At 40.6% G+C, this 71644-nt stretch overlaps 4 protein-coding genes and 1 long non-coding RNA gene across 15 annotated transcripts; all 5 read right to left on the bottom strand.

Moving 5' to 3' along the window:
- Positions 1–8372: 8372 nt before the first annotated feature.
- LOC143888871 (transcription termination factor MTERF8, chloroplastic-like) lies at positions 8373–9530 on the bottom strand. The gene has a single exon (XM_077393260.1). It carries the CDS (start codon positions 9528–9530, stop codon positions 8373–8375), a length of 1158 nt encoding a protein of 385 aa, XP_077249375.1.
- A 2843-nt stretch (positions 9531–12373) lies between these two features.
- LOC143887412 (uncharacterized) lies at positions 12374–20137 on the bottom strand. 4 transcript variants are annotated; one of them, XR_013254166.1, is made up of 2 exons: positions 20032–20137; positions 12374–12766 (listed from the first exon to the last, which is right to left on the bottom strand). XR_013254166.1 is itself a non-coding variant. In XM_077391500.1 (2 exons), exons 1-2 carry the CDS (start codon positions 16902–16904, stop codon positions 15548–15550), a joined length of 1257 nt encoding a protein of 418 aa, XP_077247615.1. In that variant the 5' UTR covers positions 16905–16939; the 3' UTR covers positions 15046–15547. The 4 variants fall into 4 exon arrangements, 1 of the variants encoding a protein (XP_077247615.1); XR_013254164.1 differs by lacking the exon at positions 20032–20137 and adding an exon at positions 12854–14722; XM_077391500.1 differs by lacking the exons at positions 12374–12766; positions 20032–20137 and adding exons at positions 15046–15718; positions 15819–16939.
- Positions 20138–25305: 5168 nt separating this feature from the next.
- On the bottom strand, positions 25306–29101 carry LOC143887410 (uncharacterized). The gene is made up of 2 exons (XR_013254162.1): positions 28998–29101; positions 25306–25805 (listed from the first exon to the last, which is right to left on the bottom strand). It is a non-coding gene; the product is annotated as an uncharacterized LOC143887410 (long non-coding RNA).
- A 4735-nt stretch (positions 29102–33836) lies between these two features.
- LOC143888366 (uncharacterized) lies at positions 33837–45697 on the bottom strand. Of its 5 annotated transcripts, XR_013254544.1 has the most exons (3): positions 44190–45695; positions 35343–35613; positions 33837–34164 (listed from the first exon to the last, which is right to left on the bottom strand). XR_013254544.1 is itself a non-coding variant. In XM_077392756.1 (2 exons), the coding sequence occupies exon 1, from the start codon at positions 45378–45380 to the stop codon at positions 44277–44279; it is 1104 nt and encodes a 367-aa protein (XP_077248871.1). In that variant the 5' UTR covers positions 45381–45697; the 3' UTR covers positions 35051–35613; positions 44267–44276. The 5 variants fall into 5 exon arrangements, 1 of the variants encoding a protein (XP_077248871.1); XR_013254545.1 differs by lacking the exon at positions 35343–35613 and having other exon boundaries at positions 33841–34164; positions 44190–45696; XR_013254543.1 differs by lacking the exon at positions 33837–34164 and having other exon boundaries at positions 35051–35613.
- A 2148-nt stretch (positions 45698–47845) lies between these two features.
- Positions 47846–63281, bottom strand: LOC143888364 (transcription termination factor MTERF8, chloroplastic-like). 4 transcript variants are annotated; one of them, XM_077392754.1, is made up of 2 exons: positions 61967–63281; positions 47846–48559 (listed from the first exon to the last, which is right to left on the bottom strand). In XM_077392754.1, the coding sequence occupies exons 1-2, from the start codon at positions 63102–63104 to the stop codon at positions 48549–48551; spliced, it is 1149 nt and encodes a 382-aa protein (XP_077248869.1). In that variant the 5' UTR covers positions 63105–63281; the 3' UTR covers positions 47846–48548. The 4 variants fall into 4 exon arrangements, 3 of the variants coding, with proteins under 3 accessions (XP_077248869.1, XP_077248870.1, XP_077248868.1); XM_077392755.1 differs by having other exon boundaries at positions 47846–48556; XR_013254542.1 differs by lacking the exons at positions 47846–48559; positions 61967–63281 and adding exons at positions 48568–51779; positions 52009–58678.
- Positions 63282–71644: the final 8363 nt, after the last annotated feature.

Here is a 71644-nt window from a genome sequence, read left to right as displayed (position 1 = left end):
GACTCTAGAGATTAACATACATTGTCCCAGAAGCATCACCACAACCATAGAAAGTAACATGTGCACTAGACCATCCACTTTCACCACAACCTAAACATGCTGAGAAGGTCTACTAGCCAAGAAAATCCATGACAGACGTCTGATACTTGCACAAAGGGAAAACCCACCTTGTATGGCCATCTCGGTCTCCTCTTCTGAAAGTCTCATTAACAAAATTTTGGTTCCATCTTCATTCACAAAAAAAAAGAAGGGAAAACCCAACAAACTTCTACTCATCTCTCTCCAACTTCATATAAAATCATTAAAGAACTCAAGATATCAGCATTGCTATGAAAGAGTTGAAGATTTTCTAAAGAAAACATTCTGAAATATAATAAGATAACCAACAAAACCACAAACAATAAACAAAAATCAGAACAAATACATATACCAAAACGCAGTGATATTTAGAAAATCATAACAAATGAGTACCTGAACACAGCCATGCCTCATTGTTTCCACCAATTGTAACATGCTTATAATCTTAACAGATGTGCTGATGAACATAGTTTTAACAGGGTTCAACAGAAAATTATCAAAGAATGATTCGGGATTAAATCTCTAGAATATGAATTAGTTGTTGGGGGGTCAAGACCCACTGCCAATAACATCCGCCAATCTAGAGAGCAAATCAAACAACCACAAGAAGACAATGATATGCGTGGTTCACCACAATGGGGTACTACACGGACAAGGCAACACACAATCCACTATTTAAAACCAATAGTACAATGTTAACTCCACTGGTAAAATATACCGATAAAACCCTTCTCTCCAACCTTCTATGCAACCCCGAAGCAATTCTCAAATGTCTACACCGGGTATGAGAAAACCCTCCAACACAATGCTTCTCATGCAATGAACAAACTCTATGGAGAAGAAGAACAATGGAAGAAGAAGATCATACCTCCAAGCAGAACCTTGCCTTTGCTTCACCACAAAAGCACTCCAAGAGCCCCCACGAGAAAACCCCTCTCGCCTTGCTCTAACCTTTCTTCTCACCCTCAAGATGAAGAACCTTGCTTTTGCTTCACCACAAAAGCCCTCCTAGAGCCCTAAGGAAAAAACCCCCTCTTCTTGCCCTATATTTTCTCCTCACCCTTGAATAGAAGAACCACCTTGAGTAACCAAGAAGAAGAAGAGAAATCATTGTTTTTGTTCCATCACAAAAACCCTCCTAGAGGCCCAAGAGAAACCCCTCTTTCCTTGCCCTAGATTTTTCCTCTCTTCTCTTCTCCAAGCCTCTTTCAAGTTCTTACCTCCTATTTCAACCCTTTCTTGCCTTTATGTATTTACAACATACCTCGCTTAAAGACCAAGTGGGAGCCACTACAAGAAAACAAAAGAAATACAAAAAAGTGGTGGTGATTATACATCACCATTTCAACAATTAGATATAAAAGTTGGAAAATATAACTTTTAAGAAGAAGATGAGGGGCAGAAAATTAGAAAAGATGCTGTGCCTTAATTCCAATCAAATTCAGTCCAGACCCTTTGGATCCGTCAGACCATCTGTCCATGGACATTTCTAGATGGACTTTGCACCTAAATCCAATCTGATAGGTACCCAATGCTGCCCAAGGAAATCAGCAGCACTAGCTCATTTAACCCCAAGGTCTCAAATGCTCACTACAATCCTGAAATTCCGTGGAGGATGGTACCCACAACCGTGGTACTAAGTTGGGAAATTACATTCAGGCACCCAAATCAGAGACCGGAAACATCATGGAAATGCCTCACTTGATAACCCATGTCTTGTTAGATCCTATGGTCATATATTAAATTGCCAGTGTGATCAATGAATTACCAGAGATTGGTAGGAAGGATCTTGACAGCTCCCTCCCTTCCTCCCTCGCTCCTTTTTCTAAAACACACCCATAAGTTCACTTATGTGTCAGAGAATCAATTTACTAATTTCCCAGCTTGGAGGGATACACATCTCTTTCATCCCAGCCCCCAAAATATGATTGTGCAAAAAATCTTCTCATAATCATTAAGTCGATTAAGAGTACCATACGAGCATTCTTTTTTCTTTTTTTTTTGAAAGATAACATACCATTTCATTCATAAATTGAAATTTACAATGTCACGGGGACAAGCCGTCCCCCAACAGAGAAACTTCAAAATTACAAATGAATAAAAACCAAAACAGATTGCAAATTAACAATATCATGTTAGTGATTCGTCAATGTTGAAAATAGTACCAACCCGCCTTGCTCCTTCCTTTGCTAATGCATCCGCCGTGGAATTCGCACTTCTCTGCATGTGAACCAACTGAGGGTGGACAGATCTCACCAAATCTCTTATCTCATCCAAGATATTTGCCAGCTTCCAAGGACCAGCACACTTGCTAGATGCCCATGCAATTTCATTGCTAGAATCTACTTCCACAATTAGAGGGCCTAGTTTGTGAGAGTTAAACCATCTCAACCCAAACAACGCCCTAGCTTCCGCTTCATTTGCATTGCACACTCCCGCTGGACCAGAGAATGACATTGTAGGTCTTCCATGATTGTCACGAAACACTCCTCCCATCCCACCCGGCCCCGGATTAAATTTAAAGAATCCATCCGGAGGCAGCTGCCAGACAGGCATGATTTAATTCATATGAACATATTCACCCACAATGTCGTGACTCCTTCACAATATTTCCCCCACTGAATACAGAATTCCTAGGTTCGCTTTTGCCTACGCAATTATAGCCATCTTGATTTCCATCCCTTTTGAATATCATTGAAGACTATTATTTCGTTCCTTCCAGATAAACCAAATGATGGCATACAGAATAGATAACCACAAACGGCAATCCATCCTCCCATTAAATCGATCGCCCCAAGGAATAAGAAGTTTTGAGATACTGTTTTGAAGGACCCAAGCCATAACGAAGAATTTGAATATCGCCATCCAGATTGAGAAGGGAAGGGGCAGAGAAGAAGTGATCTAGAATTTCCTCGGCATTATAGCAAAGCACACACCAACTTGCCATACTAAAACATCTCCTCTTCAAGCGATCTTAGGTGTTAATGGATCTATATGAGACTGTCCACGCAAAACCCATGATTCGTGGTGGGATACCCTGACGATAAATACTATTCCTATGAGACTTAGTTCTATTCCTTTAGTTCAAACATTGAAAGAAGGATTGAACCAAAAAGCCACCTTCAGAGTCCGGTATCCAAATCAGACGGTCCTGGACGTAACTGGAAAGGTAGCATGATGATAGCAAGTGCAATAGTGCTGCAAAACGATCAATTTCGTCATCCTTGAGATCCCTCCGGAGTCGGATATCCCACACTATCTTGCCATCACGACTTTCCTTGTTGGCGTAATCAGCAATGGTAGCCTGGCTCATGGCAACTTGGTACAGCTCTAGAAATAATTGGCACAGTCTTGTCACCCCAACCCACAAGTCCATCCAGAAGCGTACCTGATTGCCACAACCTGAACAAAAACGTATCAAAGGTAGAGAAAGGATTCTCGCACAGAGCAAATCGATTTCCATGCCCCGACCCCTTACCACTTGCCGGACCTTTACATTCCCATTCCCCCCAGCCTTTGCCATACTTATCACCGATCATACAGTGCCATAAAGCTTGTTTTTCCACGCCAAATCTCCATAACCATTTCCCAAGCAACGCCTTGTTCTGTAGTCTAATCTTTCCAATCCCAAGGCCTCCCCTTCTTTTACCCTTGCAAACTATACTCCAGTTTAGCAGATAGTAAGTCTCTTTCTCCCCCCTCCCTCCATTCCTTCCCATAGAAAGTTTCTCTGTAATTTTTCAATGTAGGAAGCAACCTTAACAGGTATTTTGAACAGACATATAATTAACAGGCATATTAGAGAGGGCAGCCTTAATCAGTGTTATGCGACCCCCAAATGATAAGTATTGTTTTTTTCCATATGGAGCTTGTGTTCAATCCGTTCCACGACCGGGTCCCATAGCGATTTTTTGGGGATACCAAGACCCAATGGTAATCTGAGATATTTAATGGGTAAGCACTCCACCGAAGAGCCTGAAATGCTGGCATAATTTTCAACAGTTTGGCGCTCCAAGTTGATCCCAGCCAGTATGCTTTTGCTAAAATTTATCTTCAATCCAGAGCACATCTCGAACCACCAAAATAGACGTTTAGATTTCTAATCTGAGTGTATCCATGCTCCATTAGAATTAGGATATCATCAGCAAACTGGATGTGCGAAACCGGTGGTGCATTGCGAGACGGCTTAATACCCGAAAAATACCCTTTTGACTCGGCCTTAGATATGAGCAAACTAAGAGTTTCCACCACAGTAATAAATAAGTACGGTGATAGTGGATCCCCCTGTCTGAGCCCACATGTACTGCCAAAAAAGCCGGTTGGGGAGGCCCTATGCATGAGGCTCCCGGCATTGTGGGGTCTGGGGAGGGCTAGATGTATGCAGCCTTACCTCTGCTTTGCAGAGGCTGTTTCCATGACTCGAACCCGTGACCACCAGGTCACAATGGAGCAAGCTTACCATTGCGCCAAGGCTCGCCCTCTAGCATTCTTAGCACACTTCTAAAGGAAATTTCACAAATATCAAATTTATATTCAGAAATATCCAAAACAAAAATTCATCAAATTAGTATAATAAAACAAGATCATATCTATTATCAAAAGTCAAAACAAAGAATATATTTCTCAAACACAGTCTTCATGTCATAGTTAACCACAAAAAATTTTTTTAGTTCCTCTAACTCACAGAGCAGCGAAAGCATGGCAACATGTAAAAATCATAATCAGAATTTTCATTCCACCTCAATAATCAGAATTTTCTCAACAGGGCGTCTGGATATTTCCAATGGGCATACTTTTATAGTTGGATGGTGAGTTGAAGGCACGTTATAATTTATATTCCTACCCGGGTCATTCCATGAACCTGTCCCATACTATTCCGCTTGTGCCGGACCGAACAAATTGTGATTGTCCATATCTGCTATCCAGAAGAGCCCTGTTCGTAAGGGCGCTAGCGCGCTACAACTATTTTATAGCCAGCTCCATTGAAGCTGCATGCAAACTACCAAGAATAAAATCAACACCGTTTCTTTCTTATTACATGATGAACAGGCCTGAATCAAACCACTCTGATTTCGGCACCGGACAACACCATGACCATACAAGCAAAAGGCGTCGAGGAAAAATTTCCAGGCATATAGAATCAGAAGTTTTGAATCCATAAAGCAGCTGATTAATAACAGAGTCAAACTACAAGTCTTATCACAACTTGCATAATAATTCAGAGTCAATCCAGTAAATCACATAGCATCATAATCTGAGACATTCTGAAAAGCAATAGAAGTAGAAAATAGAATGCTTGGATACAGTTCCGGGGGATTCTGTTTCAATAAGAAAACTACTAGCTATAATGTCTACACTATCATTGATCCAAATCACCCATGCAATGGAGTGATCAGATAATATTAACCATTCAAGCAGTAGCCTTGAAATGGATGTTAAAAAATAAAATAAAAACTGCCTTTCCTATTTAAAAATTATATAGTAGGCTACTTATTTGGACGGTATCTTTGTGTTGGGTAACAAAAGGGATTTATTGAAAGGAAGATACAAAACATACAACATAGGGGAAAGCAGCTCGCCCACAACAGAGAACCAAAATAAAATTATAGAAATCTGAAGTGACTGTGACCAGCACCGATCTTCAAATAAATATGTCGATTGCAAGAGGAGAAAGGAAAATCAATGTTGCACTACACCTTTGTTTGCAAGCCAATGTGCCCAAATGCTGTTGAGAACACCTTGATGAGAGGATTCTGGGTCCTTGATCCATCAAACCTCTTTCCAACAAAAGCTAAATCATTGATTTTTGTAGTTCTACCCCACGGGGAATCGATGATGTACACCACCCGACACCAAAAATCAGTGTTTAAAAACGAGGATGCGAAGCGGAAAACGGCCAAGAAAAATCCTTGTTGACTCGGCGCGATGCGGCCAAGAACGCAGTTGATGCGGCTGAGAACTCGGTTTATGCGGTCATAACTCGGGAGAGTCGAAGGAGTTTCAATTGACTCTGTAGGGCAAAATGCGGAACGCGGATGCGGTGCAATGCGGATGTGGCCAAGGTAAAAGGGAATCGACTCGGGGGAGTCAACGCGGACGCAGGGGAGTTTTAAAAAACTGCCAAAAACACTTGTTTCTTCCAACAGTTCAACTCCAAACCTTGTTAAATGTTAATCAATAAACTGTATAAGGCAGGAGAGAGAGAGAGAGAGAGAGAGAGAGAGAGAGAGAGAGAGAGAGAGAGAGAGAGAGAGAGAGAGAGAGAGAGAGGCTGCACCTTGAACGAGCGACCACATCCGTTCCGATCTTGTTACAACAGTCTGGAGCCAACTAGAGCTGGGTGGATCAAAACAAAACCCTAGATATTCAAGAAAAAGACTTGCTTGTAACAGAACGCTTTTCTTTGGTTTCTTTAAACCCGAGAAAATGGGGAATGTAACGAGTAGGCGAGCAATCTATTCTCTAGAATCAGAGTGGTGATCGAAAACCTTGAGGACTTCGAAACTCCAATAAGAAATCCAGAATAAAAATCTTCGGTTGAAATTTAAAGAGAATAAAGTTTAATGCGAAAAGGCTTCTTCTGCCTACAACTATTAAGTAGAACTTTGGGGGTGGCTCTTTGGAAATTCTGGTCTAGTGGGTATGGGTGGAGTATTCAAAGATGACAAGGAAAGGCGTGGTGAAACATTGCTTGAGGGAGGCAACTCAGTTTTGGCCGTACCAACTGATTCATTTACTCGCCCAGGTCGAGTCAGTTTTACCTTGGCAAGTTCTTGTTTAAATAAGTGTTTTTAAATATTACTTGAAAGAGGCTGAGGGTATTATGAACTCTTTGGTGAAGGCAGACCATAGAGAAGTACTTTAGTTTTGCGGCAAACTCTGCCCCTCTACTAATATGTTGTAATCTTTTGTCTTCCTTAAATAGACTACCAAAATATTTCATAAAAAGGTAACATGTTTGTGGAAATTGACATGGCAATAATTCAAATGAGTAGAACTGCCTTACTCTTCAGGACATCTCACCATGTTCACCTCTTGATAACTCAAACCAGCCAGTTTGAAGGTGTTGATCCCAGATAACAATATTTTGACTCCCAGCTATCTGTCAATGACTACTGGATTCTTCAGTATCTGTCAATGACTTTTGGACTTTCATAACACTGAAATATAAATAAAATAAACAAGCAGCTATATCATTTTGGGATCACCCAAATAATTTCTCTTAACAAATTCAATGTGCCATTGAGCTTAGTTTGATGTTCAAAACCAAGTTCGGCAATGTGGATGGAACTTCTTAACACATGGACCAACTATATCTCGAACATCATAAAAGGACACAGGGAGAACATACTTGGCCTCAGAAAAAAGAGCATTTAAGATCACGAGAAAAATAATCAACGTGCTAAAAGTGGATCTTTGCTACAGGCATAGTGACCTTGGCTTTGGTGACTTCAAACAGAGAAAAACATGATATAGGACTTAAGTTGTTTGGGCTTGAGATTGCAAAGAATTTCTAGTATAAGGATTGGATTGGAGCAACAACTTTTAGGTGTCTCTCAAAGGAGAAGACAGAAGCACTGCAGTTTAGATAATCACATTCACGAACATCCGTCAATATTCATCTTTCTACATTTTGCTGAGGGTTTGTTTTTTGCACAATTTCTGGGGTTTACAAGGTGTTTTGACTGGTTTTGGGGGCCACATCATCTACTAGTGGTGTTTGGTAGCATGTTTTGATTCAAACTACTAGGAAACTACTTGCCTTGTCTCTCCCTCGTCTTCCCATGTGGTATGACTTCTGTCCCCCACCAAAGTAGTTCAAAAAAGTGGTTTTTTGCTCGTAGAATCTTGGGACTTGGTACTCTACTCTTCTCTCCATATATATTGGAAATAAGACATCTACTGCCCCCTTATTTTATAATGACACTCCACACCTGGGAACTAGTTCAGTTGACAACCAAACTCGATTTACCACTACTCTAAGAAGAGACTAGTTACACTATTATTACACATGTTGAATCTCTACAAGGCAACTACGTGCAACAAAACTGACCCCAAGTGAAAGTGCCAAAACTCTTCCAAACTGAGTGTAGAGTCCACACAAAATGACTATTAACAACCCATCCAAATCTCTATCAGATGAAAGTCTTTGAATGGGAGTTGAAAAATATAATAAGCATTGCCGCCAATGAACTAAAACTAGTGGTACAACAACAAAATAAAACTAAATTGTTGAGTAGCAATTAGTACCATATAAAAAATGTGCATCATCTTAGCACTTTCATATCAACATTTTACAATTTCTGAACCGCATCTGATTCTTTAGATCCAATGTCTAATACTATAGCTGCAGTCTTACCTAAGTACACACTCAGTATTTCTGGAACTCTCTCTTTATTCTTGGTCACATACTTCTCCATGAATTCCTTCTCAGGAATTACCAGTGGGGTGGACAGCTTGAAATCTTTGTTAAGGATGTCCTTTGACACCAAAACTTGCAAAACTGAACATCTAGGACGAATCCGCTCTTCCAAACTAAGCAAAAGAAAATTTGGGTGTTTCGAAAGAAATGATGGCTTCCGATCCATTTTGTTGACAAAGAAATCCATCACCATCTTAACCTTCTTCTCCGATGTGAGCATATACAAGGGTTGCTTTTTGAATGCTGAAAGAATCTCATCGTCAGTCCAACCAAAGCTCCTATACACCTCCAATTTTCCTTCCCAGGTCGATTTGCTCAAAACTGACTTTGATATTATAGCAGCTACAAATAATGAACCTGACGGATCGAACCCCATTTCCTTAACCGCCGCAACAACCTCACTAAAACGATCAGATTTTAGCCCAAGTGCTCTAGGATGTGACAAGATAAGTTTGAAAATCCTGGATTCAGGCACACCATGATTTCGCAAGGTTGTGACATTGGGTTCCAGTAATTTTTGGGCATTATATTTAAGAATAAAACTTAACCGTCTGATGGCGTCAATCATGCCATTGTTTGAGTGATGAATGCTCTTAAGGAAATCAAAGGTAGGAATGATTCGATTTTCTAAACTCCATTTCAACATATATGGGTTTGCACCAAGGGTCTTTGCAAGGTCAGGTGCTGAAATCCCCAAACCAAGGAAAAACTCAAATTTGGGCTTTAGGGTTTTGTCTGGATTTTTTATGAGTAATTTTGGAAACTTTGTAACGATATTTGAGATATGGGTTTTGGTTAAATCATGGTTTTTGAAGAAATTTAGGACAGAGTCTGGTTTATCTGCACTTTCAAAATCGACCTTTTCAGCAACTTTCAAAGCTGCTTCTTCTGAGAGCCCACATGAGTTCATGAGGTAGGAGACAGTAAAAGAAGGTTGATTTGTGGAGTTTGAGAGTTGAGAAATGGATTTGAGAGATGGGTTTTGAAAAGAATAGACGTGGAATAGCTTTCGGTGGAGAAACGGAAACATTGATGCAAGAAAATGGAGTAAAGAGAGGGCGTTGATAAAACTTACAGGTGGGATGAGTTAGCAAGGATTGGAACACATCTGAGATTTGGGGTTTTCACAGTATTCTCCAAACCCTTTCGGTGCCTTTTGGATCCTGAAATAGGCAACGAAAACGATTGGAATCGGGAGGACGGGCACCGGGACCGAGATAGCATTCTGAATTTCTGATTCTACCCGAGTTGGGGCATTAATAATTAAAAGGGTAAATTACACTTACACCCCCTCTAGTTTATGACACATCCACTTTAACCGTTATAGTTTAAAACGTGACAAAGACATCCCCTCTAGTTTCATTTTGTTATAAGTATACCTGTTCCGTCAACTGGCCGTTAGGTTAACCCGACGGAACAGCAGAAAGTAACCAGGGTTGATATTTTATGGACCAAAATACCACCCCGTATCTGTGTTCTCTTTGTATAAGGCATTTACAGACCGTTTTTTTTTTTTAAATATCTGAAATAGAGCTTTGTTGTGGAAGAGGGAACTTCGAAGGGTTAGGGTTTTTGTCTGGACACACCTCCCACGTGGTTACAGGTATGTTTTGTGATTTTATACTACATCTATGTATTTCATCATTTCCCCCTGTGCAAACAAAGTAATATACTGTTAATCATGTCTGTGTGGTGAAATTTGTTACTATTTGAGGCAGAAAAGTTTGTTATTCCATCCAATGTATTTTTTGTTGTTCTGTAAACCTAATGTTACTTTTTTAAAAACCCTAATGTTTTTTGTTTACTTGGCTGTGATTTTTTGGGGTTTTCATGTGTTTGATTTATGGGATTTTTTTTGTATTTGAGTTCTGGGGGTTTTCTTGTATTTGATTTGTGGCTGTGATTTATTTGGCAGAAACCCTTGTAAGTTAGAGTTTGGAATGAGTTTTATTAATAGAAACCCTACCAATTAATGCATGTTGGTTAATTTACAAGTAAGAAACCCTTATAAGTGCATTATAAGGGTTTGCCTAATTTGGAAAAAAATTACAGTTAGGTAATTTTTTGGCCTAGGTAGATGGCATCAAGTGGTTTCTCTTCGAGTGGTAAACATTCACAAGGTTCTGCCTTCATACCATGCCACTGTGGACAACGAGCGCCACTAAGGACATCATGGACTAGCACTAACTTCAGGCGAAGGTTTTTGGGGTGTTCTGGGTATGAGGTGAGCAATCTTTTGTGAATAGTCATACTTTGGATATGAATTATGGGGTAACTCTAAATGAGCTTATATGCTTCTTGTGGTTTTTTCGAATGGGTGGATCCACCGATATGTGTTCGAGGAAGTGCTATCGTACCGAAGGTTATGCAGAAGTTCTCAAAGGTGCTGGTGGAGCTTGAAAGGTTGGATGCTGAAGTCGACAAGTATCATCGCAGGGAAAATATTTTGCGGACCTTACTTGCCATGTCATGGGGTGCTGCTCTTCTATGTGCTGTTTTCTTAGTGGGTGTAGTTTATTGGAATGTGATTGTGAGTGGGAAGAAAATGTTGTACCCATGGATTTGTCTGTATTGAAATGATGTTTTGAAAGACTTCTAATCTAACTCTATCTATGTAGGAAATGTGTTGAAGAAATGAAAGTGGATTTCAATCTATTTCTTATCATGATGTTTGGTCTTATTTTGGTTTTTACTTCTTAATTGGGAGGTCTGAATACTTCTTAATGGTTGGTCTGAATTATTAGGTTCAATTACCATGTTGACTTACCAACCATGAAAGGCATTCAACCAACATTAATAATGATTGAATGCAATCAACATCAATTGCTAGCACCTTCAATAACCACTGTGAATTACCATGTTCAATTATCAGATTGAATGAGCTGGTTGAATTACCATGTTGAACTACCATTTTGAATTACCAGGTTGAATTACCATAGCATATACCATCTCAACCCATCTGAACCATATAAGAAGACAGACCTAGACCATATAAGAAGACATACCATATACCATATCAACCATTGCCATTCAATACAACACATGTGAATTGTACGGTAAGCATTACAACCCATCTAAACCCTATGCCATTCCATACAAACCATAGGAAGCAGATGCCATTCAATAGAAGCATAGAGCACCTGTTCATTGAATACAACCTATCTGAAGCACCTTTCCATTGAATACAAGCATGAAGCAAATGTTCATTGAATAGAAACATGAAGCACCTGTTCATTCAATACAAGCATGAAGCACCTGTTCATTCAATGATTCTGCTGCAGACTCCTTGTAGGATTGGTGTTTGCGAATCCGGGGCTAAAGTGGTTTGTGGAGCATTTATCTTATACTTATCTAACGTCATAGAGTGGGCGAAGGATTTGGCTCTGGGGACTGTTGTAGGATTATCTTCCCTGAATTCTCTCATATGCTGCAATTAGCAAATGAAGAGGCTGATAAGCTATCGCCAACAAGGGAGTGGTGAAACCGGGTATGGAATAGAGGGCCATGAATTTTGGGATATTCGATATATAGGGTTGTTCTATAGGTCACGAACATGTTCATTGAATACAAGCATGTAACACATGTTCATTGAATACAAGCATGTAGAACCTGTTCATTGAATACAACCATGAAGCAGATCCCATTCATTACAAGCATAGAGCACCTATTGATTGAATATAAGCATGAAGCAAATTCCATTCAATACAAGCATAGAGCACCTGTTCATTTAATACAACCTATGGACAAATATCCATTCAATACAAGCATAGATCACTTGTTCATTCAATAGAAGCATAGACCACCTGTTCATTTAATACAAGCCATGGAGAAATACATGTCTGTCATTTGCATTACAAAGACGCGTATGCCATCTGAAACCAATGTCAAATTACACCTGTTCATTACAAAAACCCAAAAGCCTCCACATGCAAGAAGAAGACAACTAGTCAGCCCACAAACAGTCATGTACAAGCAACATTATGTATTTGACCCCCCAAGTATTCATGAAGAACATAGAAAAAACAGTGTTTACATAACATAACTAATCCCTGCAATAAACTTCCAAAACATTGGCCATCTTCAACTTGAAAGTAAGCATGCCCATAAAAAACCCTCCACCTGGAGCTGAAGACATCTATGAAGAGAATCCAAACATCACTTCCCACCTGGAGCTGAAGACTGTTGGGTCCCAAAATAAGGTACATAAGTACTTCCAACAACAGAAGTATTAGCAGTAGCACCAGGTGCACTTAATTTGCGAGGTGACTGCAAAGTTGCCAACAAGAAGAAGTTAGGTGATAGTGATATATACTAACTCATATGGAAAGAAAAGGAACTAGGAAGGTTACTTACTTTTCTTGTCGGATAAGAGAAAAAGTGACCTCTTCTCCCACCTCTACTACCTCTCCCACCTCTCTCACTTCTTCCTCCAGGTGTGTGCAAGCCCCTGGTGACTGGTTCTTTTCCCCTACAACGCCCAACAACAGATGTACTAGCACCAGCTGCATCACTAGTAGTAGATGGTTTTCTTCTCCCTCGAGAAGCCGACTTCCTTTTTTCCTTGATAAGCTCTTTGCAAGTGCGACTGTTGTGTCCAAACAGACCACACTTACTACATTTTAGTGACCCATGCTTTCTTACTAACTTGAATGGATTTGTAGGTCTTCTGGGTTAATCTGCATCCCTTCTCCTCAGCTTCTTTGGCCTTCCTGGGGGCCTTCTTATTGGAGGTGGGAGGACCGGGTCCATGTCTAAAGATGGCCACTGCTCCATACTAGGCATGGGGTGAATAAGTTCTTTGTAACTCCTCTGGAAGGCATCTTTCTGGTAGCACGGGTCGACATATTTCTCTACAGTCTCATGCTGGTAGAAGATGGCTGCAATAGCATGCATGCATGGGATACCACTCAAGTCCCAACTCCTACATCCACAAGTCTTTTGCCCTAAGTTAACAACATATTGCTTCCCATACTCCTACATCCACAAGTCTTTTGCTCCATACTAGGCATGGGGTGAATCTGTTCTTTGTAACTCCTCTGGAAGGCATCTTTCTAGTAGCACGGGTCGACATATTTCTCTACAGTCTCATGCTGGTAGAAGATGGCTGCAATAGCATGCATGCATGGGATACCACTCAAGTTCCAACTCTTACATCCACTAGTCTTTTGCCCTAAGTTAACAACATATTGCTTCCCATACCTTTGGACCTCATGCTCCTCCCCACCAGACCATTCGACATGGCAATCACAAGCTGCAACCTTTGCCTTCTCCAACTTCTCTTGTATTTTGGGGCAGATAGGTCCCCCATAACTCTCCATATCCGATCTCTACTTCTGGAATCTTCCCATAAGAAGCCTTCTTATGGTTTCCAACATCGTTAGAATGGGCTTGTCCCTAGCAGGTAGAATAAATGCATTGAATGTCTCCGACAGGTTGTTCACTAGAAGATTGCATTTTGGCCTAGGGCTAAATGTTGATCTTGACCACAATGTAGGATTAATTTTCGTAAGATATTGTGGACCCCGATCCAAGAAATGCTGAGGAACCAATCCCCAACAGTCTGTGGACCTCCACATGTGAAGGAGAGCTCTGCCAAGGAACTCTCGAAACAGAATGCTACTCTCAAAGCAAAGCACGAGTGGCGATACAAACTAGGTACCTCTTGATCCAAGGATAAATCCCCAAACCAGGACGTAGCTAAAACAAACTCAGAGTCGCCATCCATGGATAGGCTATGGAACCCCAAAATCAAATCATCTGTGCAATGGATAACCAGAAATATATATGGGCTCGTGCCTAATTATGAATGGAGAAGGTCCGAAGAGCACCCCCAATTTGTCTGAGTGCAATCACTTGGTCTCTTATGCCGTTTTCATTAACTCCAAAGAATTTTGGGCAAAATCATGTGAAATGGGAACAAATATCCCCGAGTGGACGTCTACCTAATCATGCATGACTCGGGGATAAAATAATAAGCACACACAAAATAAAATAAAAAGATGTGCCACCTAAAGCACAGCTAGGTTATGAGTGACATGCCTAACTGGTGTCTAAGTTCTGATGGACAAACACATGCATGCTACAACTAAAGGTATAAGGTATGCGCATGAAAATAAGAGAACACAACAAAATACACAACATAACAACACAACAAATCCTAAGACTCTAACGATTGAGCCCGAGTCCTTAGATGGTTTGATGTTCATCCAAAGAAGCCTACGTATCCCCACCTCCACGAGAATCAGAGCAACGTAGTTCTTCGCGCCTATTCTAAGCTATGATGCCTATGACACCTAGACTCGATCTAAAAGACCGGACTAGTTATTAAAGCTTCTTGAGCGATTATTTAAATTCCAGTGAATTGTAGATTTTAGGACACCCTATATGCCCTAACTAAATGCAGGTTAGTCATAAGCTAATGCAGGTAGTTCCTACAACCTATGTATAACTAGGCTGTGCTTCCTAAGAAAAACAAATGGTGGACTAACGCATCATATTCTAGTCATCAGTCGGAGATGTGGATCGCCAACTGACCGGACGGAGGCGCTCCTATAACTCTAGGACAAATCCCTAACTCTAAAACAAGCACAAACAAGCACACAACAAATCAAAGACCAAACCCTAACTCTAAAATCCTCTATCTAGGACAAAGTCCTAACTCTAGAGGAAGATTTTTCGAAAACATGTTTATGAAATTTTTTTGTACTTTTTAAAAGAGTTTGAATGATTTATTTACAAAGTTTGGCTGGACTTGGGATATGGATCCCAAGCTGGACTACGTAACTCGTGGAAGAGGATCAAGCCAACATAGTTCGAAACGAACTCTCCTAACTATGCTCCTAAAACTTTAACATTTTAGACGATTTAAGATTTTTCATGTTTTAAAATGTTTTTTTGGATTTTAAAGCTTTTCCAATGTTTTGGGATTTTTAAATGTTTTAACATATTTTTGAATTTTAAGATATTTCAATATTTTTGGATTTTTAAATGTTTTAACATAGTTTTGAATTTTTAAATGTTTTAGATTTTTTGGATTTTCAAATATTTTCACCCTTTTGAATTTTGAAATTCAATCAGAGTGCTAGTATATGCTGCTGTCCACATAGTATCCTTCAAAATCTTACCCTTGAACTCCGCCTTAAAGTTGCTATACATATGCCTGACACAAAACCTGTGGTCCGCATTTGGCAAGATATCTTCGAAAGTTTCAACCAATCCCTGCAATAACAAGGTGATAGGTACAATTATAGAATTATAGAATTAAAAGACAACTACATTACCATATAAACACTTGAAACTGTAAGTAAATGATGTATACCTTCTGTCTGTCAGAAATGAAAGTCCAACCATGAGTCTCCATTTGACCAATATCATTGAGGAGTGTTGTCAGAAACCAAGTCCATGACTCTTTCAATTCAGCCTCCACTATTGCATAGGCTATTGGGAACATGTGATCATTTGCATCCTTCCCAACTGCACTTAGAATTTGGCCTCCCCATGGACCTTTTAAATGGCAGCCATCCAAGCCTATAAAAGGCCTACAACCGGCCAAGAATCCCGACCTCATAGCATGGAGACTGATATATAGCCTCTGAAAGGTTGGCAACACATCCAAAGTAGGCCTCTCGACCTTCAACTTCAAACAACTACCTGGATTTTTAACCATGACAAGATCACAGTAGTCCCAAATTCTAGCATATTGCTCAACATACCCTCCCTCAATGCATTCTAAAGCCTTCCTCTTGGCCCTATAAATCTTTGACTTAGGTAAATCAACCTTGAAATCTCTCTTAATACTCTTCCGTATTGCATGAACATTCCATTTGGGATCATCCCTGATCTTCTCAAGATATTTTGACGACAACCAAGTAGAAGAAACATGGTGGTTGTTATATGATCTAGGACACTTATGAATGGAATTGAAAGTTTTTATTTGAAATCCTTCTCCCTGTTGCATATGAGATGCATGTATTCTCCAACCACATTTGCTCTTGCATTCTGCAGTAACTCTGGAAGGCTCATTCTTGACATACATGTAGTCAGACCCATGCTGAATTGCATACTCTTTCAATGCAGCTCTAAACACTTTGTGGGAGCTGAAAATCATCCCCACAGCCAACAGTAGCTTCTCCATGTCCACATGCTCATTGAACTCTATCTTGGGTTCTCTTTCATCTGAAGAAGATATTGGACTTCTAAGGTAATACTCATCTTCCTCATCTTCACATGCATTTGACCTTAGATGATTATCAGGTATATCCTCCTCTGCACATGCCCCAACCACATCTTCCTCTTCATGTACATCATCTCCCACAACTTCACCTCCTCCCAAAATATCAGCAGATTCATCGACATAATCAGACTCACTGCCTAGTCCACAACTACTCCCACTGTAATCTGACATTCTAGAGGCAACAAAATCTTCATCCTCTAAATTAGAGTCTTCAAAATCCTCACCATGTTCATCACTATTATCTGATGGAATAGGGGTGTGCTCTTCATCATCGACAACTTCACCATGCCTCTCATACCACCTGTTGGAATAGGGGTGTGCTCTTCATCATCAACAGCTTCACCATGCCTCTCACTACCACCTGTTGGAATGGAGGAGCTATCACCTGTTGGAATGGAGGTGCTACCACCTGTTGGAATGGGGGTGTGCTCTTCATCATCGACAGCTTCACCATGCCTCTCACTACCACCTGTTGGAATGGAGGAGCTACCACCTGTTGGAATGGAGGTGCTACCACCTGTTGGAATGGGGGTGTGCTCTTCATCATCGACAGCTTCACCATGCCTCTCACTACCACCTGTTGGAATGGAGGTGCTACCACCTGTTGGCATGGGGGCCACAACTTGCCCATGCAAACCTCCATCACCTCCCAGAACATGTCCTTGTGATGTCCCTCCCAAGATATCAACTACACCTGCTAGCAATGTGGGAGTGTCAAGATATATCCGAATTGTAGACTTCCCTTTATGAAGGTTTATCATTTCTAGGACATCTCTGTCTGAATCAATCCTTCGAAAACCACAATGCTTACCTCTCCCTGGGACCCTATGGTACATAAACAAATGGATAGGAACACCAACTATCTCTCCCACCATGTCTTGCATTTCAAACAATGATAACAAATTTGGGTCGATGTCATCGATGTGCTTCACAGTTCCCCCTTTATACCCCCTCTTTTTACTGTCAAATTTCCCACCTGTGGTACCCTGATCCCGCGAGAGGGGTGTGGGGCGCGAGCCGCCGCTCTCTCTCTCTTGGTCTCTCGTATCCACGCGATTGGCGTGTGCATTTTATTATTGATTTGAATTAATCTTTCCTGTGAACTTGGGATCACTAAGGCAATCCGAATTCCACACGAAAGAGACTGACAGAGTCGCCACCTAGATGTGGGATCTAGGACCCGTAATTAACCAGAAATCTAGACTCGCTACCTGGTTACGAGAATGGAAGGTATGGGGAGTTATCCACCACATGCACCATTCTTGCCCGATAATCGGTCTTCGATTCCAAAAGCTAACTCTTTTAAATTTATTTTAAATGGCTCATTCAACTCTATGTTAATGTGCGAACTAAGTGACATGCATCCTATGATCTAATTTCAATGTGAATCCTAAATGTGTATCTTGATTTATTAATTTGTCTGGATTCAATCTAAGTGAAAGTTCTCCTAAAATTCTAATTTCATGGAAAGTCCTAAGTGATTTGATTAAGCATTTACAAGAAAATTAATATACAAAACACCACAATTTGTTTGTGGTGCCGACTCGCGGGTGGTATGCCATCAGACATCCAAGCTGCCTACGTACCCAAGCCTCACTGGGATCAGAGTCGACGTAGTTCGGTGCACATAAGCTAAGTTACATATGCCTAACTCAACTAAGACACCGACCTAGACGGGATTGACTGTTTCAACAGTTTTAAGAGAAGTTATTTAATTCAAGTTGAGGATTTTATTATCTTAGGATTTCATCGAAGATGCTATATGATTCTTATCTAAATGCAAGTTGTCCCTTAGACTAATGCAGGTTAGCCTACATCCTAGTTTACTAGGCTTGTCCTATGGAAAAGATCGGGTGACTAGTGTAACTAAACCTATGGCACGGTTGCTATACATAGCAAACGTCCGTGATGAGGCTGGACTCCTGACTCTAGGACTCCCTAAAACCTAGGACTCCCTAAAACTTAGGACACGACACGACACGACACCAGTGTTCCTAAATTGGGCTCTAAGGGTTCCTAAAGGAATTTTGAATCCACCGGCTCTTGGGAATCTCGAATTCTTTTGGGTTTGTGGAAACTTTTAGAGTTTTCTTGAAGCTTTTATTATCTGAAGGTATTTAGTGTGTTTGGTAGCTTTTAAAGTTGTTTATTTAGAAGGTTTTAGTTTCATTTGAAATTTTTAGTGGTCTTTTGGTTAATGGCTTTTAACGGATTTTTATCAGTGGATTTTAAATGGGTGAATTTTAGTTTTGTTAATTTTAGGTTGGATGTACTTTAGATTAATGTCTTTCGATTTTGGTTTGGAAAATGACGTTAACACAACCAAGTTTTGACAATTGCACAAATTCGACAAACCATTGACCATTAAAAGATCTGACAAATGCAGCCCACTAAAACTGTCGTAACTCTTTAACCGCTTGGCCAAATTCAACGTACAAACATGCGTTGGAAAGATCTTTTATAGGGCTACAACTTTGTAGTTCTCCATTGTTTGTAAATCTGTGATTTAGAGGTTCGAATTTGTGTTGCAAACAAAAGGACAGCAACATTAAACTGGAAATGCCTAAAGGTGTGCCGCAACCATTTTGGACTTAACTTTTTAACCGCTCGCTGTCTGATCTAGCACGAATACTCGTTGGAAACGGCACGAAAATATCTACTACTTTGTAGTTAACCATTTCCCACGATTCTGTTGTTTAGAGGTCGAAAAATCTGTTTAAAGTCTAACAGCTAGCACTATGACGGGAATGATATTGGCACCCCCATGTTTTCTTTTGATAGTTCTTATTTTTTTAGTGATTAAAAGACGGTGAATATGAAAAATGGCTTGAATGGGCCTGAGATTAGATTCAAATGGGATGTTTGAAAAAGGGGTTGTTTTTATCTACTTGGCAAGGTGGGGTATGGATATTGGGTTCTTGAGATTGAGTGGGGGCTGTTGTTATCAAATTGGAGTGGGGGCTGTTGTTATCAATTGAAAGATGGAGGTTTTGTAAGCCAAATTAAATGGGTTTTGATAATTCATGTAAAATTCAAGTTTTCTTTCTTGTAAATGTTCAAAATTTTTAATGAATTGTTTTCCCAAAAGAAATCTAAATTCCCTAACAAGCCAATGATTTCAACATCCCATCGCAAATAGGTTCTAATGACCCTAACACATTAATTATATTTAGCATAAGTGAGAACATGACCAAGGCCAAACTAGTACAAAATTAAACATGACATCAACCAAAATATACGCAAAACAACACTCAATCCTACAAATATAGAAAAGAAAATAAAATTCCAAAAGACATACCTTTTTGTAGACGATATTCCATGCAAACTTATGGAGAAGAGGGATTTGGTCTAGAGAGAGGGCTTGAATTTTCTAAGAGAGGGGTTCTCTCCTCTTTTCTTTTTTTTCCTCCTTTTCTTTGGTGAGATGAGAGGGTATTTATAGGAGAATGGGATAGGAGGTTAGGTGAGGTTAGGTGAGGTTAGGTAAGGTTAGGTGAGGTTAGGTGATGTTAGGTGAGGTTAGGTGAGGTTAGGTGAGGTTTGGATGGTTATGATGGGAGGAGAGGTTAGGTGAGGTTAGGTGAGGTTTGAATGGTTAGGATGAGAGGAGAGGTTAGGTGGTTTTGGATGGTTAGACCCAGGTCATGATCTGCCATTGATCTAACGATTTACGGAAATCGGGTCTCGGAATGGAATCAGGGTCCGGGCTATGAAGTGACCCTAGCTTATTTTGTCCCGATTGATGATCCGTAAAGTTAGATCAAGATATTAATGACCTAAAACATATAAATCAATGATAGAGGGGGTTCTCACATGGATTTAACACACTAATTTATTTGTTGATTAAAACAAAACAAAATGGGGTGTCTACAGATGCCCCTCTTTGGTAGAGATGACGTAGTCATTGAATACCAAAGTTAAAAATGACAGAACCATTTTGCGTAGTTTTAATCGACAAAGGACTCTCTAGATACAACGCACCTTAACATAATGCAAAACCTTAGATGAAACCCTAGAACTTGAATAATAATAAAAACTCGATGCGGCGCCGTTCACAAACGGGCAATTAGAGAATGAGATATCATTTTCGAATGGATTCTGAAGGGAAAGGACAAAGATCGCTCTCAAACAGTTTTTAGAAGGAGATGAGACGCCGCTCACAAGCGGGTTCAACGAGGATAAGAAGCATTCCCAAATGGACTTGGATAATGAGGCACCGTTCACAAACGGCCTCAAGGAGGATAGAAAACCATTCACAAATGGACTCGAGAAAAGAGGCACCGTTCACAAACGGGCTCAAGGAGAAGACAAGACCATTCACAAATGGAATCGAGAAATGAGGCACCGTTCACAAACGGGCTCAAGGAGGAAGATACCATTCACAAATGGATTCGAGAAAAGAGGCACCGTTCACAAACGGGCTCAAGGAGAAGACAAGACCATTCACAAATGGACTCGAGAAATGAGGCACCGTTCACAAACGGGCTCAAGGAGGACGATACCATTCACAAATGGATTCGAGAAAAGAGGCACCATTCACAAACGGGCTCAAGGATAAGACAAGACCATTCACAAATGGACTCGAGAAATGAGGCACCATTCACAAACAGGCTCAAGGAGAAGACGAGACCATTCACAAATGGACTCGAGAAATGAGGCACCGTTCACAAACGGGCTCAAGGAGAAGACGAGACCATTCACAAATGGATTCGAGAAATGAGGCACCGTTCACAAACGGGCTCAAGGAGAAGACAAGACCATTCACAAATGGATTCGAGAAATGAGGCACCGTTCACAAACGGGCTCAAGGAGAAGACAAGACCATTCACAAATGGACTCGAGAAATGAGGCACCGTTCACAAACGGGCTCAAAGAGGACACGAGACCATTCACAAATGGACTCAGAAAATGAGGCACCGTTCACAAACGGGCTCAAGGAGAAGATGAGACCATTCACAAATGGACTCAGAGAATGAGACACCTGTTCACAAACGGGTTCGAAGAGAAGACGAGACCATTCACAAATGGACTCGAGAAATGAGGCACCGTTCACAAACGGGCTCGAAGAATTTAGGGATTTTTTTATGAACTTGAATTTGACGTAGGAATGGATTTTTATTTTTATTTTTTAATTAAGGATTTGGATTTGATAAATTTTTTTATTTTTGGAAAATGAGGTACCGTCCGCAAACGGGCTCAAGGAGAAGATGAGACCATTCACAAATGGCCTCGAGAAAAGAGGCACCGTTCACAAACGGGCTCAAAGAGGACATGAGACCATTCACAAATGGACTCAGAGAATGAGAAACCTGTTCACAAACGGGTTCAAGGAGAAGACGAGACCATCCCCAAATGGCCTCGAGAAAAGAGGCACCGTTCACAAACGGGCTCAAAGAGGGCATGAGATTTTTCATGAACTTGAATTTGACGTAAGATTGGATTTGTTTGAATCGGGGATTGGTTTTGATGAATTTTTTATTTTTGGGAAATGAGGTACCGTCCGCAAACGGGCTCAAGGAGAAGACGAGACCATTCACAAACGGCCTCGAGAAATGAGGCACCTTTCACAGAAGGGCTCAAAGAGGACATGAGATTTTTCATGAACTTGAATTTGACGTAAGATTGGATTTGTTTGAATCGGGGATTGGATTTGATGAATTTTTATTTTTGGGAAATGAGGTACCGTCCGCAAACGGGCTCAAGGAGAAGACGAGACCATTCACAAATGGGCTCGAGAAATGAGGCACCGTTCACAAACGGGCTCGACGACTCAAGATAGCTTTGATTGATGAATTCAACAATGAAAAATTTAGAGATTTTTATGAATTTGAATTTGACGTAGGATTGGATTTTTTGAATTGGGGATTGGATTTGATGAATTTTTGATTTTTTGAGAAATGAGGCACCGTCCACAAACGGGCTCAAGGAGGACATGAGACCATTCATAAATGAACTCAGAAAATGAGGCACCGTTCACAAATGGGCTCAAGGAGAAGACGAAACCATTCACAAATGGACTCGAGAGATGAGGCACCGTTCACAAACGGGCTCAAGGAGAAGACGAGGCCATTTGCAAATGGGCTCGAGAAAAGAGGTACCGTTCACAAACGGGCTCGAAGAATTTAGAGATTTTCCATGAACTTGAATTTGACGTAAGATTGGATTTGATGAATTTTTTATTTTTTTGAACTCAATGAAATCGGGGATATTATGGATCGTGCCCGACAAAGATGTTGGAAACTAGGACTTTGACGAATGATGAAACGGCAAACCTTTGGAACGAAGAACCATTACTAGCAAGAATGGATTAGGAACATTTTTATGAAACTTCAACAAGATTTTTCTCAAAGAGACTGCTGGTCTTGTCTTCTGGGGATTTTGATAACTGAAACCTTGAACAAGACATTTGAGATTGGTAATTTAGAACAACGACTCTCTTGGATATTAACATGGAAAAGCGGGATCTGCTTCTTGACAGGTGTTTAGATAAACATTTCTTGACCAGGATAACTAACCGGAAGGGAATTATGAATTTGAATGGTTCATCTTTCTGAGAAATTGGCTCAACCACCATTGCATCTGAGGTTCTTCCAAGCTTAAGGTGCCTTCCTGGGGTATGATCTTTTTACGGAAGCTGGGCTTTCTGATGTTTCTACTTCTGAATTTTTCTGAGCTGATCTTCTTTGAAATGAAGTTGTTTGACTAAATTCTCGAGCTCTTTCAGGTATAATTGCAGGGAGCTGCCTAGGCCTGGCCTCCTTCACCAAGACAGTTACATCATTTGGACATAGGAACGACAATTGACTCTTTCTAAAGAGAAAACTTAGATGAAAGGCACTACTCAAAGGATTGAGCAGCCCTGAAGGAGTGAACTTAGAATAATAAAGATTGACTGACTATACTGACAAACATAGTGATGCTTCTGACTTAGTTAATGTTTTGTTTGGTAAGTCTATCCTTTCAAGGAATAGTTTTTCAATTGGTAAACACCGGACTTCTTCCTCGAAACAGTAATGCCTCAAGAATTTAATTACGACCCCTAAGATTGCTTAGCTTCAATGCCCCCAGTTTTGAGGATATCACTTGAATTTGCTTGAACTTCAGTTGATCTTCAGTCTTGATACCGGCTGTTGCCTTCTTATACTGATTCTCTTACCGTGACCAAGTCACCTCTTCAGGGTTTTTAACTTGGCGGACCGCGCTAGCCTTAACTTTTGCCTGAACCACCTTTCTAGGTTTTCGATCCAGCAGGCTATCCCCTTAGCTTTTGCCTAAGCCGCCCTTTCGGGTTTTTAACTTAGCAGGGAAATGATCTTAAATTTTGCCTAGACCGCCCTTTCAGGTTTTCAGTCTAGCAGATCTTCAAACTCCGTTCTTTTTTTTTTCTTTTTGTGTTTCGGGACCTAGATCATTAAATCTGAACACCGGAGGGACTTTATAGGTAGGATAGGGCCTTACAAAGAATGGCTTAAGGCTCAACAAAGATTTCGACCAAACCTGTGAACAGGTTGCCTCCATATCCTCATGTAGGAATTAGGACGTGTGTAGTTCAGGGCAAATGCCTCTAGTTTGAAAATAAATTGTTTGAAGGTTAATTGATTTTTCTTTTTTCTTTTCTTTCTGGAATAATTGGTTTCTCTTCTTTTGGAACTTGTCCTTCTTTTTTTTTCTTTTTTTTTGAATCGACCGAACTCGGTTTAACCGAGCTGCCTACGTACCCCAGTGTAGGGATCAGGTCTTGCGTAGTTCGGGGCGGATGCCCCTAGTTTGATGGGTTTTCAAGAGAATTTGATTCAGGCTCGAAGGGTTTGCAAACCGGTATTCTTTTGACGTTGGGTTCTGATTTTGGGATTTATTCGGCCAAAGGAGGCCTTCCGATGTTCAAATTGGGAATCGATCTAGGTTACTAGGGTCCCTCTGGTACTGATTATTTATTTATTTTTTCTTTTCTTTTTTTTTTCACAGAATTTGACGGCATTTCCAGGTAAGAGATAATGGATCTTCTTCTTCCAAGATTCTAATACGTGCTTTTGACTTTCATAGAGCGAAACTTGTTCTTTGACATCCTCCATCTATGGATTCGTACTCTCGATATCTGATGATCACTTTTCATTGTTTGCTCTTGAACTTTTCATCTTGAATTTGTTGGCTTTTTGTTATGAATTTGAGAACCAAGGTCATTGATTGGAAATATGAAAGTTGTTTCCACTCTATGCCCCTTGTATAGCATATATCTTCTCACTTTCTTCATTTTCTTTGAGCTTTCCATCTATGTCTTGCCCCTGGTATCGGTTGTAGCTTTTCTAGACAATCTTCTTATTCTTGAAATAATTTTATCAATTCTTCACACTCTTTAGAGGGTAATGTATTTTCAATCAGCATTCACTGAATCAAAGTTTCAGTGCCAGTGTTTATCATTTCAATTTCATCTTTGAAAGGTTGGGATTGGCGCTCCTCCTCTCGTTCAAGTAATTGCTGTGACTCAAGTGGAGTTTCGTCAATTTTGTCCTCATTTGAAGAGGGAGTCTTATTTTAAGATCAGAAGCACACTTAAGAACAGACACAAGTGAACTTTTTGGAACTGACTGAAATTTTATTTAAACAAAAGCTATTACATCAGACGACCTATCCTGAACATGCTCAGGATTCACAACTCTAAATAAGAAAGGGAAACAGAAGATAACTTGCCTGGACTAGGCATTGACCTTTAACTGTAAGACCGGACTCAACAATTATACTGACCATGATGACTGACTCAACATAAAATAGTAAGTGACTAAAACTTTAACTGCTGCAACTGTTTGGCGTTGAAGGCTCGGCGAAGGCTGGTTCGTTCTGAACATCATCATGGCTGATACTTTCAATTTTGGACAATGATGACTGATTCGCATAGGGAAATGCCCCTAGCTCAAGGATTCTGAGAGTGAACTCTGAAGGACTTAGCAAAATAATCTTGAAAAAGGTAGCCCCTAGAGGAGGAACAGACCAGGGGTACAAGCAAGATTGGATTATCTGGACCAGGCATGATCAGATCATGAGAACGCATAATCGAAAGATTGTGAGATTCTGCATCTGCCAGTTAGGGGATGACATGAAGATACGATCGAATCGTATGACAGAAGAACGAAAGACGCACGATCAAAAGATTAGATGAGATAGCATAAGATTGCTTTCAACGGATAGATCATGAATGACTAATCCTATGAGATCTTTGGAAATGATGGGATTTATATCCTAACTCAAAGGGAATTTTTTTTTTTCACATTTTATCAGTGTTACCTGAAGGCATCAACCTTAATCCTAATCTATCGGAGTGGAGAGAGAATCTCGACTCATGACTTTGTTCGTGTATATAAGGACCGATCGTGACCATTGGAAGATGGACCACGGCCTAATCTAGACACCAATGGGTAGGATATCCTAAACTAGGCTCACACACGTGATGCACATGTGTTCGTATACTACATGCATGTGTGGGTTAATCTAGGGGTAAGGCCAAGAGTTCCCTTAGCGCGAACCCCTGCTCGATATACTGTACCAGTGTCCGGCGTATCAGTACGTGAACAAGAGATCCGTTTACGTACCATAAAGGTACCAGGCTAAGGGTGGAATGCTTCTCTAGCACAGAGGCACCAGGTGATGAAATCCCAGTCAACCATGCTAGATAACACTCCGGGTTCCTAAAATAGGACGTGTGTGCACGTGAGATGCAAGGGTTTAGATGCAAGTGATGTAAGTGTGTGCAATAAGTTCGCGCGATCTATGATGCCTTCAGGTTTTGTTAGATTAAGTTTGAGTAAAATGTGATGAGAAAATAAAACAAGACAAACTTATCTGACAAGTATACAAGAGATAAAGTTCTTATGAGCCAGTTAAATTAAATTCAAATGAATTATCTTTTGGAATTTTAATGAAGTTAGGTGATCCCCAGCAGAGTCGCCAGACTGTGGTACCCTGATCCCGCGAGAGGGGCGGGGCGCGAGCCGCCGCTCTCTCTCTCTTGGTCTCTCGTATCCACGCGATTGGCGTGTGCATTTTAATATTGATTTGAATTCGTCTTTCCTGTGGACTTGGGATCACTAAGGCAATCCGAATTCCACACGAAAGAGACTGACAGAGTCGCCACCTAGATGTGGGATCTAGGACCCGTAATTAACCAGAAATCTAGACTCGCTACCTGGTTACGAGAATGGAAGGTATGGGGAGTTATCCACCACATGCACCATTCTTGCCCGATAATCGGTCTTCGATTCCAAAAGCTAACTCTTTTAAATTTATTTTAAATGGCTCATTCAACTCTATGTTAATGTGCGAACTAAGTGACATGCATCCTATGATCTAATTTCAATGTGAATCCTAAATGTGTATCTTGATTTATTAATTTGTCTGGATTCAATCTAAGTGAAAGTTCTCCTAGAATTCTAATTTCATGGAAAGTCCTAAGTGATTTGATTAAGCATTTACAAGAAAATTAATATACAAAACACCACAATTTGTTTGTGGTGCCGACTCGCGGGTGGTATGCCATCAGACATCCAAGCTGCCTACATACCCAAGCCTCACTGGGATCAGAGTCGACGTAGTTCGGTGCACCTAAGCTAAGTTACATATGCCTAACTCAACTAAGACACCGACCTAGACGGGATTGACTGTTTCAACAGTTTTAAGAGAAGTTATTTAATTCAAGTTGAGGATTTTATTATCTTAGGATTTCATCGAAGATGCTATATGATTCTTATCTAAATGCAAGTTGTCCCTTAGACTAATGCAGGTTAGCCTACATCCTAGTTTACTAGGCTTGTCCTATGGAAAAGATCGGGTGACTAGTGTAACTAAACCTATGGCACGGTTGCTATACATAGCAAACGTCCGTGATGAGGCTGGACTCCTGACTCTAGGACTCCCTAAAACCTAGGACTCCCTAAAACTTAGGACACGACACGACACGACACCAGTGTTCCTAAATTGGGCTCTAAGGGTTCCTAAAGGAATTTTGAATCCACCGGCTCTTGGGAATCTCGAATTCTTTTGGGTTTGTGGAAACTTTTAGAGTTTTCTTGAAGCTTTTATTATCTGAAGGTATTTAGTGTGTTTGGTAGCTTTTAAAGTTGTTTATTTAGAAGGTTTTAGTTTCATTTGAAATTTTTAGTGGTCTTTTGGTTAATGGCTTTTAACGGATTTTTATCAGTGGATTTTAAATGGGTGAATTTTAGTTTTGTTAATTTTAGGTTGGATATACTTTAGATTAATGTCTTTCGATTTTGGTTTGGAAAATGACGTTAACACAACCAAGTTTTGACAATTGCACAAATTCGACAAACCATTGACCATTAAAAGATCTGACAAATGCAGCCCACTAAAACTGTCGTAACTCTTTAACCGCTTGGCCAAATTCAACGTACAAACATGCGTTGGAAAGATCTTTTATAGGGCTACAACTTTGTAGTTCTCCATTGTTTGTAAATCTGTGATTTAGAGGTTCGAATTTGTGTTGCAAACAAAAGGACAGCAACATTAAACTGGAAATGCCTAAAGGTGTGCCGCAACCATTTTGGACTTAACTTTTTAACCGCTCGCTGTCTGATCTAGCACGAATACTCGTTGGAAACGGCACGAAAATATCTACTACTTTGTAGTTAACCATTTCCCACGATTCTGTTGTTTAGAGGTCGAAAAATCTGTTTAAAGTCTAACAGCTAGCACTATGACGGGAATGATATTGGCACCCCCATGTTTTCTTTTGATAGTTCTTATTTTTTTAGTGATTAAAAGACGGTGAATATGAAAAATGGCTTGAATGGGCCTGAGATTAGATTCAAATGGGATGTTTGAAAAAGGGGTTGTTTTTATCTACTTGGCAAGGTGGGGTATGGATATTGGGTTCTTGAGATTGAGTGGGGGCTGTTGTTATCAAATTGGAGTGGGGGCTGTTGTTATCAATTGAAAGATGGAGGTTTTGTAAGCCAAATTAAATGGGTTTTGATAATTCATGTAAAATTCAAGTTTTCTTTCTTGTAAATGTTCAAAATTTTTAATGAATTGTTTTCCCAAAAGAAATCTAAATTCCCTAACAAGCCAATGATTTCAACATCCCATCGCAAATAGGTTCTAATGACCCTAACACATTAATTATATTTAGCATAAGTGAGAACATGACCAAGGCCAAACTAGTACAAAATTAAACATGACATCAACCAAAATATACGCAAAACAACACTCAATCCTACAAATATAGAAAAGAAAATAAAATTCCAAAAGACATACCTTTTTGTAGACGATATTCCATGCAAACTTATGGAGAAGAGGGATTTGGTCTAGAGAGAGGGCTTGAATTTTCTAAGAGAGGGGTTCTCTCCTCTTTTCTTTTTTTTCCTCCTTTTCTTTGGTGAGATGAGAGGGTATTTATAGGAGAATGGGATAGGAGGTTAGGTGAGGTTAGGTGAGGTTAGGTAAGGTTAGGTGAGGTTAGGTGATGTTAGGTGAGGTTAGGTGAGGTTAGGTGAGGTTTGGATGGTTATGATGGGAGGAGAGGTTAGGTGAGGTTAGGTGAGGTTTGAATGGTTAGGATGAGAGGAGAGGTTAGGTGGTTTTGGATGGTTAGACCCAGGTCATGATCTGCCATTGATCTAACGATTTACGGAAATCGGGTCTCGGAATGGAATCAGGGTCCGGGCTATGAAGTGACCCTAGCTTATTTTGTCCCGATTGATGATCCGTAAAGTCAGATCAAGATATTAATGACCTAAAACATATAAATCAATGATAGAGGGGGTTCTCACATGGATTTAACACACTAATTTATTTGTTGATTAAAACAAAACAAAATGGGGTGTCTACACCACCATGATGCACCTCAAAAGTGAGATACCCAGGGGCCATCACAGCCATATAAAGGTAAAGAACAAAGTTAAAATACATTGAAAGGGACAACATATACGCATTGCATTTGACTCAACAGTGATAGAAGGGGACCATTTCAAAGCATCATATAATCATTTCCAGTAGGGGACCACTACATATACTAATTTGCATGGGGACAACCCTAATTTTAAAGCAAAAGCATTGACTTTGCAAAGGGGGAGCACAACATACACTCCCTTACCGTGGGAGAGAACAATATATACCTAATTGCACTGCTAAACCCCTAATTAGAAAGCAAAAAATATCAACTTTGCAAAGGGGGACCACAACATTCACTCATTGCGCAGAGGGAGACCCTACTTTCAAAGCATAAATCATAGAATTTCCTGTGGGGGGAGCACAACATTTGCACATCTGCAGTGGCAGACCCCTATTTTCAATCCAAAATACATGGATTCTCCAGCGGGGACCACAACATATGCACCCTACTTTCAAACCAAAAAAAACACTGAATCTTCAGTGGGGGAACCCAACATGCTTAATGTAAACACAAATATGCAACACAGATACCACAACAATCTAAGTGGGACCACAGTAACACCATATGCAAGACAAATAGCACAAAAAGCCCTAAAAAATGGGCAAAATGACATCTTTCTCACAAATTGGGACCACAACATAGTGTTTCTCCACAAAAAAATTCGACATTCCACAAAAACCAATAAAATACTCATAAACCCTAACTAATATTACAGTTTACATCGAAAGAACACCTAACCCGACAATTTTTCATTAAAAAATCGCAGAAACTTTGTTTTAAGTGGGAACTTTGGAATCAAGCCTTTAAAACTTCATAAAATATTTAGAGACAAAAGGGTTTGTAAACTATTTTAACACCTACCAATCATTTTCTACAATATTCCCACAACACGACATTAAAAGACAGAAATCTTCCAAACCTGAAACGCTTGGAGAAGACGAATGTTTTAGTAACCCTCGAATCGATGGTTCCAAGATTGATGATGACAGGAAATCGTCGTTCGTCTTCCACACAGTGAAAACCCTAGTTCCGTTGAGTAAAAACCCAAAGATAAAAAACCCAACAGTTGTTTTCTTCCTTTTCAGTCGAGTTAAAACAGAGGGCAAATGGGTCATTTCACGCGCGCCGTTTGCACTGTCCAGTGAAAAAAACCCAACGAAACTAGAGGGGATGTCTTTGTCACGTTTTAAACTATAGGGGTTGAAGTGGATGTGTCAGAAACTAGAGGGGGTGTAAATGTAATTTACGCTAATTAAAAAGGAAAAATACACCTAGACCCCCTGGGGTTTCTCTGACACATTCAACTTAAACCCTAATGTTTAAAAAGTAACAAGTAGACCCCCTGTGGTTTAAATTTGTGTAAGGTAGACCCCTCAGTTGACAGTTCGTCCACAGATTGTAGGGTTAGAATGATCCTATAGAGCTGATTTTTTTGGCACACCCTAACTATGTCAGGGCCCATCAAATGAACGCTTTAGATCATCCAAACAATGTGGGCCCACTGTGTTTTTGGTAGTGTTTGGATTCGGGTATGGGTTCTGGAGGGGTGTATGGGGTCTTCATTAGCATTGATAGTGTTTCAAAAGAGGGGCCCTACCTTATACAAATTGAAACCACATGGGTTCTACTTGTAACTTTTTAAACATTAGGGGTTAAGTTGAAAGTGTCAGAAACCACAGGGGTCTATGTGTATTTTTCCCAAATTAAAATTATTGTAAATTGTTTTCGTTCCGATCTGTAAGGGAGAATCAGAATAGGAATCGAAATATGACATTGATTCTGATTCCTGATTCTTGCGATAAAAAATGTAACCTTTCGATTGCTGGAATCGGCATCCTATTCAGATTTCAGCATTTGGTTTAAAAAATGAAGAGAAAACCAATGGGTGGCAATGAGGTAGTATTTTGATTCTGCCTCAGTCCTAATGAAATTTTTATTGATTTTTTTTTTAAATTTATTTTTTTTCCATTCTGTTTTTATTCTTGACAACGTTTAGGGCCTGTTCGTTTGAGATTGTGACAACCGATTGTGAGCCCAAAACCTATTATTGGACTCAAAATTACATCTAAATTTGAGTCCCATAATAGGTTGGGGGCTAACAATCGGTTGTCACAATCTCAAAACGAACAGTTGAGTCCAGTAATGGATTTGGCACCCACGATCCGGTTCCACAATCTAAAACTTGAACAAGGCTTTAACTTTACTATAGTGGTAACCCTATTATTATTATTATTATTGTTGTTGTTTATGACATAGGTTATCCCCACGACATTTCGGGTAGGACTAATCCGTACAGATGCACACAATCACCCGTAAACTACGTGCATCGGGTAAGCCTGGGGGATTCGAACTATAGTCTATAGGAAGCATACCTACGGCGCCAGCTGACTTCGCAACACCTTACGGGTTGTGGTGACCCTATTATTGGGTAATCAAAGCCATTCATTTATTGGTCCCCAACCTAGATAGGTCATGCCCCAAATATATCTTCTTCATAGAATGATCCTAACCCTCTGATCTATAAAGATTTATATACCGCGTCATCCATAAATTGGAGGGTTAGGATCAACCTATAGGGAAGATTTTTTGGGTATAACCTATCTACCTCGAGACCCATGGAATCAATTGTTTAGATCATCCAATCATTTAGGCCAAAGTGTACTTATCTAACGGCTAAAATGATGGGATGATGGGGCGCTGATATCACCCCCCCCCCCCCCCCCTGAAACGGATAAAATCCACCCCTTTAACGGTTTCTATGAGAGTGGTTCACTGCTTGAGGATAAATTCACGCCCTTTAACGTTTTCCTTTGCCATTAAAATCTAACGGATAACGTTAGGGGGGTGGGCTGTTGGGAAATATCATTTCCCAAAATGATATCATCATACTATTTTTCCTTTCCAGTTTCCACCCCACACTTGCATTTTCTCAACAATAATAATTTTTTGTGGCCGTATCTTTTCAAGTGTAATCCTCTATAAAAACACTAGTCCTTGGATCATGCTATGCATGGATGTAAAATAATGGGCCCCAACCCGTCAAAACATGAGGTGTGAAATGGTGGGCCCCACCATATGCATGGGTTTGGGTAGATATGATACGATGGGCCTTATGATGCTGTGTAATTTTTTGCAGGGAATCTCAGAAGCTTTGACATCAAATGTACATGTGTAGGTGTGTGTGTGTGCCCAATTAGAGGAGAAAAAAGAGTAGGAAAGCAACCTCAACTCAAGCCTCAACTCAATTCGATAGTAACCCATATCTGAATGATCTCCATCGGAATCCGTAGGCATTGTTCCAGTCCGACTTTACTTTACTGAAGTTTATTCTTTAAACTCATGAAAAGTCAAAAGTTCCATCAATTAAAAGTTCTGTGGCTTGAAAGCTTCAATAGCTGAGATTAGTTTTGGCTGAGAACAAAATCCTGACAGTTATTTTACAATTTGAAGTTCTGCTGCAGGCTTGAATTCCAACCAATATGTCAAAAGGCTTGTGTGATCTCATGGATAATCATACTCAATCGAAACTCTAGCATAAACCGACACTAATCAAAGCTGGATTCACATAATGACACTTAAATGTTAGGACTAGAGTTTTTGAAGGGATGACAGCAGATCCTAGTTTTCTGAAAATAAGGATCCCTCCCCCGGGAATTAGATCATGCTCCTTGTCCCCCACCCCTCTTCACAGAATATGGAGAGATGAGTTGATAGATTTATCGGATCCTAGTTCGGGACCCGCAAGACCCCGTCAATTCCTTTGAGTTTTGGTCTTGCTACCGTACTCCCCAGGCGGAATAGCTGTTTGATGGTTAGGACAGATCTTTAGAGATAAAGAGGGGCATGAGCTTTTTGTACGTCGTATGCGAACAATAGTCCAATTAAGGCCTGGATATGAACTACACCTGCTCAAAAGTCAAGCTAGAGGAAAATGGATTTTCAACAGAGGACTATTGTGCTACAGATAGCATCTGAGGTTTAGCTTTTCTCAGGTTGATGAAGAACTCTCGGTAGAGAGCATTTCTAATAAACTCACTCACCAATGGTGATTTGAGATGAATTTTTTTTCTGTACTGGTTTTACTGTTGACAGAATAGGATTCATTGTAAAACTAATGTTGAAACCTTTAAATTCCACTCCTGAAATGTACAGAAATCTGTATTCAATTCAATTCTGACATTAATTTCATAAGCACAGGTTCAACTCAAATCAAGAAAATTCGTTCGATATTAGAAATAGTCATGTCTTAACATAGACTCATACGATCTGCAGCAACTACTACTAGCTGATTTCTGATACAAATAGTCTTAAGATCCATTCTCATTTTAAGAACTGTTGTTAATGCTCTTAAACCCACAAGAATTTATAAAAGAATAATATTCACGGTGACTGCAAATGACAAGTTGAGATCATATCTGAGGAAATAAGGGGTATTGAAGGTGTTTACATACAGGAACTGTAAATTACATGGATATCTTCACGAATTCAGGAATTTCTACATGCAACATCTATTCTTGCCACCTGACAGATCTGCATGTGGGTATAAACGTACCAAAGAATATTCATGAACAGGTTAGGAGGAAAACATGTGCAAATTGGATGAAAATCTCAATGAAATTGTCGCGATTTTCAACAAGAAACATGCACAAACTATAATGGAAGAAATTTGCTTCTTCTCTGGATGGATCTTGCCAATTTGACTTGAATTCGTCCAAGCTTTCCAGAAATTTTGTAGCACATCATTCATGAAATAGGAGGTGAAATCATTAAAAAAAAAAACTCATGAATTACAAGTTTGCAACACATCTCAGCAATTTTTCAGTTCAGAACAGATTTTCAACAGTTCTTGCTGGATTCGTCAAGGAGCTTCATCAGATCTTGGTGTGGAGACACCAAAATCAAATGCATTGAACAATTCAAAGTTTCCAATGAAAAAGATCAAAAACTAAAAACTAAAGAGGAAGATGGAGCTTTATAAAACAGCCCATTACAAATCTCAAATTCCTAAGCTACCCTTAGTTATGGAAATGATTAAAACGGACATGACAAAATAAACAAATGACTAAGCTACCCTACAAGCTCAATACTAGTGATACAAAAAAATAATATGCGAATGTTATGCTAAAGAGATTCTCAGGGGACGCTCTTGCATCACCCTACGATATCAAAACATAAGTGGAAGTGATATATTCGCTCCCTTTTCCTCCTTGGGCCACCTGTCTACTACTGTAATTATGACCACACTTTTTATACAGAGGAAGAAAAGGGGGCTAATATATCATTTCCCAACATGAGATGTAAAAAGGTGGGTCATACCCATGCTATAAAATCATGGGTTTCATCAAAACATTTGTAAAATGATGGGCCCCACCCATGCTATGCATGAGGTGCAAAAAAATACACTAAATTCCAGTAAAATTTTCAATGTGCATGGTTTTCTATTAAAAATTTTCCATGGAAATAAAACAAATGACAAGGGAAAGAAATACCTTTAAGCCCTCTTTGGATTGCAGGAATTTTCTGGAAAATTTTGGAAAGGAAAAATATTTCTAAATTTCCTACATTTTTTTACGTATGAATAGAGATAACTAGAACCAACCCTGTTCAATTTTTCTTGCAATCCAAACAGGGCCTTAGTATATGCTATGAGTTCTCTAGGTGTATGCTAGTTTATAGTTGCCAATGTGAAAAAAGCATACGGAACCAACCTCCATAAGATTCGCCCAACTGCGTCGAACGGACCACTACTCCGGTATAAGATTGTCGCCGATGTGCAAAATAACATTGCAATAAGAGATGGTCCAAGGTCTCCTCCTTGCACAAGTGCACTGACTGGCTGGATGGAATGTTCTTTTTAGTCGCTCGCATGTGTTTACCTTCTTTTTTGCCACCGTCCAAGAATAAGATGCCAACCGAAGAGGGGCCGCTGAGGCCCAAGTCTTTTTATAGGTGGCAAATACCACATCTGTCTAGGCTAACCTGCGAAGGAAGGAACAGACAAAGAAGAACTGGTCATGTCAAGGGTCCAAACTCTATGGTCAGGAAACGACAAGGAATAGTACTAGTAACATAGACGACCTAACAACAAGGACAAACTCTATCTCACTATCCTTGAAGCCCCACATAAGTCTAACCACCCACACGACTCCCCAACCCTTCCCCCTCTCTATATGTCTGACGCCCTCCCACCTCAATCGGTTTCTAGTAAGTACAGATCTGGAAACATTGACACATCAAGGAATCTCCTAATCTAACCAAAAACAAGTCCCCTCTCCCTTCTCCACCCTGAATCAGACTAAAGGTTAATAAAATGGACGCGACATACAAATAGACTTCTATGCCCCGGATCCTTTTCCTATACTAGGGTCTCTACTCTCCCAATCTCCCTGTCCTCACCCTTTCTCTTTAACCATCGTTCTCCAAGAAAATCTCCCATGATGTACTTGGAGAAACTCTTATCATTTCTTCCTCATAGGATGAGATCTATATTTATTTCCAGTAAGATGCTTCCCATTTAAATCTTCCTTTCTTAAAAAATGTTATTGTTTCTTTCTTTCTAAATGTGCCATATTATTACGTCCAGCAACAAGCTCCACATTATTCTACCTGTTTTGACAAAGAGGCCACCTCCATGGTTTAGAATAACGTTTTTGGTAGATCTTTGAAACACCCACGAGAGTCCAAAGCTTTTTAAAACCGACAATAAATATCTAAGTATCAACAATTCAATATATAAGACAAATTCATGAACCAATTCTTTCTCCAATTAAATAACTTGGAATAAAATCTAATTTTAATGAAGAAAGGACTACATGAACTCAATCACCAAATCATGATTCTATCTCAACTAAAAGCTGGTAGAGCTCAACTCCCAGATTATTTAGATAAGCCACTTGAGAGTTTATTCTGTTAAAAGTGTCATATCAACATTTCCCTTCACCTATCAGCTAAACCCAAAATTTCTGCAAATGCCTAGGCTATCCTCCAAAAAATATCAACCCATCAGATGACACAAAGGAAATCTCCTCCGATAATAAGTAGTCCACACAAATCACAACAATGAACACTGACACAATGACGAAGATCCTTGGTCACAGAGATAGTACACAATAAAACCAGCTACATCACCTTAAAACCTTTCCACATTTTCCAAATTACCAACAGTAAAATCAATGAACAGATTTTGGAAGGATTGTGTGATAGCATCGCTCTTTTCCGTTTTCTCTGGCTCCCCCAAGGTGAATTATTTTGTTGGTTTGCAGGACCTATAGAGAATTGGCACACGGTTTGCTAAAAAAAGAAAAATTCTGATTGATGACAGATAAATCTGAGACAACGGGGATAAGGAATCTATAAATCTGAGGTAACAGGAGTAAGGAATCTAGAAATCGCCTATGTATTCATTTTCTCCATGTGGAGATTTGGAGCTCAATTCTTGGCCGGCTTGGTGTGTCTTTGTGCTAGACATTTTCAGCTTCTTTTGCCTTCCTTTTGGAAAAAAGGAGTTCACACATTGGGAAGAGAGGGTGTGTACAATGGAACATGACTCATTTGTGATGGCTTGGGTCCTTTAGAAAGAAAAGGAGGATTTTTTATGACAAGATGTCTTTGGTGTAAAAGACGACCTTAAAAATACATTTAGGTCCTGTTTGTTTTGGATTATTGATATAGTGAATGTGATTATGGCAACTGATTAGGTCAAGCATCAATTATTAAAATAATCTGTTATGAAAAAAGTAGCGTTCTTCTAACCTCATTTCATAAGTGGATTATGATACTTCTTATAACAAGGTTAAATGACAAAAATGTCCTCTAATGCAAGTATTAAGATGTTGAATGATAAATATGCCTTCAAAATTATCATATTCACATAATTATAAAAACTTGCTACCTAATATAGGGAATATGCAAAAGTAAAATGACCAAAATACCCTTCAGGAAAGAAAAAGAAAATAATTCAACACAAACAGGCTGCAAAAGACAACATATTCTTTTATAACTGCAGAGAAAACAACATACACCAAGCTCCCCTGCAGAGTATATATATCTACATACTATACATCAAATAAATAATAGATTTTTTTTTCTTCATTTCTCAGTGTTACAATTACAGTGAAGGGAACAATGTCATGAAGGTTTTCAAGTCATCATAGACACATACATAGTTGTCAAACTCTTACGAGTCGTACGAGTCAACTCTAGAGTTGAGTCGAGTCGAGTCGCCTCTGTTGAAAACTCTTACGAGTCATCTGGTGACTCTTACCAGTAGCTCCGAGTCGAGTAAAAAAAACTATGACTCTTACGAGTCGAATCGAGTCGTTGGGCTTGGGCTTTCTTGCTTTGATGGTTGAAAACTTGGAAATAGGAACTTAAAACTTATTATTTTTCCATTTCAAAAAAAAAACTTAATTATTTTTGTTCATGCAAGTTACAAGCGTGTAGTTATTTACTAGTAAAATGGTGGGCCCCACGCCATCAAAACATGAGATGTAAAATGGCGGGCTCTAGTCAAATTCATAGGTTTGGGTAGGGACGATGGACACCACCTTGTCAATAACATTAGGGGTAAAATGGTGGGGCCCACTTTCTGCATTGGTTTGGGTAGAGACAATGGGCCCCACCAATCCTAGGCATGGTCATTAAATATTGGGCCCCACCCCATCATAGCATGAGGTGTAAAATAATTAGTCCAAACCATTCAAAAAAAAAGTTGGTCCTCCGGTGTATGCATGGGTTTGGATAGAGTTGGTGGGCTCATCAGATCAAGGGTAAGATAGTGGGCCCTACCCTTGCTATTCTTGGTTATAGAATATGGGCTCCACCCCACCCCATCAAAAGATCAAAACATGATGTAGGGGAAAATACTTTCCAGGAAAAACTTTTTCTGGAAAAGGTGAATGACATTTGGAAAGTTATGTGCTTAGTATATATTATGGATAGACGGATATTTTTGGCTTAGTGCTTTATCTATGTGCAATTGGGTTATATTTTTTTACATGTTTCATCTTTTGAGATATAATGATATTTTTTTCAACTACATTTCTACTCTTTTAAAAACTCTTACGAGTCACGAGTCGAGTCGAGTCGAGTCACGAGTCATAAATCTAAGAAATCGAGTCACGAGTCGAGTCACAGGTTGACAACTATGGACACAGATGTGATGTACACTTTAAACATGAAGTAGGTGAGGGGGCAGGCGTGGGAATTGGAATGGGGAAGCATGGAGATATAGAAGAGTCTAAGGTTGCGAGTGGAACGTGGAAGCGTGGAAATATAGAAGAGTCTAAGGTTGCGAGCACCATGGGAATATTTATGTAATATTTTCTTTATATATTTTTCAAAATTCAAGCACATCAAAAAATAATAATTTCTAACCATCTTCGTATATAGATTTCAAATTTTAAGTACATTAAAAAGTAGTAATTTCTATCAATCTTCATCTTCATGTCCTCTTTCCTCGTGCCTTCTAAAGACACCTTTGAGATTGTTCCAATAAAGTACTTTGAAGCAGTGTTTAAAAACTCGTTGACTCAACTCAGGACTCTCCCGAGTTGACTCCCTTTTACCTTGGCCGCATTCTGCATTGCACCACATCCGCATTCCGTGTTTTGCCCTACATAGTCAATAAAAAATCCTTTGACACTCCTGAGCTATGACCGCATCAATCGCGTTCTTGGCCACGTCCGCCGCGAGTCGACAAGGATTTTCCTTGGCCGTGATCCGCGTCCATCCTCGTTTTTAAACACTGCTTTGAAGTGTTGGAGGAGTTTTATGTAAGAAAGTTTGGTCCAATGAAGTACTTTGAAGAGTTGGAGGAATTTGATGTAAGAAAGTTGGTGATGATGGGGCTGATGGAGTAATAGGAGTAGGTTGTGAGTGAAATGGTAGCGGTTTCCGTCTCTTTTGGAGTGCCATGGGAGCAGTTTCCTTCCTAATGAGTGCCAAATCGCGGTTCTAGTGCAGTACAGGCACCCATGAGGAAGATTCCTACTTCTAACGATGTACATAAGAGAAGCCATGGCTCCATCGTTCAATTACCCGCATTGTTTCAATTTCTCTTCAACAAATTCAATACAGCGGTACAATACCAACTAAATAGATTTAAGGAAAAAAGCATGTTGACTGCAATTTCCTGGAATCCTTCTCATTCTCTGCCTCCATTCTTGATAATGTTCAAAGATGTCGAAACCACTCTGTGTAAGTCTTCCGCAAATTGCTTTATGAGAGTACACCGATGTAGTTTGTTTTTCCCGAAATTCATAGTTATTCCAGCAGTCGGTGAGCAATAACGTAAGATTGAACACTGTGATCTCTTATTGATCCATCCTAGATTGATGACTGATGTCAGACCTACAACCCATTAAAATAAATTATCTGTGCAAATTTCAAACCTCTCTTCTTCATAATGGCAGAAAAATGTTTCTCACATACAAACTACTTGGTCCCTTCTTAGTCCAAGGGCAAAATACAAATTTGGAAGTGTAAGGGTAATAAAATGGGAGTAAATACTATAGCCATGAAAGCTTAGTCACTGCACTGTCCAAGGGCCAACAACATAACAAACTTCTACTTATTTTTTTAGAGGAATCTTGAACCAGTTTAATTATTCCTTAGAAACACATCTACATATACTAGTAGAGGTCTATAGTCTATAGTCCCCATCTCTCACACACTAACTTCTACACAGTTTTTTAGAGGAATCTTGAACCAATTTCAGTATTCCTTAGAAATACATTTACTTTACTAGTAGAGGTCTATATTCTATAGTCTCATTTCTCACATACTCCAACCAGCCTTCTATAATATTATATTCAAGGACATATTTCAGCAAGAAGCTGATTATAATGACCTTCTCACTCAAGTAAAACAAAACCAATATCCATCTAATCTCTCTGTTCTTTTCCACGACAACACAAAACCAGCCATGACCAGGTGACAAACCATGCCCATCTCACCCAAGTTCAGCTCACCACAATAGTGACAAACCATGGCCACCTCACCCAAGTCCAGCTCACCACAATAGTAAAAGCCTTCTAAAACAGCAGACCTCTTCACACCAACTTTTATGGGGCGGAGCAATAGATAATCAAATAAAACCTATCCAAGACTAATGCAAACCTACGGTTCGCAGGTGTACCTCCGAGAATTTAGAAGCCAATAAAAGGACCTAATTCAATTATAACAGCAATATCACCCCCCACCCCACCCCCTGCAAAAAAAAAAGGGTTAGGTAATAAATAAAAAAAACAAGTCTCAAAAAAGGTATCAGAAAACTAGATCTATGATATAAATCTAACTATGGCTGAATCAACATCTAATGGAGGTAAGAGAATAAACGTACACGATGAGGTCAGGGTAGGGTGATAATGGTAGGGATAACCATGGAAAATAAAGGTGTAAATCTAATGGAAAAGTTTAGGAGGGTAGTGATGTAGAGCGGGTCCCGGCCAAAGGAAATGGGCCTCACTTAACCTAAGGTAACTTTAGTTTTATTACATTCTTGAGTGAAGGGGCTTGTGGTGGAGTGCAAGTACCACCCATGTGAAGGGCATTCTTGTCCTTGAAGGTAGTTAGGATTAGATAAATAGGGTTTTACCATTCAAATAAAAAAAGATAAATAGGGTTTTCTAGTCATTTTTGCGGGGACTGAATTTTTGGAAGAAAATTGGAACCTGGAATGTTGTTTTGGGCTCTCTTCTTCAACGAGAGAAGAAGAACCTGTATCCCAAGGAGTGAGCTGTGCTTAGGAGACAATTCTGCAAGATATTCGTCTTCAGGCAAGTTGATTCTTGTGGTTTTCTCTTGCCGAGTGCAAGTTATTTTACCTATTCTTGAAGGAATTTCTGTAAATTTCAATTATCCCTATGATTGGAACGACTTTACAGAGTTCAATCTATCAATTTGTGTTCATTGATTGCATTTCGTTTCTATCAAACAAATTCCCTACCATTTGAAGATTACTGCAGATTTATAGTGTACTTTGTTCTACGGATTAGCTCCTAGACTATTGCTTCAGTTGCTGCAATTCGAAGCATCCTTTGGTTACATTTCTGTGGTAGATCCATGTAGACAAAATTCATATACATTAAAGGGCCGAATTAATGAAATCAGCTAAGAACTAACACTTGTGGGGTGGAGACGTTCTGGGTGGCTTGTGTTAGTCTCAGCTGGAATATTTCAGAATTTACTGGCTGTCTTGTTCTTCAAGCTCCATGGAATTTAATTCAACATCAGTAATAATTAAAGCCTGCATGGAATTTCTATTGGGGGATCGAAAAGGCCAGTTCTGGACTTGCCCATCAGCTATGTGATTTTCTGTCCATGTAGAAACTGTTAGGAGCAGAACGCTTGCCAACTGCTTGGTATAATGCCTGTTAGAACTAACTGATTTGCCAGTGGGGATTTTCTTGCCCAAGGGTCACTATTTGAACAACACTTCAAAAGACCAAATCAGGCCTCAACGTGTGTCCTCGGATTGTGGTGTTTTAACAGGTTTCGAGCTCCTTCTGTAACTCCGCTTGAATGTTCAAAGTTTCAAAGTCATTTATTAGCATGAACCTACAACTTACGTGAAGAGTCTACCTATTGATTTTGTTAAAAGCACATCTGCTTGCCATAACGAAGACTGTACTTTGGATACTCTCTGTGGAATTAATGCAGCCTATGTGTTTGAATAAATGCTTGGCGTTTAAAGGAAGTAGGAACCTGCCTCATCTGTTCAAGTTTTAGTATAAAAGCGCATTTGAATCCAAGGAGTGTTGAAAGCATTTAAGAGGTGGGCAGCAACACTTGCATAATACCTTTGGCAATTGTAAGGAGTGTTGAAAGCATTTAAGAGGTGGGCAGCAACACTTGCATAATACCTTTGGCAATTGTGGGTTTGTGAATCGTGGCTGATAAAATGGACAATTAATCACAAATGGATCTACTTACCTTAAAGAGGGAACATTAGACAGATCAAGATTATTTTAAAATCTCTTCATTTTCTAAGATACCTTACATCTTACGTTTCCACGATTTATCCTACGTCAGGTAGGGATTATGTAGGTAAAGTACTAAAATAGTTAAAATGAACCGTACTTAGGAGTGAGGTGCCGAGCTTCGTGCCTTGATCTCTCCCCGCAGGGAATTGCCAAGAGGAGAAAGAGAGAAAGCTAGACTGAGGGAAAGAAGAGTTGATCTCAGGCAAAATATGGAGAAATGAAGGAAAGAATGATCAAGATAAAGAAATATCAAAATCATAGATATCATGATCTAGAAAAGATCAAGATCAAGAAAAGAGGGGAAGAAGATCAAGGAGAAAAAGGAAGGGAAAAAGAGAAACGATTTTTAAACCCAACCAGGAAGGGTGAAGAAGGGGAGAAAAATAGACGCACGATGTAAGAAGAGAGAAGATGGGAGATTGAATAATAGATGGGAGATGAGAAGGGGAAAGAGGAAGCAAGGAGAAGAAAAAGGAGATACCTTGCGTCCAAGGAGGAGTTTTTTCACAATTTTCAAGACTTTTTTTTCAAATCTTTATTCATTCTATTGCATAACAACCAAGAAAAGTGCATTGAGGACACACAGACACACACGCACAGATATATAGGGCCGAACCCCAACTCATATATCTCTTTCTTTGGTACGTAAGCTGGATAGAACCTGCGACCTCCATGTTGAAGAACAAAGCCATGACCATTGAGCTAGAGGCTCGAACCCAAGGCTTCTTCTAATCTACAAGGTAAATGAGGACTTTTGAAAGAAATTCCGATTTTCTTTTACACAAAACTTAATTAGTTTTTTTCTGAAAGATAAAAACTTAATTAGGATAAATCACATGAATCGTACGATTTACAATCGAATCCAAAATCGCAAGATTCTTAGAAATTAAGATTCAATCGTGGTTCAAAATGCATCAGATTTGATTTAAATTGTAAGATTTCCAAAGGCAGTGATAAATCGACCCCCTATGTGTCTTTCTCTCTCCTCTAGGTGGGTGTGTGTGTGTGTGTGTGTGTGTGTGTGTGTGAGAGAGAGAGAGAGAGAGACTTTGGGGGTCAATTTAAGATATATAGGGGTTGATTTATCACTCCCCTTTTCAAAACAATGTTGGCAATGACACCCCTACTGCCCCCTAATTTTGGTAATGACACTCCACACCTGGTAACTACTTCAGTTGACAGCCAAACACTATTTACCACTACTCAACAAGGAGACTACTTCACTTATTACACATGATGACTACTTCAACACTACTCTGCAAGCCCAACTACGTGCAACCAAACTGGCCCCAAGTGAAAGTGCCAAAAATCTTCCAAAATGAGTGTAGTCTACATAAAATGACAATTAACAACCCACCCAATACCATCAGATGTAAGTCTGAATGACAGTTGAAAAATAAAATAAGCATTGCCTCCAATGAACTAGAACTAGTGGTACAAAAACAATTTAAACTAAATTATTGATTAGCAATTAGTACCATATGGAACAAATAAAATTAACATTGCCTCCAATGAACTAGAACTAGAGGTAAAACAACAAATTAAACTAAATACTTGAGTAGCGATTAGTACCATATAGAAAAATGTGCATCTTCCCAGCACTTGCATATCAACATTTTACAATTTATGAACCGCAACTGATTCTTTACCTTCGATGTCTTATCCTATAACTGCTGGCTTGCCTTGGTATACACTCAGTATTTCTGGAACTCTCTCTTTATTCTTGGTCACATACTTCTCCATGAATTCCTTCTCAGACAATTGTAGTGCGCTGGACAGATTTAAATCTTTCTTAAGAATGTCCTCTGACATCAAAACTTGCAGAACCGAACATCTAGGACGAATCCGTTTCTCTAGGCTAAACAAAAGAAAATTTGGGTGTTTTGAAAGAAATGACGGCTTCCGGTCCATTTTGTTGACAAAGAAATCCATCACCATCTTAGCCTTCTTCTCCGATGTGATCATATACCAGGGTTGCTTTTTGAATGCTGAAAGAATCTCATCGTCAGTCCAACCAAAGCTCCTAAAAACATCAAATTTTCTTTCCCAAAACGGTTTGCTCATCTTCGACATTGTGATGACCGCTACTACAAATAATGAACCTGACGGATCGAACCCCATTTCCTTAACCGTCATGACAACCTCACTAAAACGATCAGATTTTAGCCCTAGGATTCTAGGATGTGTCATAATAAGTGTCAAAATCCTAGATTTAGGCACACCATGATTTCTCAAGGTTGTGACATTGGGTTCCAGTATTTTTTGGACATCAAATTGAACAAGAAATATTGACTGTCTAAGGGCGTCGATGATGCCTTTGTTTGGGTGAAGAATGCTCTTAAGGAAATCAAAGGTAGGAATGATTCGATGTTCTAAACTCCTTTGCAACATATATGGGTTTATGCAGAGGGTCGTTGCAAGGTCAGGGGCTGAAATCCCCAAACCAAGGAAAAACTTGAATTTGGGCTTTAGGGTTTTGTCTGGATTGGATACGAGTACTTTTGGACACTTGGTAATGATATTTGAGATGTGGGTTTTGGTTAAATCATGGTTTCTGAAGAAAGCTAGGACACAGTCTGGTTTTTCTGCTGTTTCAAAGTGGACCTTTTTAGCAACTTTGAGAGCTGCTTCTTTTGACAGCCCACATGAGTTGATGAGGTAAGAGACCTTAAATGATGGTTGATTTGTTGAGTTTGAGAGTTGAGAGATGGATTTGAGAGATGGGTTTTGATGGAATAGCTTTCGGTAGAGATACTGAAACATTGATGCAAGAAATGAGTAAGAGAAGGCTTTGATACAACTTACATGTTAGGGCTGCTATTACTCTTTTCTCCACCAGTAAGCTCCAGAGCTTTCATGTTCGTTTAATGGGCTACTCGAGGTGGTTTTTTACAGCATACTCCTCGCCAAACCCTTCAATAAAAATGCACAAACCTCCCTGCCTTCCGAACTCATCACACACACACACAAACACACCCCAAAACCTCCTTAAAATAGGAAATTCATATATCGGCTCACTTTTCTTCTCCGGGCCACGCCTCCCCTAGTGTATTTATGGCCACTCTTTAAACACTAAAGGGGTGGCACGGGAAAGAAAAGGAAGGCGAATATATCATTTCCCTTAAAATATATTGGTGTCCTATTGTTGGGTGATCTACACACACAAAAAAAAAAAAAAGCGGCCCAGTGCCCCACCAGCAACCCATGCTATGCAAATCGGCATGACGATACCTGAAGCCTTCCTAGCTCTAGTGGGCTCTAAAGCTCTAAGCTGGACAATATAATAGAAGGGCTTATTGCTAGGTGTGCTTGTCTTGCTTGAGCTTCGGTATTCACTTTTGGCTTCCTTAGTAGCTCGAGTTGGCTAGTAGCTTCTGCCTTGCTTTTGCTTGATGGCCATTCACCCCGTTCTCTCTTAACCTTCTGTCCCCTTCGGGAAGTCATTCAGATTGCCCTTTCATTCAGATTGCCCTTTCCTCAGTCGCTTTAGCACGCTTTATGTCCGCTTAGGACAAGGGTGATTCTCAAGACAGCCGAGCTCAATCTTCGGTTCCTAACAAGCTACACACCTACAATAACTCTTGGCTGGCTTGGGGGGGACACGGCACCTATAATAGGTGCTTCAAGTGCTCAGTGACCCTCCCCGTCCAGATCTGTGCGTTCCGGAACCATTGCTTCAAGTAGGCTTCTTGGCTTGGGGACGACTGTGATAACGGAACTCGAGACTAAACTCGAGGCTAACTGTAAGGTAAGGACTTGCTAGTTCCTTCATTCATTTTCTCAATGGGAGAAGTCAAGCAACTCCTTGCTAGAGGGACGAGCTCTCTGCCTTTCCTACCTAGTTAGAAGCATCATCCTTGCTTCGGCTTGATTACGAAGAAGAGGCTTAAGAGGGCATGATAAGAAGAATACTAGACTTCCAATAGTGAACACAGGAGAACAAACAAGTGGGGGTGATCTCATCATCTTCGATGGTTATCGCCCCAACATCCTGTAATGATTGCATCTTTTTTTTTTTTTAATGTGAAGCAGTCTTTGATGTTATGGGCTATGCATCGGTGGAATAGGCAGTACTTCGGGTCATTCTTCCTCCCGATGCTGCTGCTCCATCAGAATTCAGCTTGACCCACGGCTGGGAGAATCAAAGCTGTTAGTGGACTTGATGAAGGCGGCGCAGGGTAGAGAACCGCAGGGGGGTTAGAGAACCGATTGCCATTCATTTATTGGGCCCCAAGTTAAGTATTAAGTATATAGGTCGTACACAAAAAGTTTCCTCGTAGGATAATCCTAACCCTCTGATTTAGGAAATTGATATGGAGACTGAGATTACTACCGAGCATGGGACCTGCAATGAGAAAATGCCATGTGTACAAAAAATTACTTTTTCTTATTTTCCTAAATCCAAGGGATTTCTCACGTCACTTGGCATGTTGTGGCAAGAATCAATTTGTTCGGTTCCTTTTAGGTCCTACTCTCGGTTTCCCTAGCATTACTCTCCGATTTATGGATGACAGAAAAACTGTTTGATGTTTTAGATTATCCAATAAGGTCAGCCACTCTATACATTTTTGCTACATTTGGCCATGTTTGGCGGCCATGAAATTTATTTTTTTCCATGGAATATTAGTTTATAAGTCGAGGAAGAGGGGCAAGGAGGGTGAGAGGGAGAAGGAGATAATTGAGAAGATATGAGTGAGGAGAAGGTGAGAAGTGGCTGAAAAACAGGAAAAAGAAAAGTGTACTCAAAATAAAGTTTTATTTTTGTTATGTTCGGCCACTTAGCACCATCTCATCATCTCCTTATTCCTGCCCTTTCAAAGTCTCTCCCAGTCCTACTCTTTCCCCCTCCCCACCCATATTTGAAGAGGTTGTATTTCACCCAAATTTGAAAACGCAAACTAACATTCCCTGAAAAACAAAAAAAAATCACGGTTGCCAAACATAGCCTTACATATCCGTAAGTTCACCGGAGGAAAACTATTTATGTATTACCAATATGGGAGAAATGAATTTTTCACACCCTTTTTTCTCCTTTCCACCCTCACTATGCATGTTGAAAGGTGGAAACTACTTATCGAGTAACCATCTATCTTAGTTTCTCTGTTGGAGTTTTCAACAACAATAATAATTTTCCATGGCCCTATCTTGTCACTTGTAGCCTTTTATAAAAACATGAGTTCTCTAGGTGCATGCTATAAAATAATTGCCAATGTGAAAAAGATTTTGGGTAGCTACTTTCTTGGAGGCACAAACAACCCATATAGTCTCTGTATGTCCCTCTTAATGAGAATGAGGGGATACCGTTACAACATCTGGACCTTTTTTCCATCTTCAAATGTAGGAGAAACATAAAAATGAGAGAGCACACATTTGTTCTGTTGCCATAATGAAACTTCACGGAAATTGAATACCCAAGTGTTAATGCGTATTATATTTTTTTGAAAGGTAAATAATGTGTATTATATCAATTCAGCAAATCTACCTCAGCCAATTTCTAACCCCACCTTGTTTACAAGGCTGAGGATTAGTCTTTCTCGAGCGATTTGTCCTAACTATCGGACTCTTTGTAAGTGCTTAAGGAAGTTGATACCTGAGTTCTTAAGCTGGATCTGTGACCAAAGTTTCTTTGACAAGATTGCATAAGTATTCAAGAGATTCTATTGGTCTTGAATATCTGCCAACATCTGCGAAAATGGGGAAGGAAAGATTTGTTTCTTCCAGCAGCATTGCTTCAATTCAGAGATATTCTTCAGCTTGCGGAGAGAACTTCGTCCGCTGACTGAATGATATTGGGATCATAAGGAGACTGAGTGATCCGGAGCTGGGCGTCCGCAGATTTAGAGATAATAATGTTGGCAAAGAGCTTCAAAATAAGAGCATCCATGGCTTCTTAATTATGTAACTTCTCACCATCATCTAAAAGGTTCAGAATTACTGATCTTCTGAGTCAAAATGAAAGGTATGTCCAAATTATTGAAGCCCAACTGACTAAAACATGATAATTGTGTTTTACACACTTCTCTAGAGTACTAGTGCATCAAAGAGAGAGCTTGACTGGGAATCATGAAAATTTTTCTTGATAAACTTTTTCCTTTTTTCCAATTCGCATTATTATTATTTTGAATGGTAAATAGATTATATTGATACAATAAGCAAGACCGAGATGGTTAATACATCATGGAAAATGCACAGCATAGAGAAAAAGATACAGAAATGGCGAAGACAACCCAATGAAGGAGCCAAGGAAAAGATACGAGGACAAAAAAGTCGTGGTGGTGTGTGTGGTGGGTGGTGGTGGGGTTGGGGTTCAAACAGTTCCAAGGATTCCTTGAGTAACCCTGCCTCAGCAAGACTATCGACATCTCCGTTGGCGGCTCTCCTAACATGACTGAAAGATGGGGAGAAGTCACCCGCTAAATCCTGAATCTCATAAAAAAGAGAGGTGAATCTCCAAGGGATGGAGTGAGATCCCTTGAGCCAACGAATAACATTGAGGGAATCGACTTCAATTATAACTTATCCAAGATCTCTCTCCAAAAGTTTAATACCTTGGTAAACTGCTCGAACCTCCGCCTCAGAGGAGTATGTGCTTCCTATGGGCCCAGAGAAAGCCCATTTCACAAATCCCAACTCATCTCTAAGCACCCCACCAATTCCAGCAGCCCCCGAGTTCCCCAACTTTGACCCGTCAAAGTTTAGCTTAAAAAGCCCTGGGCAGGAGGCTCCCAAGCCAGAGAAGGAATATGTTCATGCTCATTGCTAAAACATACGCCCCTCCATCCAATTTGCATTATTATGCAGAATGAGGGAAGCTCCAATAGAAAAATCTGTAATTTTTTTACGGAATTGAGTTGGAACAAACTGTTCTTCCTGAACACCTAATTCAATGCCTATGAATTTCCTGCGGCTACCATACCTCGAAAAAAGAGTTTTTAAAGAAAATAATTCATGAAAAATTTTCATGGTAACACGCGGAAAACAAAATGATATAGTGTTAAATCTGCTGAGATAATCATCATCATTCCAAGAGCTTCAAAAAATGCCAAGTATAGATAAAGAAAATAACATTTCCATATCCAAATGTATAAATTATGGGGTTAAAGGAGAGCTTCAAAGTACTTTTTTTTAAGGCTCGCCTGGAAGAAAAACTACTAGATTGTGAGAAACCTCCCGCAAGTCCAAGATTTAACTCCAGCACAAAATTAAAATCAATTTGGGATTACTCTTATCAAGTTTCCTAGAGGATGTATGTTGATTCTTGATTTTTTTCCTTTCTGTGGATTTTTAATGTTGCATCATGCTCATGGACCATTTTCCTATTTTTTGACTTCCTCTAACCAAATCGGATATTTCTGCCAGTCAAATGTCGAGCATTTGGAAGACAATTACCAAACTACGTTCTTTGTCAACATAAATATTGAAATATATTGTACAAAATCTAGTCTAAGCTCCAAAAACTAGATGACTGATGTAATGATTACAATTTCCATTAATTAATAATCAACTATTAGATGTCGAAACTCCAGCTTATCTACCAAAACAGGATATCAGATTTGGCAGACTAAATTTTTTAAAACAAATGATAAACATTTCCACCAAAAAGGTACTGGTTTCCAATGTAGACATAAAAAGTGCATAACATGAATTTGGAAATAACCTAGAAAGGAAGTCAGTCGCTAAACACTATAGAGAAGTCTGGCTTTCCACGGACAGTTGTTAATAAATATTTGTGATGCTGCTAGAGAAGGCAAGCTCCATCGCTTGGTAAATGGCCTTCAATTCCAACAAGTAAATGTCATCAGCATGGGTATTAACAGAGAAAGCCACTATAATGGCACCAATGTCATCTCTTATAATTCAACCAATGGGTCCATCCGACAAGTCAAGGGAGGCATCTGTATTGAGTTTAACCTCTCCAACATTCAGCTTAATCCACGAACAAGCTTTAGGAGATCGGTTTATGGGTATGAACATGCAATTAAGATTACTCATTATAGCTCTATTGATAAGATTGTCTCCATCATTGAGTTAAAGAAAGGAAACCCAATTGGGATTGGGCCTGTAGCTCAATGGTTGAGGCTTTGTTTCTCAACCTTGAGGTCGCAGGTTCGATCCCAGCTTACCTACCAAAAAAAAAGGAAACCCATCAAATGGTGTCATGCAGGATGTGAAATTTGTGCTTCACCTTCTTTTCGAACATCCTCGGATTTCATTCCATCCAGAGGTGATAAATGCAGCCCGCAAAGGCGATCCCAAAGGCCATTGCAATCTGCTCCTTACCTGAGAAAAACTTCATCACCCATTGGACTTTCCTTTTGCAAGATTCCTAAAGCTTTTCTCCAGCTCAAAAATCTCTACGAAAAAGATATCTAGACACAGGCAAAATGCAAACAAGAATAGGTGATCAATGCTGCCAGAAGTGGATTTGCAAAAGTGGGAAACCGGGTTGGCATCTTGACATTCATTCCCATTATGATAATCCGATCAGCAGTATTCAGTCTCCCAGGGAGGGCTTGCCAAGAATTCAAAGCATGCCATTGAATGAAAGCTTTGACCTAAACAATTTTGGTCCAGCCCACATTCGGATATTTCACTCTAGTAGCACCCCACTCAATGAAAGAAAATATCTCCCAACAGAGTTGGGCAGAAAAACTGGAGACCCTTTAGCACCCCTAGAAAATTTTCCCTGATGGCTGCAAGAGAGGGCAAAGAGATGATTGCCAAGTTCCAAGTTCCAATTCCCATTGACTAGAAATTCACCCCCTCTTTAGGGAAGGAAAGATCCTAAGAGGATCATCAGATAGGCAAATTGTTTCAGAAATCAGTTGCTCCCCATCTCCAATGAGGTATCTCATATACATCCGAGCAGTGTCCCTAGAGTGGAGGATCCTTCCAAACCCATTGTATTTGACATTCATTCGGCTGTACAACAAGGACTGTCTATAGTCGACGAAGTTCCATACTTTCCTAGGTAGCGCTGCCTAGTTCCAATCTTCCAGCCTCCCTCATCTTTGGGATTTACATATTTCTTCCTAGCTGACGGAATGCATTCTCTTTTTGAGTCAGGGCCTCAAAAGACAGCTCTAAAAATTATCTCAATTCTATTCACTTGTCTTCCAATTTATAAAGGTAAACCAAGGTACTTGAAGGCAGATCTCCTTCCTGCATATTAAGGATGAGCAGATGTGATTTTTAATCAAGGTGTCGACATTGGAGAAGTATAGGTTGCATTTTCTGCTGTTGATTCAAGCCCCAATAGGGATTTAAAATTAAAAAGAGACTGGGATGCCATGGGCATTAGAAAGATCTGCTGTTAAAAACATCAAAACATCATCAGCGAAAAGATGTGTAATGGTAAGAGTACGTTTAGTAAGGTGAAGGAGATTCTTACCTTTAGTGAAGGAAGACTCTTCAGTTGCGGAGGGCTTCCTTGAGACCAAGAAACAACATATCCATGTCAATATTAAAGAGGCATGGGACAAAGGATCCCTTTACTGCAACATATTAGAGCTGGAGAAATAACCATAGGGAGATCCATTGATCAAATTTTATATTTATTTTTTTTGAAAAAAAAGTACCAATTTTACTGCGTTAGAAACAGTAGTTGTAACACGTACATAGGGATGAGGCGTCCCACAGTAAAATGATGACCAAGGATTTATAATTTCCATCTCATTCTTTTCTGCTCTGTCTGCTTGGCCATTAGCTGATCGTTTCATGTGCAAGAATTCTGGACGAACAGCCGAAAAAGATTTCTTACTAATGTGATGATGTTTGTCAACCTCTATGCGCCCGGTGCATTGTTGCTTGCCCACACCAAAGCATTCCACCCGTTTCGTCCGGAATTCCCCATTTTTTTTCATCTCTCTTTTTTTTTTTTTGAAAGTTGACAAAATATATTCATACTATGAGAATTACATTGGGGACCAGAGGTCCCAACTTGCATTTACATAGCGAATAGGTCAAGAGCATACTCCTGCACCGTGAGGTGAAACAAAGTAAAGCTATTCATCAAAAAGATAATCAAACTGTCCTGCCAGATCCACATCAAAAAACATCTAACCAACGAGGCTACAAACCTTCCAATCTTCCAACAAACCGAGAAACAGATTTTCTTCACTCCAGACCTACCGAGGACAAGTACAAGCTCAAAGGAAGGATATCACCCAAAGCGAATGACCAGAAAGTCTATCAAGCTAAGGGGAATCAACTTCATTGCGTATACTCCACAGCTTCCATTAACAGATAGGGCCTAAAACAACCAAGGCCAAAATTTGAAGCTTGGTGAAGATCTACATCGTTTCATTCGCTCGCGTACTTCCTCTGGAATAAATAATACAACAAACTTAAACAAACAAATCCTCAAGACAAGAACCACAAACAGTGCCTCATAAAGCGAAAGGCTGAAAGGTCTCTCAAGCTTAGTGAGGATCTTCCACGTTCAATTCACTCCATGGCCTCTCCTACGAAATTCTAAAAAACTCCTATAACTAACATCCAGATATTTAACCAACCATCCTCCCACAAATCTAAGAGCAGTACCAACACCCTTACTCAAAAACCCAGAAGATACAACCAATCAATACCGCCTGACCTGCTTCAAAAAACTGGTAATACAACCAAACCATCATCCCAACTAGATTCTAGAACTAAAACTCTAACCACCATAAACATCAAGCACCTTAACACAACCAAAAACCTATCCCAGAGAACACAAAAACATAAGGACCCTAAAAAACCTACAGTCTAAGCACAAACTATGTACACAAGAGGGGCCAGACCTCTACTCCTTCAGGGTCCTCGACCCCCAGCCCCCCTTTCACCAACCACTTTTTCTTTTGCTATTTCCTTATCTTTCTTTTCCCGTTGATCCCATTCCTCCATACCCAAAAACATTTTCCTCATTTCTTCCAAATTTTCGCCATACCCAATCCCAAAAACATCCCCCACAGAAAGCAATTCATCAAATTCATCAGAAGCAACCTCCTCCTTTTCTGAGGCTCTGACCTCCTCCGCACCCTCCTCTATCTCCTTTTGCATTTAGGCTCTTCCTCCCGAGCCAAACGTGAACGAACGATCTGACTAACTTCCACGTTAAGGGAGTCCCTAGAAACCTGAGATCCCTCATCTGGTAATTGAGCAGGCAAATCCACCTCTAAGTTTTCGAGAGTCATTTGTACTTCCCATTTCAACCGCCTCTCTCGACGCTCTATTTCTAGAGCCTCCTTGAAGTGGGGAAGCTTGTAAACTGGGAAACAAATTTCTTTGGGGTCATGCCTGCCTGTCAGCCTAAAAAATTCCTCAGCATTGGCCCTTGCATCTTTCTTGAACTGTTTCCAATCCCCTTTCCATATAGCCATCGATATTTCTCTTGGCGTCGGAGATTCGTTAGAGGCCTTTTGTTCGTCATAAACCTAGGTATTTTTTAGCTTAGACCCCTCTCCATCCTCCATAGAAGTTCCTTTCCTTTTCATATTTTTATCTCTATCGCCACCCTCCCCCGAAGAGGTGGAGTCAGTGGGGTTATCAAAGTTTTCCAACATTTTCTTGATCTCTGAGACAAAAGATTTTTATTTTTTCTCCTCTCTAACAAAATGCCCTTGAAGCTTCCTTTTAAAGAAGGATAAACCGCCTCTTGTGGCCAGTAATTGATTTTCAAATTTCTGGTCTCTACGCATGGCCCTAGCTGTTCCAACACGAAGGTTTTTCAGCTTCTTCTTTGATTTCACACGTTTCCTTGTAGGTATAGTTGTATTAGTTAGTGCTATTTTTGGTTTCCCCTACTCTCCGTTGTAACCACCACGAACACTATTATCTAATTGCTTCGGTCTCGCTGCTTCCACCGACTGCGGGACTATTCCTTCTGCCTCACGACTACGATGAGCCTTCCCCAGATGCCAAGTGTCCTCGCCTTAAATGAATTCTTATCATTATCCGACCCATGCCGTTTTCATCTCTTCTTCTTGCCTCTTCTTGGTTCTCCTCTTTTTGTTTCCTCTTCTTAGTATTAACATGTAAAATCATTTAAGTAAGGGAATACCCCTATTTAAATTTATTAAAAATAGTTTCAAGACGCAAATCTAAAGGGATAAAATGTCAACTTTCAAGTTCTAGTACAAAAAGAAAAGAAAAAGGGATGGGTAAAAATCTTAACTTCCAAATGATGGGGCATTTTTCTAATTTTAAAAATTCATAAATTATATCATCTCCAAACATTATTAAATCCCCAAAGTTCAGTAAAAAAATCTCATAATTTGGTCTCTAATGCTCTGTTTGGTTGCCGAGTTTTTTTTGTTCCCGGGAGTTATGTGGGAGAAAAAAATACCCTGGGAGATAGGTGGGAAAAAAAAAAGTCCTGGAAGTATCCTGGTAAAATAAAAATCCCATGTTTGGTTATGTGGGAGAAAAAAATACCCTGGGAGATATGGTGGGAGAAAAAAAAACCTTTGTTTGGTTGCTTGAACTGTTGGGTAGAAAAAAATTCTTCTCAAGCTTATTTTTGGTTCCTGAGTTTATTTTGGTTCCTGGGGTTATCTTGGGATGGGATGAAAAGGCAATCATTACAAAAGTGGGATTAAAAAATTCACCCCACAAGTAATCATTACAAGAGTGGGATTAAAATAAACCTAGTGCTAAAAGACAACCAAACATGGGATGGGACCAAAATTTAACTTACTCTCCCACAAAACTCCCAGGCACAAAAAAAACCCAGCAACCAAACAGAGCATAAAAGTTTTCCATCCTATCAGGTATTGGGTAACACACAGGTCAACGCATGCATTTCAGCTGATAGTGATTTTTCTTTTACGTAAATGTTGGATGTTTTACATATTTGGTTCGTTTAATTGTTTCTTATATTTTTCTAATAATTTCTGATTTTTTTGGACTTTTCAATATTTTTAACTACCCTCCTGTTTTCTTCCATTTCCCATTGAGGCGATTTCATCAGGTATGTACTTTTTATGCTCTGATTTGTATCTTTTCTTTTTTCAACAGGATTGTTACGTGAGAGAGAGAAGGAAAATAGTGAGTTAGGGCACGACTCCCCCTCACTGATGTATTTATATAATAAGAGAGGTACAATGACAATAATGACCCTACTAGACTTATTCTAACACTCCCCCTCAAGATTTATACATTCCTAGCTTGTTACAAATATCGCTCAACTTTGCTTAATTCAACGGCTTTGTGAACATATCAGCCAACTGATCTGCAGAACGAGGCAATTCAATACATCTCCCCCTTCTGAATTCTCTGACAAATGAAGTGACAGTCAACTTTGATGTGCTTTGTTCGCTCATGGAAGACTGGGTTTGTCGCAATATAGATGGAAGCCTTATTGTCACAGTACAATTGTGAAGGCGAAGAAGATACAATACCAATTTCAGACATGAGTGATCTCAACTAGATAATCTCTGTACTCATGTGTGCCATCGCTCTGTATTCTGCTTCAACACTTGACTTTGCAATAACGTCCGGCTTCTTGTTTTTCCATGACACCAGGTTACCTCCTACAAAGGTAGGATACCAGTTGATCTCCTGTCTGCAGGAGATCCAGCCCAATCAGCATCAGAGAATCCCTCAATTCGCATATGACCATGTCTCTTAAATAATAGGCCCTTTTTTGGTGCACCCTTTAGGTATTTAAGAATCTGAATCACTACACTCCATTGTGAGGTATGTGGGGAGCTCATGTACTGACTGACTACCCCTACAGCATAAGATATATCAGGACGAGTAACGGTAAGGTATATGAGCTTGCCCACAAGTTTTCCATCCCTGCCAGGGTCCTCCAACAGGTCTCCTTCTTCTAGAACTAATTTTACATTGGGATCCATATGTGCAGACACAGGTTTTACGCCAAGATTCCCTGTCTCCTCCAACAAATCCAAAACATACTTACTCTGTGAAAGAGACAAACCACGAGAGGAGTATGCCACCTCTATCCTAAGAAAATATCTGAGGAGTCCTAAGTCTTTTGTAGCGAACTCTCTCTGTAAGAAGGTTTTTAGTTTCTGTATTCCCCCTGAATTACTACCTGTGATGATAATATCGTCAACATATACAATTAATAGAATGCACCATGCTGAGGACTGATGACTAAATATCGAATGATCTACAACACACTGTCTCAAACCAAACCGCATAATAGCCTCACTGAATCTCCCAAACCATGCTCGTGGAGATTGTTTCAAGCCATAAAGAGATTTCCTCAGGCGACAGACAGAGGATGACATCTCCCCCTGAGCAGCATACCCTGAAGGCTGCTCCATGTAAACCTCCTCACGTTATGTAAAAAGGCATTCTTGACATCTAACTGATGAAGATCCCAGCCATGATTAACTGCAAGGGAGAGAAGAACACGAACTGAAGGTATCTTGGCAACCGGAGAGAAGGTCTCATAGTAATTAACCCCAAAGGCTTGAGTATATCCTTTAGCAACTTGGCAGGCCTTCAATCGCTCGATAGTGCCATCAGGTAAATACTTGATAGAAAATACCCATCGACAACCAACCGGTCTAGTACCGGATGAAAGAGGAACCAGATCCCATGTCTGGTTCGAATGTAGAGCACTCATCTCAAGATCCAAGGTTGCCCGCCATCCTGGGTGAGCGAGAGCCTCCTGTAAAGACTGTGGTAACACAACAGAAGACAAAGAGGAAACAAAGCTTTTGAAAGTAGGAGTTAGATGATCATAGGAGACAAAGTTAGAAATACGATGTGCAGTAGAGTGAGAATGGGTACGAGAGGCAATAGGTAAGTCAGAAGCAACGACAAAGGAAGGTAGAGAAGATACCGGGTATATGGTATTGGGATCTCGACCTGTGAAGATGATGTCTCGAGTCGAGTAGGTGGAGGCCCACCTTTGCACTGACGCCTCTGATAGTGCTTTTAGTAAGTGGAGGAGCCGATGGTGCGTAAGAGGAGTCACCTGGAAGAGGTTGAGATGGTGGTTCAGATGGTGCAGGAACCGGTACCGGAACTGAGTCAGGAATCACAGGAAGGGAGATGGAAACCTCGGGTTACAGGATAGTGGAACTGGAGGCAGACGGAGGACTAAAGAAGGGCTCGGACTTAAAAAATGTAACATCGGCAGACACAAACCAAACTGATGAAGAAGAGATTGTAACAACGATAGCCTTTCTGAGTTCGAGATAACCCAGAAAGACAGCGTTCGGACTTAGGATCGAGTTTGTCCCTACCAGAACCTAAATGATGAACAAAACAGATACAACCAAAGACACGAGGTGTGAGAGGAAAAGGCTCATGTTGAGGATATAAGACCTGAAAGGGAGAAGCACCACGAAGGGCAGACGACGGAAGGCAATTTGCAATTCGCAAGAAGTCAAAATCGCCTCACCCAAAAAGGACTTAGGGACTCACATCTGAAACAGTATGATGCGGCAAACCTCAAGGAAGTAACACAATTTCCTCTATACCACACCATTCTGCTGAGAAGTGTAGGCACAAGAGGATTGGTGAAGGATCCCATGAGATGAAAGATAATCCTGAAAGCCATGGGTACCTGAGAAAAACTCCCGAGCATTATCAGTACGAAGATATTTAATACTGCAACCAAATTGATTCTTTATTTCAGCATGAGAAGTTTGAAAAGCAGAACAGACCTAAGAACGGTCCTTCAGCAAATACACCCATGTCATACGAGAATAATCATCGATAAATACTATGAAATACTTGAATCCATTATTTGACGCGACCCTAGAAGGTCCACATACTTCAGAATGAACTAGATAAAAAGACTATCGACTCGACTAACAACTTTAGAAGGAAAGGACACCCGGTGGTGCTTCCCGAGTTCACAAGACTCGCACTTGAATGATGAAACAGAAGCAGGAACTAAAGACGTCTGCTGGAGCCGCTGAAGTGATGGGTGGCCAAGACGACATTGCAACTGAAAGGCGTCCATAGAGCTATGCAAAACGACAGTAGAAGGTCGGCAATCAAGACGATAAAGGCCATCCACCTCACGTCCCGATCCAATCGTCTTCCCAGTCGAAAGATCTTGAAACAAACAATAAGAAGGGTAAAACGAGATGGAGCATTGAAGATTTTTCGTTAGTTGACTAACAGACAGTAAACTGAAGGGAGATTTAGGAACACATAGTACAGAAGATAATGAAATACTAGGGGAGAGGCATACCGTACCAATACCAGTGATGGGAGTAGTGGACCCATCAGCTAGGGTAATGGTGTGAAAGTTAGATGAAAAAGAGAAAAAATATGAGACCTGATATGAGTTACCAGTCATGTGCTTGGAGGCTCTCAAGTCAATAATCCAGGACCCGGAGCTAGAGGGTAAGGTCATAGGTGAACTACCTAGCTGAGCAAAGCCTGCAGTGTGGGCGCGAGTGCTTAGACAGAGGCACTGTAAGTCGCCATAATCCGCCCTAGTGAAGGTAAATGAATCATCAGCAGAGGCAGCCACGACAATAGAGGGTGGAAGAAGCACCTCAAAGGAACTGGTTGTCGAGAGATGAGCTGAGCGAGACAGACGAAGCTCAGGGTGAAGAGTGTAGCAAGTCTCAATATAGTGTCCATCACGCTGACAGTGGGTATAATAAGGACGACCACGGCCACCACCACGGCCATGGCCATAGCCTCGTGGAAAGGAACCACCGCCCCGAATAGGCTGACTACCACTATCATGCGCTGCGAGGGCAGAGCTATCAGCAGGGAGACGTGATGTAGACTCGCCAAGACACTACTTGGCATGTGAATAGGCCTCTGTCAGTGACAGAATGTTGCCTGAACCAAGGATCTGATGTCACAGATAACTGAAACTCAGGGCCCAGACTCTCAAGATAGTGGACCACACGAATTTGTTCCTGCTGTCGACGAAGAACGGTAACATCAGATGTAAGGGGCAAGAAAATATCAAGCTGCTGACACAAAGAGACAAACTGGCCATAGTGAGCCTCAAGTGACATCACTATGGCGCAGTCGCATCCACTCAAAGTACATGTTACAGATACGGGTGAGGTTCTCAACCCCAGAATACGTCAAGGCAGTGTGATCCCATATATCCTTCACAATTGGTAGGAGAATCATGGTAGATGAGATAGACGGTGTCATGCTCTGCCAGAGGAGAGTGCGAATAAGGGGTCCTCCTGTTCCCAACGAGCGTACGTAGGGTCTTTACGCGAGGGAGGCTCCTGCGAAGGAAACTGACCTTGCCTCGCCCAAGAAGATGTCTCAATTACAACTTTCCATGATAAATAATTGGTCCATCAAGCTTGGCAGTAGTCAGCTGTGGGTAAGATCCCTACACAGGTGCCAAGGTAGTAGAGGATGAGGTAGTCGAGCGTAGGGGTTGGGCACGAACCTCATTGGTCATGCCAAGGGAGGGATCCACAATGACAGGTGGCTCAATAGCGACAACAAACGACAACCCCAACAACAATCAACCAGACCAACTAGGCAAAAGAGTGGCTCATAACGTGGCGTCGCGAGCCAAGGACGAGCGAATAGAAGTGGCCATCGAGAAAGCGAGGCAAAGTCACGAAGAAGAGATCAAGAAAATAGAGAAAAAAATCAGCACATGATGGTTGTGAAAGTACGGTGTGTGAGCAGTAGGTTAGGGTTGCAGAAAGTAAAAGATTTGTGGAACAGAAGAGGGCGGGAATCGATTAAGGGAAGGTGGAGGGGAGTGGAGGGGAGCCTAATAAAGCAGTCAAGGGCAGAAAATAACAGATTTTTAGAATAGAAGAGGACAGGAATCGATTAGACGAAGGTGGAGGGGAGTGGAGGGGAGCCTAATATGGCAGGCAAGGGGTTGGAAGGGCGTACAGTGGAGGAGAAAGAGAAGGGAGGGCTGACGGTGGTGGGGAGAAGGGGTGGGGGTTATACGGAAGTAGGGAGGGGGTTGGGGAGTTCCGTACGGAAGTAGGGAGGGGGGGTGCTGGACGGAAGTCGGGAGGGGGGATGGAGGGGCCGTACGGAAGCGAGGAGGAGGGGCGGTGCTATACGGAAGTCGGGGTGAGGAGGGGGAGAGTAGTAAGAAGTAGGGATAAGGGGGGTGCTGGAGGAAGTCGGGAGAGGGGGTGGGAGTTCCGTATGGAAGTAGGGAGGGGAGGGGGTGCTATACGATTGCAGGGAGGAGGTGTGGGGGGGCGTATGATTGCGGGGAGAGGGGAGGTGATGGAGATGAAGGGGGAGGAGATGGAGAAGATGGAGGCTAGCGATTGTCCCTAGGGATCGGAAACCCTAGGGCTCTGATACATGTTACATGAGAAAGATGAGAAGGAAAATAGTGAGTTAGGGCACGGCTCCCCCTCACTGATGTATTTATATAATAAGAGAGGTACAATGACAATAATGACCCTACTAGACTTATTCTAACAAAGATCAATTCTCAGTGTAGAAAGATACAAAACCTTGAAACCGTAATGCTTCCATAGTAGGATCTGCTATGATACATATTTTTTGTGTTCCCCTTGTTCATTTTCGATATTGTATATGGTGCATTGGCGAATTCTTGAATCAAAACCTTATAAATCTTGATGAGTTCTGCTATGGATGATCTTTGGTTTTTTATTTATATATTATGTTTTCTTTTTATTTACTAATTGTAAGATGGGTATGGGGATTGGGCATGTAGTTAAATTCGAAGAGGCTTATTACTTCAACCTTGAGGTCGTTGGTTCAATCCCAACTTACCTACCACCAAAAAATAAAATATAAGATAGGTAGGGGGAACTAGAGTCAGGGGCGGACTAGTACACGATGCTTAGCAACAGAGAGTGATGTATGTGGTAGTGAGAAAATGCTATTAGATAAATCAGGGAAGTGTTGTTTGAACCTGCTAGGGCCCATGTACACATTGTTGAGCAGCAATAAATACCATACAGAAACAATTTCTGGTATAAGGGGATTGGAGTTGGAGCAACAACTTTACGGTGCTTCTCATAGGAGAAGAAAAGAGCATTGCAGTTTCGATAATGGCACTCATGAAGGCTGTCAAGATTTGTATCAATGCATTTTGCCAAGTGAAAGTGCAAAAAACACTTAGTGCAGATTCTACATAAAATGACTATTAACAAGCCACCAATTCTCCATAAGATGTAAGCCTTTGAACGACAGATGAAAAATAAAACAAGCATTGATTCCAATGAACAAGAATTAGTGATACAACAACAAATTAAACTAAACTGTTGAGCAGCAATCAGTACCATACAGAAAAAATAAAATAAATATTGCCTCTAATGAACTAGAACTAGAGGTACACCAACAAATTAAACTAAATTCTTAAGTAGCAATTCGTACCATATAGAAAAATGTGCATCTTCACAGCATTTTGATATCAAAATTTTACAATTTCTGAACTGCACCTGATTCTTTAGATCCAATGTCTAATCCTATAACTGCTGTCTTGCCTTGGTACACACTCAGTATTTCTGGAACTCTCTCTTTATTCTTGGTCACATACCTCTCCATGAATTCCTCATCAGACAATTGCAATGCGGTGGGCAGCTTTAAATCTTCCTTAAGGATGTCCTTTGACATCAAAACTTGCAAAACCGAACATCTAGGACGAGTTCGCTTCTCCAAACTAAACAAAAGAAAATTTGGGTGTTTGCAAAGAAAGGATGGCTTCAGATCCATTTTATTGACAAGGAAATCCATCACCCGCTTAACCTTCTTCTCCGATGTGAGCATAAACCTGGGTTGCTTTTTGAATGCTGTAAGAATCTCATCATCAGTCCAACCAAAGCTCCTAAAAGCCTCCAATTTTCCTTTCCATGTCGATTTGCTCATCACAGACATTGCGACGACTGCTACTGCAAAAAATGTACCTGACGGATCGAACCCCATTTCCTTAACCGCCGCTACAACCTCACTAAAATGATCAGATTTTAGTCCTAGTGCTGCAGGATATGTCTTGATAAGTTTCAAAATACTGGGTTCAGACACACCATGATTTCGCAAGGTTGTGATATTGGGTTCCAGTACTTTTTGTGGGTTCAATTGAAAAAGATATCTTGACTGTCTGAAGATGAAGATGATGTCTTTGTTGGTGTGAAAGGTGCTCTTAAGGAAATAAAAGATAGGAATAATTTGATTTTCTAAACTCCTTTTCAACATATATGGGTTTGAGCAGAGGGTCCTTGCAAGGTCAGGGGTTGAAATTCCCAAACCAAGGAAAAACTCGAATTTGGGCTTTAGGGTTTTGTCTGGATTGGATACGAGTAATTGTGGACACTTGGTAATGATATCTGAGATGTGGGTTTTGGTTAAATCATGGTTTCTGAAGAAAGCTAGGACAGAGTCTGGTTTTTCTGTGGTTTCAAAGTCGATAATTTGAGCAACTTTGAGAGCTGCTTCTTTTGAGAGCCCACATGAGTTGATGAGGTAAGAGACCTTAAATGATGGTTCATTTGTTGAGTTTGAGATTTGAGAGTTGAATTTGAGAGATGGGTTTTGAAAAGAATAGAGATGGAATAGCTTTCGGCGGAGAAACTGAAACATTGATGCGATAAAGGAGTAAGAGAGGGAGTTGATATAACTTACAGGTTGGATGAGTTAGAAAGAAATAGAACACATCTGAGATTTGGCCAATTGATACTCCTCCCAAACCCTTCCAACAAAATACCCAGCCTCCTCAGTTTCACAACTCGTTCATACCCAAGCCTCCTTAATAATAGGGGAAAAGATACACTAAGTTCCCTTTTATTCACCGGCCACCCCTCTAGATAAGGGTGCAACTTGGTCGGGTTCAACCTGAAAAAATCATGGGACGGGTTGTGTTTGAGTCGGGTCGGGTCCGGGTTGAGAAAGTTGAACCCAGGTTGTATTGAGTTCGGCTTTAGGTGTCTGGTTCGGTTTGGGTCTGAGTTGAGATATTAATTTTCCGTTGTCGGGTTAGCCTTAACTGAGTTGAGAGTCAGGTCGAGTTTGGGTTGGCAGTTTAGAGTTTTGGGTTGGCTTCAACCCGGCTAAATTTCACCCCGACCTCTATCGGTTTGGATACCTCATGCATTTGTATTTTGATTTGGATTTGAGTTTTGGATACAAAACACATCAATCATCTTCATGATCATGTTTTAAGAGAGAGAGAAAGAGAGAGAGTGAGGGAGGGAGGGAGGGAGGGAGGGATGTTTCGCTGCTGCCGGAGCAACGTCCAGGAGCAGCGATGGCGATGGAAGTTGCCACAAATGTTGATTTCCAAATAATGTCTCGCAGAAAAGATTTGAAAATCGGATTTTTTTGCACTATTGTAAATGATTTGGAAATTCTAAGGATCTGATCTAGTTCAAAATATCAACTAAATCTAAATCTAAATCTTGGGAGGAGGAGAGATTTGAAAGGGTATTGTTAGACCGAAAATCGGTAACAGGTACGACAGTGACGTAAGAGCTGAGCTAGAAGACCCGAGGAGCTGAGTCCTGAGGAATCGAAGTGAGGGAACTGTGTTCTGCACAGAAGCAAACGAGGTCAGAAGACCAACCCGGGTGTTACTCCGGACAGGCCCTTCGACACTCAAGTCAGTATGAGCAGGAGTGCAGAGCTAGTTTAAGAGTTTAGGGTGGAGAGAAGGTTTTTCATTACCCTTCGTTTGAGCTTTGAACTCCCTTTTATAGAGGGAGAGTTGGTGACGTGGAGATTACCCACTCCAGGACAGGTGGCAGCCTGTGATAGGCTTGAGTTCACCTACTCCAGGACAGGTGGCAGCCTGCGATAGGCTTGAGTTCACCTACTCCAGGACAGGTGGTGGCCTGTGATATGCTTGAGTTCACCTACTCCAGGACAGGTGTCGGCCTGCTACAGGCTGGAGTTTTTACACCCCATCAGTTGCCCCCCAGTTTTCCAAGTCATTGTAGTGACTTGGGGAAGTGTGGTGAATTACATTCTTGAATTTGCCGGAAATGAGTCCGGAAATTCGTCAGTTCGGCTGGAAATGAGTCCGAAAATTCCATCCGGAAATGAGTCCGGAAATTCGTCAGTTCGGCTGGAAATGAGTCCGAAAATTCAGTCCGGAAATGAGTTCGGAAATTCGTCAGTTCGGCTGGAAATGAGTCCGGAAATTCAGTCCGGAAATGAGTCCGGAAATTCGTCAGTCCGGCTGGAAATGAGTCCGGAAATTCAGTCCGGAAATGAGTCCGGAAATTCGTCAGTTCGGCTGGAAATGAGTCCGGAAATTCAGTCTGGAAATGAGTCCAGAAATTTGTCAGTTCGGCTGGAAATGAGTCCGGAAATTCGTCAGTCCGGCTTGGGCCGGACTGACTTTTGTCGTTTAGCGAGACGCGTCATATCCAGTCCGGCTTGGGCCGGACTGACTTTTGTCGTTTAGCGAGACGTGTCACATCCAGTGCGGCTTGGAAAATCAGTGCGGCCAAGCCATCAGTCCGGCCTGGAAAGTCAGTGCGGCCAAGCCATCAGTCCGGCCTGGAAAATCAGTTCGGCCAAGCCGTCAGTCCGGCCTGAAGAGTCAGTGGGGCTCGAGATGAACTGAATTTTGTCCTGTAGCGCTTTGCGCTATATCCAGTTCGGCTTGAGATGAACTGAATTTTGTCCTGTAGCGCTTTGCGCTATATCCAGTTCGGCTTGAGATGAACTGAATTTTGTCCTGTAGCGCTTTGCGCTACATCCAGTTCGGCTTGAGATGGACTGAATTTTATCCTGTAGCGCTTTGCGCTATATCCAGTTCGGCTTGAGATTGACTGAATTTTGTCCTTTAGCGCTTTGCGCTATATCCAGTTCGGCTTGAGATTGACTGAATTTTGTCCTGTAGCGCTTCGCGCTATATCTAGTTCGGCTTGAGATGGACTGAATTTTGTCCTGTAGCGCTTTGCGCTATATCCAGTTCGGGTTGAGATGGACTGAATATAGGGCAATCTGCTAAAAGACGAAATTGAATTTTGTCTTGTAGCGAATCACACCGAGTCCTGGTCGGCTTGAGATGAACTAATTTTTGTCCTGTAGCGCTTTGCGTTATATCCAGTTCGGCTTGAGATGGACTGAATTTTGTCCTGTAGCGCTTTGCGCTATATCCAGTTCGGCTTGAGATGGACTAAATATAGCGCAATCTGCTAAAAGACGAAATTGAATTTTGTCTTGTAGCGAATCACACCGAGTCCTGGTCGGCTTGAGATTAACTGAATTTTGTCCTGTAGCGCTTTGCGCTATATCCAGTTCGGCTTGAGATGAACTGAATATAGCGTAATCTGCTAAAAGACGAAATTGAATTTTGTCTTGTAGCGAATCACACCGAGTCCTGGTCGGCTTGAGATGAACTGAATTTTGTCCTGTAGCGCATTGCGCCATATCCAGTTCGGCTTGAGATGAGCTGAATTTTGTCCTGTAGCGCTTTGCGCTATATCCAGTTCGGACTTTGTCAGTCCGGAATTTGTCAATCCGGCTTGAGAATCAGTCCGAAATTTGTTAGTCCGGCCTGGGAATCAGTCCAGAATTTGTCAGTCCGGCCTGAGAGTCAGTCCGGAATTTGTCAGTCCGGCTTGAGAATCAGTCCAGAATTTGTCAGTCCGGCCTGGGAGTCAGTCCGGCTTGAGAATCAGTCCGGAATTTGTTAGTCCGGCTTGGGCTGGACTGATTTTTGTCGTATAGCGAGACGCGTCATATCCAGTCCAGCTGGAGATGTTCTGAACGACTTAGGATGACCAAGTTTTATTGAACTTGGGTTTTTGCAAGGGTTTGGTTTTCTGCCCGGGCCCGTTCCTGACTAGGAGTGCGCTCCCGGTCTTGGTGGAGACGAGCCGTGGCGAACCAAGCAGAAAGTACCCGAGTTTTAGCGAACTGGGTTTCCAAGCGGCGAGTTCCCAAGTTATAGCGAACTGGGTTTCCGAGGAGCTTTGGTTTTTGCATCCGGACTGATTCCGGACCAGGAGTGCGCTCCCGGTCTTTGCGGAGACGAGCCGTGGCGAGCCAAGCATCGAGTACCCTAGTTTTAGTGAACTGGATTTCCAATTTGATGAGTACCCAAGTTTTAGCGAACTGGGTTTCCGAGGAGCTTTGGTTTTTGCATCCGGAATGGTTCCGGACCAGGAGTGCGTTCCCTGTCTTTGCGGAGACGGGCCGTGGCGAACCAAGCGTCGAGTACCCTAGTTTTAGTGAACTGGGTTTCCAATTTGATGAGTACCCAAGTTTTAGCAAACTGGGTTTCCGAGGAGCTTTGGTTTTTGCATCCGGACTGGTTCCGGACCAGGAGTGCGCTCTTGGTCTTTGCGGAGACGAGCCGTGGCGAACCAAGCGTCGAGTACCCTAGTTTTAGTGAACTGGGTTTCCAATTTGATGAGTACCCAAGTGTAGACACCCCATTTTGACCGGACCCAAGTTCGCTATGCTTGGGCGAAATCCCGTTCAATCATTTCCGCCATGTTTTGCACTTTTCCGTTAAGTGTTGAGAGAGATTATTCCCAAGAATCCGAACAAGAGAGAATTTGGATCCGATTGATGGGCCCGTCTTGAGCATTTGTTTAGATTTGGATCAAACAGGGTGGCCCGCACATTGTTTTAGTGAAAAATGAGTTTTGAACCTACTTCGATCCAACACCTAAAGATGATCATCAAGAGAACGGTCAAGATCTCAGAGAAGTCGTTTTAACAACCAATTTTGTTTCGATCATCAGGTTGAGTTACTCGGATCAGCCCATTGAAATGATTTAGGAGGACACAACCTACTTAGGTAGGGGACCCATCAATTGGATGGTCTGGATCGTCATAGAGGAATGATTTAAGGGGGCACAACCAATTTACATTGCGACCCACCATTTGAACGGTCAAGATCATCAATTGTCGCCCATCAAATGGACGGTTCGGATCATCAAATGGGAATGATTTAAAAATGGGGTAACATATTCACATTTTGATCTATTGGATGGTTTGGATCAGCCCATAGGATTGATTAGTGGAGCACAAAATTAAATCACATCGCAGCCCACTATTTGAACGGTCAAGATCATCAATTGTCGCCCATCAAATGGACGGTTCGGATCATCAAATAGGAGTGATTTAAAAATGGGGTAACATATTCACATTTTGATCTATTGGATGGCTTGGATCAGCCCATAGGATTGATTAGCGGAGCACAAATTAAATCACATTGTCGCCCATCAAATGAACGGTTCCGATCATACTTTGGAGTGGGGCATATGATTTTATGCACAATTGGGAATTTGGTCACATATGGGACCCATTTGGGTTATCTTTTACCTACTCAAAAGAACTTTAAAAAACATGCATGGGGCCACACACATGTCAAAATTCAATGTCCACAATGGTGGCCACCTACCATGGAATATGTCCACAATGGTGGCCACCTACCATGGAATAAGTCCACAATGGTGGCCACCACCCTCCCATTCCTTTGCTATAAATGGTTCAATGAGGGTGAGTAAGAGGGAGGGGGAACTCATTTCTCTTCTATCATGTGTTCTAACAAAGTTGCTATGAGGGGTTGAAAAGAAAAAAAAAGAAAAGAAACAAGAAAAGAAGAAAAAGAAACAAAAAAGAAGCAAAAAGAGAAAGAAAGCGGAAGCGATCGCACGGAGGCGGGATTTTCGAGTTTTTCGGCTCTCGGATTCGGCGAGGATTTCGATCACAGGTAGGTACACCGTTCTCGGAATTTTTTTAGAATTATTTGGTATATTTTCGGATTTTTGCATGATTTTTAACAAAGAAAACTAAACGATATACTAAACAGATTCCAAAAATAATGAAATTTCGTGGGAAAATAATATGATAATGATACATTCTACCATGAATTTGTGAGAATTTTTGGATTTTGTTTGGTATATAATTTTATGCTTTCTTTGAAAATCAGCAGATTTTGGGAGAATTGTTACTGACGTCAAATCATAGATAAAATTCTCCAAATTTTTACAGTAGTCTTAAATTCTATACTTCTTGCTTCTGTAAAATTTTCAAGTGATTTGGATCTTGTTTCATATGAGCTGTAGTGTTAATTCATAATCTGGTTTGACATTTGAAAAATCCGAAACTGATAGTAAATAGTTTTCTAAATTCATGAAAATCTCACAGCATGCTATTTTCACTTATATCTTACTACTGTAGAAATTTCATGGAATTTAGATTTCTATTTCTAGTAGTTTCTGTGTTATTTTTGCAATCTGGTCAATTAATTTTTAAATCCAAATTAAATATGAGTTTAATGTAATAATCTATAAAAATATTCCAGTAAGTTACATCTCATCATATCTTGTTGCTGGAGAAGTTTCAACTCATTTTGAGTTCGTTTGCAACAACTTCACTTGTAAAATCACTCATATGGTTAAAAATTGGTAAAATCCATTAAAAAAATAAAAATTAAGTGAAAATCATCTTAAAATCTCTAAAGCACCTTCATCTTTGTGTGTGTTTGGGAGACCCGCCCGGTCTCATTCTCTCGTTAGTCCTCTTTGTGCGCCGTTTGGTTTTGGAAGAACGCCCTACTCGGCTTGGCTTCATACCCCTACCCTTATGGGTATTGGGTTGCACATTTGTTGCACCCTAGGGCTAGGTAGCTGTCCGGCCCGGCTGGGTGTTTTACCTCTGCCAAATGTGCAAATTCGTGTTTCCTTTTCTTTTAGAGAGTCTTTGACTCATCTATCCTTTAGTTGGTGTTATTGGAGTCTTTGACTCATGTTTCCATTTCTTTTAGAGAGTCTTTGACTCATTCGTTCTTTTGTTGTACTACTAGGAAGTCTTTGACTCATTGGTTCTTCTGTTGGCGTTATTTGGGAGTCTTTGACTCATTCCTCCTCTAAGTTGTAGTATTAGAGAGTCTCTGACTCATTTGTTCCCCTCTTTAGTGTTGTTAGTTCGGAGTTTCTCCTTTAGAGTTGTTGATTACTTCGCTTTTGATTAGAGGCTAACTCAGTCTTATTAGAGCTTTGCTTGCTTAGGATCTTGGACCATTTTCTCTCTTCTTGGGACGCTATCTTTCTTGTTGTGGTTTGTCTCTTTGAGACGCTAGTTGCTTATTCGGGGTTTCCCCTTTTGCTTTAGGGCTTTGCCCTAGTTTGTGGTATTACTTGCGTGTTCCCTTTAAGATTAAAAATATTTTAAGGTCCTGAGCATTGGAAAAGCTTTAAAATCCAAAAACATTAGAAATTTAAAACTCAAAAAACATTTGAAAACATCAAAAACCTTAAAAAAAATCTAAAGTGTTGAGTGTTTCTTTTAGAAGCGTATTAGGCGAGTTCGATTTTCGAACTACGTTGGCTTGATCCTCTTCCGAGGTACGTAGTGCAGCTTGGGATTTACATCCCAAGTCCAGCCAAACTTTTTTGTAAATAATATTTTAAACTTTCTTCAAAAACCTTTAAAATCTTGTTTTCAAAAGATCTTCCTCTAGAGTTAGGAGTTTCTCCTAGATAGAGAGTTTTAGAGTTAGGGTTTTTCTTTTGATAGGTTGTTTGATTGTTTGATTGCTTGTTTTAGAGTTAGAGGTCTGTCCTAGAGTTATAGGAGCGCCTCCGTCCGGTCAGTCGGCGATCCATATCGCCGAGTGATGACTAGAGTAGGATACGCTAGTCCACCCTTGGTTTTCCGTAGGAAATACAGCCTAGTCACACATAGGTTGTAAGAACCACCTGCATTAGCTTAGGGCTAATCTGCATTTAGTTAGGGCATATAGGGTGTCATAAAATCCACAATTCACTGAAATTTAAATAATCGTACAAGAAACTTTAATAACCGGTTCGGTCTTTTAGATCGAGTTTAGGATAGAAGTCTAGGTGTCTTAGGCATCCTAGCTTAGAATAGGCGCGAAGAACTACGTTGCCTTGATTCTCGTGGAGGCGGGGATACGTAGGCTTCTTTGGATGAATACCAAATCATCTGAGGACTCGGGCTAATCACTTTTAAAACTGTTGAAACAATCAAATCACTTAGGATTTTCCATGAAATTAGAATTTTAGGAGAACTTTCACTTAGATTGAATCCAAACCAATTAAGAAATCAAGATACACATTTAGGATTCACATTGAAATTAGATCATAGGATGCATGTCACTTAGTTCGCACATTAACAGAGAGTTGAATGAGCCATTAAAAATGAATTTAAAAGAGTTAACTTTTGGAATTGAAGACCGATTATCGGGCAAGAATGGTGCATGTGGTGGATAAATCCCCATACCTTCCATTCTTGTAACCAGGTAGCGAGTCTAGATTTCTGGTTAATTATGGGTCCTAGATCCCACATCTAGGTGGCGACTCTGTCAGTCTCTTTTGTGTGGAATTCGGATTGCCTTAGTGATCCCAAGTTCACATAAAAGATGAATTAAAATTAATAATAAAAGGCACACGCCAATCGCGTGGGTACGAGAGACCAAGAGATAGTGCGTGGCGGCTCGCGCCACCACCCCTCTCGCGGGATCGGGTCCCACAGACTGGCGACTCTGCTGGGGACAACCTAACTTCATTACAATTCCAAAGGATAACTCATTTGAATCTATTTCAACCGGCTCATGAAAACTCTATCTCTTTTATGCTTGTTAGATTACTTTGTATGCTTTATTTTCTCATCACATTTACTCAAACTTAATCTAACAAAACCTGAAGGCATCATAGATTGCGCGAACTTATTGCACACACTTACATCACTTTCATCTAAACCCTGCATCTCACATGCACACACGTCCTATTTTAGGAACCCGGAGTGTTATCTAGCATGGTTGACTGGGATTTCATCACCTGGTGCCTCTGTGCTAGAGAAGCATTCCACCCTTAGCCTAGTACCTTTATGGTACGTAAACGGATCTTTTGTTCACGTACTGATACACCGGACACTGGTACAGTATATCGAACATAGATTCGCGCTAAGGGAACTCTTGGCCTTACCCCTAGATTAACCCACACATGCATGTAGTATACGAACACATGTGCATCACGTGTGTGAGCCTAGTTTAGGATATCTTACCCAATTGTGTGTGTGAGCCTAGTTTAGGATATCCTACCCATTTGTGTCTAGATTAGGCCGTAATCCATCTTTCAATGGCTACGATCGGTCCTAGGTACACAAACAAAGTCATGAGTCGAGATCCTCTCTCC

The sequence above is a fragment of the Tasmannia lanceolata genome, unplaced genomic scaffold, assembly GCF_043159265.1.
Source record: "Tasmannia lanceolata isolate RefF3 unplaced genomic scaffold, GAP_Taslan_0.1 ptg000012l, whole genome shotgun sequence".
Lineage (NCBI taxonomy): Eukaryota > Viridiplantae > Streptophyta > Magnoliopsida > Canellales > Winteraceae > Tasmannia > Tasmannia lanceolata.
The sequence above is the reverse complement of the archived record's forward strand: the minus strand, read 5'-3'. Positions and strand labels throughout refer to the sequence as shown.

Bases quoted from the DNA above. Each gene is read 5' to 3' on its own strand.
- LOC143888871 (XM_077393260.1), bottom strand. From the start codon at position 9,530: ATGTTTCCGTTTCTCCACCGAAAGCTATTCCACGTCTATTCTTTTCAA.
- LOC143887412 (XM_077391500.1), bottom strand. From the start codon at position 16,904: ATGTCAGATTACAGTGGGAGTAGTTGTGGACTAGGCAGTGAGTCTGAT. The intron at 15,719-15,818 runs GTATACATCATT...TTGTTATTGCAG, and splicing joins TCATTTCTGACAGACAGAAG to GGATTGGTTGAAACTTTCGA.
- LOC143888366 (XM_077392756.1), bottom strand. From the start codon at position 45,380: ATGTTTCAGTATCTCTACCGAAAGCTATTCCATCAAAACCCATCTCTC.
- LOC143888364 (XM_077392753.1), bottom strand. From the start codon at position 63,104: ATGTTTCAGTTTCTCCGCCGAAAGCTATTCCATCTCTATTCTTTTCAA. The intron at 51,780-61,966 runs GTGCAGTTCAGA...CTTAATATGCAG, and splicing joins CATTGGATCTAAAGAATCAG to GAAGGAGATCTGCCTTCAAG.